The sequence below is a fragment of the Lottia gigantea genome, assembly GCF_000327385.1.
Source record: "Lottia gigantea unplaced genomic scaffold LOTGIsca_47, whole genome shotgun sequence".
NCBI lineage: Eukaryota > Metazoa > Mollusca > Gastropoda > Lottiidae > Lottia > Lottia gigantea.
The window spans coordinates 1,740,969-1,813,057 of NW_008709640.1; the positions used below are offsets into that span (position 1 = coordinate 1,740,969).

Sequence of the window (72,089 nt, forward strand, 5' to 3'; positions counted from 1 at the left end):
ATCTTCTAAAAAATATTAATTGTCCTCAATGTAATGAAGAAATTTAACAATTTCAAAGTCCAAAAACATGGGACTTGCTGTAGAACTGAAAACATTTTTGTTCTTCGTGTGGTTCTGACATAAATGTTACTAAGTCTTCACCCAAAATCGGTGATACAAATTCTTCAAAAGCTCCTTTTGATATCAACAGGCGAGCAGTCACAGCTCCAATCGACCGTGGCAAACTTATCAAATGACCTGGATATACGGTCATGCGGGTCGGAGATGAGTAGCAATCCACCGTACCCATGAATTCCAATAGAACATAAACCATGATTTAGTCCTAAATTTGGACTATTTACTTTTTCGAGAAATTTGTGTAGTCTTTTAACATACAAAGTTCCAAAAATAGAAACACGAACAGGTTCTCGTACTGGCACCGATGCCATAGACCAGTCAGGGTTTGCACTATAAGCACCTTGACGATTCAGCCATTTTGTCATGGAAAAAGTTACACAAACGTGAATTGAATATAGCCAATTACATCCGGAAACAAAGTAAAAGACGCAAGAAGATATAAGAATAAACAAAACCCAACATTGTATTCTGCCAACGAGAATGTGAAAGTGGAAAAGATTACACGGAAACACGTTAAAAACAAACCAATTTCCAAAAGTATGGAAAAACAGTAAGTGTACCGCTGACTGTGAACTTCTGGAATGACCAACCACGTGACATTCCAGACAGTCAGCGTCACAAAATTCATTATCTGCAATAATGTTTATTTTCGATATCAACAGACGAGCAGTCACAGCTCTCATGGATAAGGGTACAGACTACGCTGGACTAAATACTTTTTCATCGGTTTGTGATACATCTATAATAAATTCAAAAACTGTTGCCAACCATGCTAAAGAAGTTACCCGTTCATCTACTGCAGCTGAAGAAACAACATTGCCAGAGGCAGCTAGTTATGTCAGACAGGCATATGTCAATTTGCACCGGGAAATTTTAACACATGATAGTCCAGTTATTGACATTGCTGTGTCGTTTAACGGGTCTTGGCACAGGAGAGGCCATAAATCTAATTATGGTGTTGCATTCGTTATCGACTTATTAACTGGATTAGTATTAGATTTTGTGTCTTTGTCAAAATTCTCTGTCATTCATGTACGCTTAATAAGAATACTCTAGAGGAGGACAATGATGAATATAAAGAATGGTATGAAATTCATAAACCTGACTAATATAAATTACGTAAGATCCTCCAATGCAATGGGGATGAAACCTGCCGAGATTTTATTTACAAGATCAATAGACAAACACAAATTGCAATACACAACAATCTTAAGTGACAGTGATGCTAGTACCACTTTTACACTAGGCCCCGATAAAGAGAGTCTGGCCCGGATCGGTGCATGGCTCCGATCAAAATGTCTGTTTATACTGGCGTTCTGTGATCTGGGCCAGGCCCACTTAAAACGGAAATAAACATGCGCTCTCTAATTAAAAAGTTTACAAAAGGTCCACATTTGTAGATTTATAATGGCCGCCGATACAGAAGTTGTAAACCCTGCACATGCTTAGAAGAATTTTTAGACGGAGCCTGGCCCACCTCTTATTGCGGTGCCAGGCCCTGATTAAATTGGCTCGCTTCCCTAAAATAGAACCAAATTTTTTACATTATCATGGCAACCACTTTAAATAATTTTTTCAAAAGTCTTATAAGCAATAACTTTTTCACCTGTCAAGTCTTTCCTGACACTTAATAGGGATGTATCATCATAATTAGCAAATTTGACTTTTCGGGTACTGTCTGGCCTTACCAGCTGCAACTGTTAACTGTAAATTTATGAAGTTTAGATATCAAGGGAAGCAACTTGTGTAAATTTTAAACTATTTTACTTGAAGTAGGTCAGTGGTTAGAACTCTATAGCTGAAATTAATTATTTCAAGGGAGATAACTTCTACAAAATATTTCAACCATGTAAATTAGGTCAGTATGAAAATCAAAATTGGGAAATCTGGTCTGATCACACCTACATTTGGCCATAGATTCAAGGTTACTTTTTACCAGATCTATTTACTGCAGTCTAATAATGAAAGAATTTTCATACAATGACAGTCATAAAAATAATTTATCAATTTATGAGTCAAAATTCTTATTTCAGATTTCATTCTGATCTTAAACTATCATGCTTCATACTATCATCAAAAATCTGACAGCAGAATAGATGGTGTTTTGGAGAGATCTGTAACATAAGACTTGTTAGATGTAGCTGCAGGATTGAGCCAAAGAGAACCTGTAAGATATAGCATCACTAGAAGTATTTTGCAGTTAGAACAAGACTTTAGGAAAGTATAAAGGTACCAGAGGAAGACCTGTTCTATTTGAAAATGACAAAAAACAACAGATGTTTCTTACATTTTAAAATTATTATCAAATCATACTATAAGCTTACTTTATAAGGAGATAGAGGAAACAGAAAAACAATTTAAATCAATTACCTCTTCCTTAGGATAACCAAAATATCAGTTCAAAAAGTGAGTCAAAAAAATACTACAAGCATATTCTTACAATCTGAGAAAAGCAATTAACCTAGAAGATTCTTGACAAAGTCAAAGGAAAAGAATCTGCAACCCATTACCATTTCAGGAATTCCAAAAGTATCCGGAAGTCTTACATCTCTGTATAACAGACTACTCTGGTTGTTGAAATGTCATATTTATAAGTTCGGAGATATTAAAATGAAATTCTTGCACCCTCATTTTATCTCTCGACAATTCCATTTCCCAACACCATATGATATGTGCTGGGTAGGATACACATGCAGATTAGACCTTATTCACGCATCAGCCATATTGAATCATAAAGATCAAAGCACAAACAAACAAAGTTTATATCGTGTCAATGCAGAAAAATCGCCACCTCGACGATACACGTGCAGATTAGACCTTATTCACGCATCAGCCAAATTGAATCATAAAGATCAAGGCACAAACAAACAAAGATTATATCGTGTCAATGCAGAAAAATCGCCACCTCGACGATACACGTGCAGATTAGACCTTATTCACGCATCAGTCATATTGAATCATAAAGATCAAGGCTCAAACAAACAAAGATTATATCAATGCAGAAAAAATCGCCACCTCGACGATACACGTGCAGATTAGACCTTATTCACGCATCAGCCATATTGAATCATAAAGATCAAGGCACAAACAAACAAAGATTATATCGTGTCAATGCAGAAAAATCGCCACCTCGACGATACACGTGCAGATTAGACCTTATTCACGCATCAGCCATATTGAATCATAAAGATCAAGGCACAAACAAACAAAGATTATATCGTGTCAATGCAGAAAAATCGCCACCTCGACGATACACGTGCAGATTAGACCTTATTCACGCATCAGCCATATTGAATGATAAAGATCAAGGCTCAAACAAACAAAGATTATATCAATGCAGAAAAATCGCCACCTCGACATCTTAAAGCCTTCTTCTCCAGTCATAGTAACACAAAACACAAACACATATTTTACATCATTAAAATTTGATTAAGCTATTTAATAATACTTTCAGATGAAGTTTACCATCACACATTTCTAAGAGAGAGCAGTTTTAAGCCTATTTTCTCGCTGTTTAAGTTCGATGATGTGTAATAGACAGCTCATTCATTATTCTAACTAAATGTTTTCTTCTCAGGGAAGTAACTGATGTGTTAAAATTTAAAAATATTTTTCTACAATTAACTGTTCATAATGGCAACTCTTATTAAAGTTTGTATTTCAAGGGAAGTAACTTGTGTTAGAATTTAATTATTATTTAGAAAGTAGGTCAGTTGCACTGTCACACATGTTCCACTGAGACTAAAGGCATATTAAACGACATACGATTTGGTCTATGGTTGAAAAACATATTTATCGGCCACCAAATTCAAAGCGATTTAAATTTGTTGGATCTTTATTCAGCCCATATCCAAAGCAGTTTGCGCCAATAGTTCCAATAGTTCCAATAGTTCCAGTATCGGTTCTAGTACATGTATGTCAAAAGAGGCAACTTTGCTCCTGATAGAAAGACACCGAAAATATCAGGACCTGTTCAACAAACCATCTACAAAAAAGAAATCAGTATGGGAAAAAATTGCTTCAGATTTGTCTGAATTGGGATACGGCTATACATGGATTCAGTTGAAGAACAAATGGAATAATTTATTATTAAACTACCGCAAGACCAAAGATGCAAATAATAAAACAGGACATAGCCCAAAAACATGCCCGTATTATGAAGATCTCGACGATTATCTTGGCTGTAGACCAAATGTGGAACCAGTGTGTTTGATGTCTAGCATAAAGAAAAGTCAAGCGACTCCAAGTACAGCATCTAATTCTGCATCTCCTGCCTCACCATCGTCTGAACCAATTATGCCTTTAAATAATGCAGATTCCAACGACACTGTGAATCCCACTGCACAGCCCAAGAAAAAAAGGCAAAGGATAACCCCAAGGACGGAAAAAATCCTTGCTGTACTTGAAGCTCACGAGACATCAAGGAAAGAGGATAATCAGAAACTGTTGCAAGAAATGAAGAGTCAGCACGACGAACAAATGAAATTTGAAAAGGAAAAGCTGGAGGTAGAAAAGTCAAAAATTGATATATTTAGAAAGCTGTTGGAAAAGAAGTAATTTGGTTGATTTTGATTTTTGAATATGCTGTCAAATACTTTCTGTTGATTACACAGACTTGATACAAAGATTTGAATATTTGGAACAGACCGTTGAATAGTGCTGTAAATTTACAAGGTACTCCATTCTGTTATTATTTTGTATATCTGTATATTCAAATCATACCCATTTTGAGTTTGTATTGCTCACACATTGGCACGTTTTGATAGATTATTAAAACGTTTTTTTAAGATAAGATCTGCATAAGGGCTTGTCGTTTTTCTTGAGCAGTGACTGTTGGCTGCTTGCGTTGGTTCGCATAAGTCATCGTCTCCATTTTGGGTCTTCTCTAATAAATCGTCGCAAAAGTCTTCCGTTGCTAAACAAACGTTGTGTAACACAAAACAGCTCGAAATAAAAGCCACGACTTTATTCATATCCAGCATATCAATATGCTTTAATCGACGAAATCGACCTTTAAGAATTCCAAAAGAGTGTTCAATTTTCATTCGAGTCGAACTATGCTTAAAATTATATAACTTCTGTTCTGGAGTTAGCCTTCCATTATCTCTAAAAGGAACCATGAGATATTCCTCTAGAGGATATGCTGAATCACCTATTATGTGACAATTTTCTGGTATTAGATTGTTTCTTTCCATTTCTAAAGCATTACGCAAGGGTGAATTTTGGAAAACACGGGCGTCATGAGTGGAGCCTGGCCATCCAACATGAATATCAGTAAAGAAATGCTCATGATCACAAACGGCAGCAACATTTATTGAATGGTAGCTTTTTCGATTTATATAATTTTCCGGATATTCAGTCGGTGCTTATATTGGTATATGAGTTCCATCGATTGCCCCTAAAACTTTAGGGAAACCCTGTGTGTGCTCAAACCCTTCCGTAACCCTCAATCCTACAGGCCACTGAATGAACTTTGGCATTACTTCTTTATTGATTATCTTAGATAACAAACTCACAATATTACAAACTGTTGCCTCGGATATACCAAAAACATCGGCTACTCGAATCATAGGGACTTGAGTTGATGCGTAATAAATGTATGCCAGTACCTGCGATTCTACGGGTATGTGTGTATCTCTAATGTATTTGATTTTGATGTAGGGTTCGATAAATTGATTAAGCTTTTTATAAGTTGATGGAAGCATTCGGAATCTGGCCCGGAATTCTTCATCACTATACTCTGGTATTGTTTTAACTGTGTAGTCTAATATCCTGGGAACGTCTTCAGATATTTTATTACTTCTGTTTTCAAATACGTGCTACCCAAAGAATTGGAATTTAATATTCTACCAATAGGTCTCTTAATAATAGATTTAGGCCCACTGATTTCTTTTGAAAGTTCTAAAGCAATAGACAAGAAAAGTTCATCTTGTTTTTGATAATTCTCTGAATCATCCGCCATTTTGGATCCTTAACACGTATTTAACAAACATATCAAATCGCTTTGAATTTGGGCTAAATAGAATGTGACGTCATTGAAATCGATTTAGAAATCAAAATCGATTTAAGCAGTTGTTAAATATGCCTTAAATATTTAAATGAAGAACTACAACTGGGTTTGTGACATACAATTCCAGCATTCTCTGAAGTGGCAGAGAAAATATAATCATCATTTCTCAATAATGATTATAGCAAGTTCATATCAAAATCTTTGTATATTATTAATTTAAAGATGTGTTATCTCTTAAACTGATAAAGATATTGTAATTCTGTAAAAAGCAATGGAACCTTATTGAATCTTTCACAAAACTACAGAGCCATCATCACTTTGAAACAAAAGGGTAACGAAGAGTACATTGCAAAATAGCAGGTGTAACCTTTCCACAACATTATGTCTCTGCTTAAAATCGCCACCATGATGTCTTTAATGCCTCCTTCTCCAATTCTAGCAGTGCAGAAGAGTAGGACGTAAAACTCCATTCATTTCATTTCATTTCCAATTCTAGCAAATGAAAACTAATAATATTTTACATCATTAAATATAGAGTTGATAAGCTACTTTATGATAGTTTCAGATGAATTTAACCTTCACACATTTCTGAGAAAGGACAGTTTTTAGCCCATTTTCTTGCTGTTTAACGAGTGTTTGATGACTTCAAATTGGCTATTCATTCTTATGACTTTGTTGTCTAATCAATGGATGACAACATTTCTTTAATGTGCCAGTACCTCTCTTTCTTTGTCTCAAAAACGAGGCAAAATAAGATTTATTTAAGCATTCTCTCCTGTTAATTTTTTGTTGAGATTTCTGAAAGCTGTCCGCAAACATTTTTCAGCATTTTCCCTTTCAAATGACAGTTTTATATTTCCAAAATGTGTCTGTGTTTGAAATCACCATTGCTTAATATTGTTGTGTACCATTTTGTTTGTCTACTTAATATCTCAGCAGCTTTTATCTCCACAGCATTAGAGGTTCCTACATAATTAATAACTACAATCATTTCCTTGTTGTCCTATGTCTTATGTACAGTTTTCTTATTCAGAGTATTCCTATTCATAGTAAATGTATATGACAGGATTTTGACAGAGTCACAAAGTCTAGAACTAATTCAGTCAAAATGTCAACGACAAAAGCTATACCATAATACGATTATGGCCGCTTCTTTGCTGAAACCCTTTGAACAAATATCGAAAGTGGGTGCATCAATAATTTTTACAATATTTTGTATTTTATAGTAGGTTTTATCTGGATTAGGTGAACACTTGCCATTGAAACTTAATAATCAATATTAATTTTGGTTTATTTTTAAAACCTCACCGGAAAAAATAGACCATCATATATCACTATACATTAACCTTCCACAAGAGATTTTTAAGTTACAAGTGTATGTTCAGCATATTCTTTTGTGTTAGAAATAATTGGACCATAACTGATTTCAATTACAGGGGTTTATCCAACAACCTTTGACAGAGACAATATTTCTAAATCATATTCAAAAGTTACAGAATGCATCTTTCTTATGCTTGCAACATCAAAAGCATTACTTACTATTCTAAGGTTAACCTCTTCAATGAAATTAGAAATATCATCTTGAAAAATGTAAAAGATACTAGTTGTTTGTTGATATCAAAACTTTAACTAGATGAAAAATAAGTAAAAAAGAAAATAAATACTAAATACAATTAGAAGAGGAGATAAGGTTGGCTTTTTTGACCAGTTACCCCTGATTTTTACAGTGACTAGTTTCGTTCAGGATTGAACTCTTCAGACTGATAAATACTCACTTGCCAGGGGCTGTCTTATATACTGAAATTTTTACCGGGGTTGGCGGGGTTTGACCACGATAGAATTTTTACCGGAGTTGGCAGGATTTGACCCTGTCAAAATTTGGCGGGGAGAAAAATTCTCGGCTGGGTTACCCGGGTTGGATGTGGAATTTACCGGGGTTGAGATAGTAGACGGGGTTTTTGGTTTTTTTTTCCCGTGCATGGGTGGAAGCGGTGGTTGGGTCTTGGCAGGTCTTCAGCAGTGGAAAAGTACTCGCCCGGATCCGGGGATGGTCTCTGTGGAGTAAGAGCAAGATGGAGGTGTCAATGAACCAAATACATCTTCAATGGCTTCTTGCAAGATATCTGTAGGGGGATCGTCCTCAGTATCAACGACAGTGGTAGGGTTCGTCCTTCCTGGTCTCTGTTTACATTTGTGCTTGTTGAGATATTCTTTTCTCTGGAACTGTTTATTGCAGTACTCACAGACACTGAAGGTACGAGAATGAACTTCCTTCAAGTGTCTCAATAAATGGCATTTCTTTGAGAGCCTTCTGACAGTGATGGTAAACAAGCATGGTTGTCGTAACTGTGGAGTGGATAATCTATCTTATTGTGACGTGATTACCTTATGGTAGGGGTCTTGTGTCAACATGTGGGAAGAGTGGGGAGGGGTTTGCCTTAGGGGCGTGGGTCAGTAGAATCTAGACAAGTGGAACAGTAAAGGGGCAATGTAGTATTTACAATTAAGAGTAAGAGGGTGAAAAGGCGCAATCCGAAGTGAGGTACCCAGGGGAGAAAATTGCAGAAAACAAGAAAAGTGGGGGTACCCGAGTTCAGATTTTGTCATTGATGGAAAGTCTTCAATCTAATAATCCAATGAAGTTCAGTGGAGCATCGAAGGGTAGTAGATTGTGACAGATCCGGCTTGGTGTCAAATTGTTTGATGATTTGATAGTCGACATTCAAATCATCAAACAACTTGACACCAACCTGGATCTGTCTCACAGTTTCATAGAATATTTCATGGGCCATCTGTATATATAAAACATTTTTAACTGTCAAATACTGCAGCAGTAAAAAGTTAAACAGTTGGGTAGAATGCATCTCATGTTGGTAGTCACAGCCGTAGGTCATGGCAAAGTAAACTAGTAATATATACCAAAATTTTTTGAGAATTTTTGGTTTTCAAATGATTCTGATTAGACTCTTGATTAAGACGTTCTCCACAGGCTGTTTATTTAGTGAAAAGCAATATTTTTTTCGCTATATTTTGATTTTGGCTGTTTGAGGTCCTTCCCCTTTATCTACAAAAATGACGGCATTCAACAAAGCCCTGCTTTTAAAATAGCATCTCTAACTAATTCTAATTTTTTTATGATTTTGTGTTGGTGATTTCTTTTCAATAAATGATATTCAGATTCATTAGTAGGGTTTCGTTGATTGATAAGTCAGCTTACGCCATTCTCCTCCATCTTTGGCGTTGTTAACCAAAGTTCTCGCATTTGATTGGATATTAGCTTCTTACGTGAAAAATTTTGTCGCAAAAGTAAAATCGACTGCTTCTTTTTTGGCTGCAAATTCTTGCACTATGTGCTTCAGGGTAAGATTGGAGATTCATTTTCTTGAAAAGATTCAATCCAATTTCAGCTGCATGGCCTGAAATAACTGCTGCCTGCTTGCTGGGAGAATTTGGCAAAGTGTGTAACTATATTTTGAGACAGCTTTGCCAAATGACTGCTTGTTTATAGGGTGTCACTTTAACAGTTACCGTTAGTTTTTGTTCTGTTTCAAATTTTTTTTTTAACTCTTTCTCTGATAGTTTGTTTTTTTTACAAATCAAGTTCCTCATTGGTCATTACAATTTTTTCTGTTTCTTGAACTCCTTTAGCCTTTTGCTATAAATGTTCTAACAAATTATGTAAGCTTATTTGAAAATCAGAACCTAGGTGTCACTATTAGAAAAACTCTGAACTTTCTGTTTCTTGAACTCCTTTCGCCTTTTGCTAGAAATGTTCGAACTATAAGCTTATTTGAAAATCAGAACCTAGGTTTCACTATTAAAAAAACTCTGAACTGGCTTGTAGGAACATTCATCGTTCGTCAGCATATGAAGTACTAGTACGTGTCTCAACTGGTTATTTGAGCTTGTTCTTTCTACGCTGATTTCTAAGAAAAATCAAAGCATTTGACATCAAAGCTACTACTATATATACAGGGGTATTTACCAAACTGACTTCGTCAGAAATTTTATGGCCATTACGGCCTTCATCATAAACTAATCAAAAATATAAAATTTCAGTGATAGTGTTCACAGCTCACTATCCAAATTCGATCCTTCAAATCCATGTGTCCAGATTTATCCAAGCTTTCAAATTTTTAAATAACGACACTCTTTGATAGAAAACACATAAGATAACATTCCATATAAGCTTATAGAAATAGCGCTGAGAGTCAAAATTCCTAGTTTCAAGTATTTTTGAAGAAAATATGCCATTTTTGTACATATTCTAGTATTTCTGATGACTATTACATATTTTCAAGACTCAAATCAACCCCCAAAAATGGCACAGCTGTCCCTTTAAGCACTAAATTAAAACATGTGACTTACCATGTTGTCATCACACTAGTAAGTTAATGTCAACTTGCAACCTGATGTTTATATGATTTAAATTTACTTAACACTAGGCATTGTTTTGGCCTCACTATATATTTGTATAAAATTTAGCAGAAATGGCAGATGAGGATCAAGGCAGTGTATTCTTATACTTCTGAACACTTGATTCCACTTCATAATAGAATGCTTCCCCATTGTTGCAAGCATTTGTAAAAACAAAAAACTTTTGTGATCAGTTCCCTTCCTTGAACTGTTAAAATTGAATGCAAAGTACTTTTATCAATTACCTCCCTTGAACTTTTTAAATTGGTTTTGTACGCCCACATGAAATAAGGGGCATATCTTTGTGTCACCCAGGTTGGTTCATCCACAATAGCTCGTAAATTATTGACAGGTTTTGACGAAAATTGTAATTACCCAAGGATGAACTTGATCGAAAATCAGATAAAACCGAAAAATAATTAGTACCTTCAACACTTTTGAAATGAAAATGAAAATGAAATGAATGGAGTTTTACGTCCTACTCTTCTGCACCTTGTGGGCTAATGAAAACGGGCAACGCCATGCAGGGTGCCATGAGGGAAATTTTGCCAGGACAGCGGCATTAGCCTGCTCTTCAACACTTTTGAAGGCACAATTATTGACGAATATTGGTGAAACTTTGTGTGAGCAAGTTTTTGTAATCACCCAAAGATGATCCCTATAGAAAATCCGAAAAATCGAAATACATGAAGTATGAGTTATTGCAATTGTTCTTGAAAACGCATCTGAATTTTTAGCTTGTAGACACTCTAGGCAGCACAATTCTTTACAGAATTTGACGAAACTTGGTGTGAGTGTTTGTTACCTCCCAAGGATAAACCCTATCGAAAATCAGAAAAAATATGAAGTATGAGTAATTGCCCTTGTTCTTGAAAACGCATTCAACTTTAAGCTTGTGTAAACACTCTAGAAGGCACATTTCTTGACAGATTTTGACGAAACTTTGCGTTTGTATTCACTCAAGGATAATTTTATCAAAAAGCGCAAAATTATTGATTGAGTTATTGCCCTTGTTCATGGAAACATGTCCGAGTTTAGCTTTTAAACGCTCTAGAAGGCAAAATTCTCGGATTTAGACGAAATTGTATGTTATCACATTGATGAGCCCTATTGAACAATTTTTGATAAACCTTTGTGTTTGTATTCAAGAACGCCTTAAGATTAAGTTCATGAGATAGATATCCTATAATCATAACCATGGTTCTTTTGTTTTGTGCAAAGGGTACAGATTGGTGGCTAGGAAAAAACGATCTATTTATAGAACATTTATTAACCAACCACAACAATGTATCTTTCTTTCTTTCATTTTAAAGATGGGTAATTCAAGATAGGTAATTGGTTACGCCGATAATTTTAGCCTTTTTTACGTGGAACTGTGTATAGTAGCAACAAAACAAATACACCTCTAACAGTTTTAAGTTATCTGTGATCAACCTGCTTTCGTAATACGTTTGTAGATTTATATATCGGCGGGAATATCAAAATCAAAACTACCGATGGAAGTTATTTTAGTTTAAACGATTGTCCATTTTCTAAACATTTAGTGGCACTGTCCTGAACGTTTTCGTTTACACGTTTAACCATTGCAACCTTAGGCATGTTTTGCCATTACGTTTAAATTATTTTATTTTGGGTTTTATTAAAGTTGTCTTTGCTTATTTTTTCTTGGTCAAATCGGACTTATCTTTTGATTAATCGATGTTTCTAACGAATAAATCAAGTAAGCTTACTCTTGAGTGCTAAGATTGGGTGAGGATGTAGAAAAGCTTGGGGATCAAATTGACTGAAATCTGATTGAAAAAGCTAAAAACAGATTCCTTGTTCACTCACTGACTAAAATAGATTGTGATAATCTAGTCACATTTTCGTATAAAAAAATTATGAGCCAACTGTGTTTAAAAGACGTACTTTAAAGTTAGCAATAATGTAATTAAATACACAGTGTATATATAGAAAATAAAAAAAACAGTCTTTTTCTCTATTTTGGAGACATAAACATAGAAATTTAAAACATTTTGGTTGGTATTTGGCTGTTTTGGTAATGTTCGGCTGTGAAAAGGCACACATAGAGTTACCTCCCTTATGGAAATTGTGAGACCTGATAATCTTTATTAAGTGACCGCTTGATCATTGGAATCCCCTCGTAATTAACTAAAAGAGTTAAATATTGACTTCTGAGACAAACTGGTATTTTTACCAATCATTAGAACACCTCTGCTTTCCATTTATGTAGTAGCCGTCCAATAATGGAATATATATATAAGCTTATATAAATAAATGAAAATAATTTAATTTATTTAACAGACCACAGCCTATATGCCAATATCTTTGGTAGCAAAAACGATATGTTGATATTTATTTCAAGAGGGTTCATCAATATGGGTCATTACAATCTCTCACTTTAAAGTTTTGTCAAAATCCATCAAGAATTACTCAGCCTTCTAGAGTGTTTACAAGCAATTGTGGACAAATGAACAGACTGACATGGAAAAAGCCAATTTACGCAGCACATTTCAAGTGAGCAAATAAAAATTAAGTTTTTAAACTGAATGATAACTAATTTTTGATGGTTCAGGTCAGGTCAGGTAAGGTGAAGGTCATATACCGGACCCTAGAAATTAATGTCATTTGAGGTCAAGGTCACAAGATTACAGACATTATATTTGTGTTAATGGGTGAAAAGAATGATGCTTAGGAAAAATATTGTTACCGGTAATAAATATACATCTAACAAGAAAGACTAAACAACAATTTCAGAAAGCTAAGATCAACATATAGAAGCTTACACAAAGCTTATGTCAGCACCACTCAGTGTTCATTCAGCTTAGCTTACAGATATTTCATAACATTGTGAAATCAGAAGATTCTAAATATAACCTTATATAAGCTTAAATCAAAAAACTTGTATACTGGGTGTACATAAGAGAAGGTACTGTGTACAGCATTTTTGTTACAGTAAGCTAAAGCTTAAAAGCTTATTGATCAAATATACTACAGGTAAAGTTATTTTAAATTATAATACGGACAGCATTTTTTTTAAACAATCATATCTTAGTCTCAGAAACCATAATATGAGTCAATCAGATGTTGACAGCTTATCGTCAAAATTTGTGCCTGCAAATCCAGGTGCGTCTAGAATTATCCATGTTTGAAAGTTGAAAAGACAAGTCATCTTTCCTTCAGACACTACCATTTAGAAAAGACATTAAATAGAAATAGGAAAGAAATTCCTGGTTTGAGGTATTGTTGAAGGATTATGCAACTTTCGTGCTAACTGGTATATTTAAGCTTATTCAAGACTCAAATCAACTCCCCAACATGGCGCATCTGTCCATTTAAAAGCTTATCTAATGCAAACTAGTTTGAACATTTGTTTGTAAAAGCAATCATCAAAAAAAGAGATAAAAAAAAGCCAATGCAAATCAACAATCAAGCCTTATCATGATTTCCACAATAACAACAAAAGGGATAATGATAAAACTGAAAAATAAAAAAAAATACTGAAGAATTCCCACTATATTTATTTTTAAGTCAGGTGCAAAAAAAAATCAATACAAATTAAAGTGCCTAGAAACATGACATTTTCACAAATATTAGCTTAATATGACATACAAGTTGGATCCATTTTGAAGAGCAGCTAGAGTAACGACTTTCTTAAAAGCTAAAAGAGGATGACTACCGATACAAAAACCCAAAAAAAAAAAAAGAGCTTAAACTTAAATAATTGGTGGATTGTCACAATTCAAATATACCATTTGAGATTCAATTTCAAATATCTTTTGGACAAATGATAAACTTTTCATATCAACAGGAACATTTATGCTTAAGTTTATCCTCAAGTAAATTGGATACTGCCACTGGTATGAAAAAATATCGTCTTAGATAGCCTTAAATCAATTCACACTAAGAGAATACCAAACAAATTTTATAAGTTTATGAGCTTAATCACAAAAAAATTGTCCAAACTAACACCAACAACTTAAGAATATCTGCATTAGGTAGTCCCATATCAATCACTTATCACTACAAATCAAAATATTTTGTCTAATTGCAGTACCAATTAAAGACAGTTCAAACCATATATTATCAGGCCTATGATACCAACCATTAGATCAGCTACCACTGGCACTGACAACACATTGAGGCTACCTTTTTAAACAAAATACCAAACAAGCTTTACGCAGCAGCCTACATTATAGCTATTTTTTTGCCCTGTGCGCTTACATACTTCACACTTGTTTTCAAATACCAGAACCAGACTCACATTTTAAAACTTTGGTTCAAAATCAAATGATCTACCGGTACCAGATCTATGGTGTAGATCTAACTGAAACGCATTATCTAAATGAACACAGTATTCCACCCATATAAAAATATATAATAAAAATAAATTGTAACACATTCTAACACACTTAAACACATTCAAATACAGTCTACAATCAGGTCCTTTTGAACACAAGCTCATTCACTTTCAAATTCTAAAACAGGCATAACACACAAATCACATTCATAATAATTTTCTCACCTTCCTGTTGATAAACCACTCAAATTCAAAGCCAAAGATGTCATAGGAGAATTGACAGGACATGTTGATGGGCTGTCCGATGAAAAACTTATATTTGAAATGTTTTTCAGTGGTAAACTTAGAGGCTTTTTCTGCACAGGAGTTCTGTCACACATCCTGGTTTTTCACACAGCGATCAGTTTGAAGTTTAACTGACTTGATCAACGATAGTCACATTGGAAAGCACCTCAGTTAATTCAATTTAGCCGTTAATCCTCTATCACATGGCAATCACTTTCAGCACTTATCCTGTTTTTACAACACTAAATGACAAAATAAGTAATCTGTGTGTCCGACTTGCTTATAAAAACAAAGAATATTCCGTGGCGTTTAACTTTCTTTGCAGCAAAAGTCTCGAATAAATTCCAAAAATCAGTGGTGTAAAAATGTTTAGAATATCACAGATGAATTATATTTGAAAGCACATATATCCTACATGTCCATAAGAGTTAGTAAAATAGTCCTTATGCCTCTGGTGTTACAGTCCCCAAAAATAATTAAAATGATGTTACATGAGGATTCGTTCATTGAGGATCACCGCCACCACGTTTGAAAGACAACACACTTTCGACCAATCAGAGCCAAGATAAGAAAGCGTATGCTAGAAATAAAAACAATGTTTTTGTTTCAGGATTAAATTTACATAACAATAGCAAATAAGTCATTTAAATAACAATTAAGAGGGATTAAAATTATTTAGAACAAAAAATTATTTTATTTATTTTACCAGGAAATAGACCATTATACTGATTGCGTCTGCGCAGCAAGGTGGCGGGAAATTACAACACAAACTTTGGTGAAAGAAGTAAACACAGAGAACAGCAACAGGGCTTTTCAGAATTTGATTATTTTTGGGATTTATTCTTCAGAATAACAATAGATCTGTAATTATGGCTGACAGAAGGTACCAGAGAACCAGGAGAAGTTATGGTCAACGGTATTTTCACACTGAAAGGTAATTTACTCAGAGATCTATTTTATTTTTGGAAGTGAATGACTCCAAATCCTTTCTTCATTCAACAGAATAGCTCAATAAAATTTTCAGCCAAATGACTGATGAAAATAATTATGTTATTGCTCAATTTCAAATTGTCTCAAGTCAAGGACGTTTGTCTTTTACAGTGAATTCAGATTAAAAATGAAATAAATAAAATCTGCATAATGATTGAAAAGGCGGAAACCATGATGAATTGGCTTCCTTTTATTGTTCAGTTTATGTTAATGCTAAATGGAGGCCTACCCACGCCATAGCCTAATAAATCGTAAAGCTCAGCTCATTCATGACATGAAACTTAAATAATTAGGCTAGTTGAGTTATTGATTTTCCAATGAGCTTTAGAATGTTTCCAAACGTTACTTCTGTACTGTAATTGTATAACTATAATTTCTTGCCTAAAGCCGTAAAGGAGATATTAAATGTAAAAATTCTTTCTAATTATACAGGGATTCTGAAAGTGGTTCCAATGAACGTTATGACAGAAATGGACCTCTTAGTCCGTTAAGAAGTCCAGTCAATAGAGATAAGAAAAATCAAAGGAACAAATCTACAAGGTAAATGACGAGCTAACTTTAACTTTAACATTCTTTTTTTGCTGATTGTTAAATTTGCTTGCACATTCAGTGGTGCTTATTACAGTATCAGTATGGTAGACTTGATTTGAGAAACTATTTTGCCGTTTTGGGTACTGGTTGTCTGCCCACTGAATTTGACATCTTGACATAAGCTGTTGGATATTTAATTAGTTTAGGGTCAGGATTAAGGTAATTAATATCTTAATGTAAGCTTTAATCTCTTTCAGACGACCAGGTGTGAAAAACAGCCTTGATTTTAAAGTACAAGAAATTGAATTTCCTCTATTAGACAAGAATGTGTAAGTATGAAATGGTTGAAATATAAAGCTAGCTTGTCTTAATATTTGTTTGGGTAGAGGGGGGCGTGGCCATGCATGGGTTCTGGACTCATCCATACTTCTAAATTTGGTTCCAAAATTAAACAATACTTTCTTCTGTTGCAGGCTTACTCCAGATAATGGAGACATAAAACATTTGAGCTCTAAACTAGATTGGGCAACTCAAACAGAAACATTTGAAAAGCTGGCAGAGGAAGAATTGCAAAGTCTAAAAAAGTAAGTAATTCAACTTTTCTTAATCAAAATAGCTTACATATTTAAGACATCAGTAATACCACCAATTGCAGATGATATTAGTGGACTTTGACCCTTTCACAAATCTTGTAAATTGTATAGTCAATATACTTTAATATCTTGCTTATAAAATCTTATATAAATTTGTCATGTTATACTTTAGGTATCGCCGTAAGTTGGAAATGGGAGCTCAGAAGGAAGTTAAACCTGTTGAAATGGAAGAAGATTCTACAGTATTAATGCGAAGACAGAAAACTGTTGACTATGGTAAAAACACACCAGAATATGAACATTATTTACATGAAATTAAAAGGTAAATAATTTTATTTTAGACTTTGAATTTGAAAATTTGAACACTGTCATTAAGGAAACGATCATATATCCTTAACTGAAATAGTTCAATATAAAGTTGTATGTGACGCAATTTAGTATAGCCCCTTCATAAGCCTTTCGTTGTATAGCTGACTGTAAAGTTAATACAGTTGAGCTCTAAAAAAATTGATTTTGGTACCCTTTAACCTGAATTTAACATCATTTCTTTGTATTTACAGAACACAGAGAAAGACTTCTGACCCAAGAACACCTAATAAATATATTAAAACTAGCCGAAGATCATGGGACATGCAGATTAGACTGTGGAGAAAAGCTTTACACAAATTTGATCCTCCTTCAAGGTTTGTACAAATATATTTCAGATTTTAGTTGTGCTGTACTCAGATTTTAGTTGTACTGAACTCAGATTTTAGTTGTACTGTACTCAGATTTTAGTTGTACTGAACTCAGATTTTAGTTGTACTGAACTCAGATTTTAGTTGTACTGAACTCAGATTTTAGTTGTACTGAACTCAGATTTTAGTTGTACTGTACTCAGATTTTAGTTGTACGGTACTGTACTCAGATTTTAGTTGTACTTTACACAGATTTTAGTTGTACTGTACACAGATTTTAGTTGTACTGAACTCAGATTTTAGTTGTACTGAACTCAGATTTTAGTTCTAGCTAGGTTAATTTAATTAATTGGACATTTTCAAAAACATTGAAGTAAAGATGACTTAAATTAACCAATAGCTAGTTACATGTAGCTCGATTAGACATCCTTCTGTCAAGAAATTTAATATGAATTTTATTATGTATTTTCAGTGCTGATGTATCTATGACAGATATCGCCTCAGAATGTTCCAGCAGTACTTTAGAAAGATCTACATCTGATATATCTGATAATGGTTCCGAAGTTCAGGATTATAGAGACACTCAATCTGTAGAACATTTCTCACACGAATTACCGGAAGATGGAATCAAAGACCATCTTTCCATGAAAGATATGATTCCATTAGAAAGTGACAATTGGGCAGTTCCATTTAATTTATAGTTTGGAATCGATATGATTTATTATTTTGTTGTTGAATCCTTTATCCCTGGCATTCATGGTTCCACATTCAAACAGATGTAAGGTGAAATTTAATTGTAAAATGTATTTGGTGCTGAAAGCCTTAATGAATTTTACTGTGGAAACCATTGATTGTCATTTGTTGATATGCTATTGTCTAACCACAATTTGTTCATGATAATGTCTACAAATAGTAAAATTGTATTTAGAAGCCCAAGTAATTGTTTACCTTAGTTTGCAGAAAATTTGATTCCTTTTTTGAGTGCCAAGTAGAATCTGTTAAATATGATTCTGGAACATCCAGGGCTAGTCTTATATTTGATCAAAGATCTTTGTAAGCCTATTTTGTAACTTAAATGATTCAATACTTCCCTCATTGCACACTGCATGGTGACATCAATAGCCCATTAGGTGCAGAAAACTATGATGTAAAACTCCATTCATTTTATTCAATCATAATATTTTCTGGGATTCAAAATACTTTGTAAAAAGAAAATAAAACACCTGTAAATTAAAGTGCTATTTTGTGGATTTTAGGAATTCTATTTTTATCTGTTTATAAAAAATGTTGTTAAACATAAAATATTTGTAAATCCAATTATCTTTAGTTTGTATCTATATTTACATAATATACATGTATGTGTCATTTTTTATTCTTTTCTCATAGAGTAATCTAAATACAAATAGAGTATTTTCAAGACCTTGGTGTATTCAGCTCAATTTACCTGTTGGAATTTCCAGAAGCAACATTAAATCAGCTTCTGTAAAATTGTCATACTGCGGAAAGTGAAAATAACTTTTCTGTTAAACCATTTCAGTTTATTGTATATAAATTATATTTAGTATGGTCAAAATTAATATAATTATAATAGATATGATAATCATTTCAGTATTACCAAATGTCATGTTCATTTTCTGTAAATTCATATCGCTATAATGTTTCATTCAGTTTATTGAAATTTATATTTATACATCAACAATTTGTTCATATTTTTGTACTCTTGATTAAATAACATCAGAAAAATCGAATTTGCTTTTGTGGATTATGCCATCTGGGTTGTAGCATGCAGAAAAAAAGATACATCTTCCCCTAGTTATTTGTGGACCTATAGCACCTAATGATCTGGGCCATCGAAATGCCTCCAACTAGACATAAAATAAGAGTGTTAACCATTAAGGCACATGCCTATGATTGATATGCATATGAGATATTTGCTGTTGCTTTGAAAATAGAAATCTAAAGTGAGCCTCCCTCCACCACAGCTCACCATGGAAATTTGAGCCTTCAAATTAAAGAAATAAGTGAAATTCCTAGGTTGAAATATTTTTAAAGGAATTGTGCAATTTTCGCACATATCTGACGACTATATATTTACCTAATTATATTCAAGACTCAAATCAACCCCCCGAAAGTGGCTGAACCTGTCTCTTTAATGTTATTTTGGTCATTTGAAACAGTTGTTCAAAATTGTTCAAGTCGAATTTGATAAGGACTATGTCCTTAATCTTCAGATATAATCCACGCAGATAATTCTGGGTAGTTTTTTTTCATCATTTCGTAGAAAAAAATATTTTGCAAAAGACTTAATTTGGCAATTTGTTAAGAACAGCTATTATTTTTTTTTTTTAATTTTTTAAGATATTCATGAGATCTCTATCCTTAAAAGGCTTTCCAACAAAAAACATTGATAAAAGCCAATGTGAACTAGAACAGGTTGAACATGTGTAAAGGTATTTGTATTATCTTGAGGAAATGTTTGACCATCTGTTGGTCATTCATAATAATGATAAACAACTGACCCCTAGGGCAGGACAATTCATACAGTTCTATTTTTAGGCTGTTCACAACGCTTTGGTTATTTTGTCAAAATTCTTCCCTGGTCAAGCAGATTGCAACATTCGGGTGACTGATTAACATCTTGTATTACATAGGGTATCGGTCAAAAGACGCATCTGACTAGAGAGTACGATGCAGTAGAAGTACATGGGGCATACCCCCACCCCCTTTCCAAACAAACAGTTTGTTCCCGCTATTCTCCTACAATTGTTCCAAACATTTTACCAGAATGAAGCAACGGTGCTTCCAGTTCCACGGCGGTTCAGCCATTTTTACCCTCAGTACCAGGAGACTAGCGACTCCTCTGGTTCGATAACATTGTTTGGTCTCGCCAGCTTGACCTGTCCAGTACTGACATGGTCCACTGACCCTACTTCAAATATTTTATTTCAAGACACAATAAACAAATTAAGAAATGTAAACGATAATCGAATCGCCTCCGGGCATGTTTTATTGTTTTTCACTTATTTGTGAACAGCGACGTTGAAATTTTAAATATTTTTACAAATTTTATAGACAAATCAAAGATTTGCAGTTACAGAAACTGGTTGAATTCGAAACATTTTTTTTCCGCTTATGTAAAAGTATTTGGCCTATACTAGCCTCCAACAGTAGCATACAGACTAAATTATTCTTTGGTGTCATCGTTAATTATTTGGAAGTAAAAACAAGTGTATGAAAATATCTAAACCCCGACATTATCAAGTGCTTGTCAGTTATGAGAACTTTGATATTTGTGAAGAATTACATGAATTGATATGGCCCGTTATATAAGTATACATGAAATACAAATTTGACTTGAAAATCATAATTCTGGTTGGAATTCTGGCTCCTGTGTGAACTTAGCATGGGAAAAATTGTAATTGTTTACATTACATCTACAGATAATCTACCAGTAGGCCCTATAAGTATAATAGTATAGCGAGATTAAGATTAATGATGGGGAATTAAACTAATCCTTCTTCAACTACTTCAAATCTTAAACCACTGGAAAATTTGTATACCAACATAATATAGTAATATTCTGTAACTCATGTTCATGTAAGATAACATAACACTTTAAGAATGTATCAGTAAAAAAAATAAACATTGAATAATGGCACGAATATCCTTCCATAGTGATTGATACGCCTATATGGAAGAACAAAGGTGACAAATTTCACTTTTCTTGAAATAATATTCTTAATATTTTGCCTTTGTTCTGAAACCTTTAATATTTTGCATGAGCGGACCTTGATTTTGTGGTGGAATTTCATCTTGTGTTTGGAGTACAAGTTTCTGAACTATCGTTCTTTATAAGATATTGAACGTAAACTAATCTTGTATACGATATCGTCATTTTTCCAGGGTAAGTAGGCTAATATCAAAATGTATATATAATCTTAAGGGGAAAAAGAATCGCCTGGGAAATTTAAATTGAAGTAGATTTGTTTGATAAGAAGCAGGATATAAACTGGATAGTATAATATTATACAGTTGGGTTATGAACAATAGTCGTGTTCAATATTTGGATTCTATAATGTTAGGCCGAGGCTATCTATATGGGAATTTTAAACATGTATACAATTTGACCGGGCAATGCTTAATCTTAAATACCATATTTAATTTAATCGGTGCATCAAATAAGGCTCAATAGGCAATGGCAAAAGTCGGGCCAGCATCTTTTCTTGAGGGAGGGGGGAGGGGGGTGCCACTGTCCAGGACATCAAGGGACTAAAAAAAAGTTTGGTATCATTATTGTATGAAGTATGGGGAAAAAATAGTTCGGGTATCTCATCGTACGATCAGCTATCCCGAATTGGGTTATTATACTTGGTAATAAATTGGATACAGTTGGTAATCATCTATGCTAGTTTCTAGGTTTTCGGCACATATAAATGCAGAGATCATGGCACACGATGAAATGAAAAGAGTCCCTTTTAGAATTCTATCTTAGAAAGTTTCAATTATCAGGTTGATTTTGCAATCGAATAGAATGAATTTACAAATTATTTACATATTGAAATTTTTAAGTTCGGATTGTCAGGAATTAAATCAAGTACATTTTCTCAAAGTTTAGAAAAAGTTGTTTTAGGACAGTGGCTCAAGGCAATTGCTGACCACTAGCCACTATTAGATATAGTAGGTGTGTGACATAATAATAGATCATTGTGTAGTTTAATGTCAGTCTATAAAACAATAATGACCCTTACCAATCCATAAAACACCTTTCTCACTTTTTTACTATAAATATAAGAAAGAGGGCTGTAAGGTTTAATTATTTTATAGTCGGATTTAATTGATCTAAGATGAAGAAAAAACAGTAGTTTATTAGGTGACAATATGACATACTGTTTTACTATACTTTATTTAAATACTAATAAAACAATTAAATTACTTATCAACCTTATAGCTATACCTGTTCTTATCAATTCATCTTTTTTACAAACACAGTTGTATATCGCCACTGGCCTGCCAGTTTTCCTTTTAGACGTCTGGTTATAAACTTTCATTTGGCGCGGAAAGTGATATAACATATTATGATATCTTACTTCAGTATTGAAATTTGAATATATATATATAAATAGTCTGCAGAAGTATAGCCTACTATAGGAATATACGAAAATCGCACAATCCATTCAAATATACTTATATAGTTCTTTCTATAGTATCAAAAAAAGACGAGTCGTCATTTTAACTTTCCACCGCGAATAATTCTGTAGGCCCCATACATGGGTTTGTAGGATCAAATTTGGACGGTGAGCCGTGAACACTATAACTGTTTAGTTTAGCTAAAATAGATTCTCGTGTCTGAGACCAAGGTACGATTGGCTAAACGGATGGCGAACGCATGGAAAATAAAGGGAAAGAAAAGTAGCCTATATACGTTTGAAAAAAAAAATGATACATGTTTTCAGAGTATTCAAGCCCAAACGATTCATTGCTCGAAGGTGCTAGAAATCTTTTCAAGAATTTCATTATTCAAAATGACCTACCCATAAACAAGTCAGGTTTATTTGAACTACAATGTAAATGGAGTGTAAAATCCTGGTACGGAAATTAAAGATGTGGTAAGATTACATGGCAGTACTAAAATAGTAGGTATATACTATATAATACAATAGATACTTTACTATATAATACTATGTAATCAACCAATGACCAAAATGAAAGTCAATGGTCTTATAGAAAGTCATAAGGTTTAGTTTAATGAAGCGCTGTAACATTTTACAACCAGAAAACTATACTTACTATTGTTCTTATTGTAAACTAACATCAAAGCAAGTCAACGTAAGTAAAAGTGTGAAAGACACGCGTTATATCGAACCGTTGGTATCAAGTCACCTTTGTTACTTGGTTCATTACTCAAACACAATCAACAACAAAAAAAAAGTGACCCCTGAATAAATTTGATCAAAGATTACCCAATTTAAATCCAATATTTAAGTGTCGTGTTACTACTGATGGGGCCTGCAGAAAACGAGATTTCTGTAAGTAAAGTATGCATGCATTAAAATTGTGTCAGTATCAGCCTTCCGTATTTAAGAACAATTCTGTAAAGTAGTGATAACCAGATACAATTCAATAATATCAAGTATTAGTATTAGTCATCAGACCTATGCAGATGCGCAGAAGAACAATTGGTATTTAAATTCGTCATATTTAATCTGATCTGCTACCCTGTTACATGAATTATGGCAGTACTTAGACTCCATACATAAAGGCCTATATAATTTCAAATATATTGACTCTTTGATATGTTTTCAATATCAAACGGCTTCAAAACGTCAACATGGCTAAATAGCAGCACATATTTCTTGCAACAGTAATAAAGGGAAATATGTTTCGTCCGATAGAACACATTTTTATCAAAAGGAGAGATTTTCCAATTTAAGAGGAGTGATAAATGACATTGGTCGCTTCATTTGACTTTAAACAGATTGGTGACGTCATTAATGTGAATTTGATAAGGTGGATGTCTCAAATTAACACTACAACGTTCCAAATTTAACATTTCATTAATCAAAACAAGGAGCAGACGATCCCTTACTGACCCCGAATTAAATACATGTAAATTAATCACTTCAACATTTGTCATGTAATATCTTTAAATAAACCGCGCTTTTTCATCTTCTTAACCAAACCTCGCCACATGTCGTCTGCGATTGGAGTGACGTCAGATGGTTGGGGGCCTTATTGTTGGTTTAGAAACTTACACCAAAACTTTTGGTATTAATTTCAATGTAATATCTTCAGTATCAAAATTCATGTAATGTAGAAAATTTTCCTTTACCGACATATGTTTCTTTTAATCTTAATAAGACTTCCTGCTTGACAGAAATTGGAAACAGAATATTTCTCTTCACAGGATTTTCCTTAAAGGGATTGTGAAAAGGTTTTCTAAAAATTGTATGTGTATCGAGGACACTGATAGCATCAATTTGCACCATGCCACAGATGTCTGTGATTTCTGCAATTCCACTAAAACTAAGCGTTTTATGATGGCATTATTGCAAAGGACCTTATTTGATATAAGCAGATTTTGATTTTACTCTTTTTGTGGAATTGAAGGCACCACAGACGCCTGATTGAAAATTAGATTGCTGTAAATTGATGCTACAAGTGTCCCCGATAGACATACAATATTTAGAAAACCTTTTTACAATCCCTTTAAGATTTCGTCACTTTTAGATATACATATGTTGTAGGCTAATACGATATCTGCACATTTTGATATTTGAAATTTCATCTCGAAAATATTAAAAACTATATTCTGTAATATGAGCAAGAATCTGTGCTTAGAATTATCTTATAATGCGACAAAAAAATCATTTTGGGATGTCGGCTTTAAGAGATCGCCATTTTATGTAAAATTTACAAATTTAATGAAATGGAATAAGTCCATATTGATGATCGTATTTTATGTAATAAACTTTCCACGTCAGATATTTTATATACACATCATCATGCTCGATCAGTTTTTATACTTTATATACATGTCAAGAACAAGCTAAATTACAATACAATCATTGTACCAAACTATGTTTATAGCAGACATGATTGGGCATTTTTCTGCCTCTGTGCCTTTTGACATATATGTACAATATTGTATAACTCTTTTCCAGATCACCAGATCATTGCTCGATTTTCATGAAAGGAGACGTATAAGGTCTACTTATTGCAAAGACAAAACTATGTGAAAACTTTGCCTCGTAAATCTTTGAAAGCTCAGGGATAATGATTTGAAACATTGACCCAATAGTTTTGTTCGCACTTCATGAGCTTTGAGTGCTTTTTTCAGAATACTATTCTCTTTATTTAACGCAATGGACTAATTCTTGATACCATGGTCGATAGTCGTTTGCCTACCAGAGACGGCGCGAGCCTTCCTTGACTGGCGGTAGAAAAAAGGGGTAGACTAACTGAATATGTTGTGGGGTGAAGAGGGGGGGGGAGACAAATGTCGAGGCTGAATTAAAAATGCGGCAACTACGCCAGCCTCTAAAAGAGCGTCTCAGGAGCTTCTCCAAAGAAAATTTTAGAAAATTGAATTGATTTTGTGCATTCTGATACATATTTTGTGTCAAAAAACGTGTAATATAAAGTGGGGGTACAATTGTGGTGCAATCATATTTCTAGAGGGGTAAATACCACCTTATACCCTGACTGGCTCCGCCAATAGTTCCTACCAAAAGATCAACAGACGACAGTTGAAATCGCGCGTTAAATATGTAACCTTACAATACAAAAAGACAATGTTTGCACCCAGCAGTGTTTGATGTTTTATGTGAGATAAACATGTCTCTCTGGGCTTCATTAAGTTTTAGTTGTAATTAATGATGACCAGAGTGACCGCTGGATTGACCATCATTGTTTCACGATTCATTAAGCATCGTACTGCCAAAAACTGTCATCTTTTATCTATCCCTGATTCATCATCCCTGCAAGTGAGAACTGGTTTTTTGAAATCGCACTCAATACAAAATAATTTAGAAAAGTGCAGAACTTCTGAAATATCGTTAAATAAGCCTCTGTATTATAAACAATTGTATTTGTGAAAATCTGAAATATAGAGAGGTGTTTTCCAAGTATTTATATAGCCGAAGTCGTTGCAATTAGGAGCGTCGATACCTCGCGCGTACTAAAGGCTGATGTACGTTGAAATCATACCGATTGTAAGAAAAATGTCCCTGGTTCCCCTATAGTATAGTCCGGGATGGCTAACGCAAGAAGGTATACAAGACATAAGGCGCAAACCTCCAAGTTTCATGGGTATACAACAAGAAATAAGACGCAACAAGACATAAGACGCAAACCTCCAAGTTTCATGGGTATTCAACAAGACATAAGACGCAAATCTCCAAGTTTCATGGGTATACAACAAGAAATAAGACGCAAACCTCCAAGTTTGAAGTTGTATAGGCCAACACTTTTTATGAAATGGCGTGAGTTGAAAATTACATAACCACTATCATGGCATCCAACTTGTACAACTACAACCGGAAACTTACTGTATTGTCCTATATGACACATCCTCGGCAATATGGTCAACATTGAAATATATCTATTGACACCTTGTTCTGTGGGCAGGGTGACTTTATTTATATATTATATAATACTAGGACAAAATACAATAGACTTGACCATTATATAGTACTATACTATATAGCCCTTCATAAAACTCTCTGTTAAACACAATATAAGTATATAAAGTCAAATACTGGCTCTAGTGGTCACTGTCTCTTTCTTGCAACACCTGTCCACTACTGATTGTCCACTAGTGAATGACCACCACTGGACCTGGTGAAACAGGTGGACCTACTTCAAACTAGTTCTCAATTATTGCAAAGAAATTTAAAGCCTATTTCTGAAGCGATTAATTTTCTCTTTTCCTCCAACAGGAAACTCGGATACCAAACCCCTTATTAAATTAAACTAACTTGAAGTTAACGGCGTATGCTTTTTATTTCATAAAGAAATATCTCGTTTAAATGGCAATTCTTTGGAAGAGATCCTGAGCAAACCTATTGAATGCCTTATGCGTTATATACCTTGTGCATGTTTTCTTACTTTCTAAAATTCAATTTCAATAGCATGAAAAAAAATGATGTTCGTGTAACCTTATATTAGGTCATAGGTCATTAATAAAGAGAGATTTATAAATTAATGTCCTCAAGAAAAATAAACAGGTAATTTATTTGTAAATAAATACGATAATATTTGAAGTAATTGATGGGTTTGGATATTGACAGATTGGTTCGTCAATTGACTTGTTACTCTCCCACTGCTCTTCACCTGCTGTTTTCCTCTGATAATCATCTCTACCTCCAATTCCCAAATTGACAGCTTGTTATCTTCTAAACTCAATCGGTTGTTGGCAGCTTTAGACATATTATACAAGCTTTACCAAGCGCTCTCTCAACTTTCTGCCTTGATGTAAAAGGACACGATAATAGAGACTATGAATTCACTCGGGACATTTATATGACTTGATAATCGTTTAGCAGGTGTCCGTTCGCCAGCCAATGAAATTGAAGGCTACGTCATAGGGCATCCCTCATCTCCCAATTTCCGTATAGAACAAAATGGTTGAAAACGAAAATGTTTCGGAGGTTTCGAAAGATGTTTTGGCACCCCAAGAAGGTCCCAGAGAAAATTTGGTATCGACAGCTGTGAAATTTCTTCAAAATCCAAAAGTTCAAAACAGTCCACTAACTCAAAGACAGTTGTTCTTGGAGAAGAAAGGGTTAACGAAAGAAGAAATAGAACTGGCAATAGAGCGTTCAGGAGTTTCTACACAACAAAATGATTCTGTGCCTAATCAGACGTCCCAAATTCTTTCAAATTATCCCAGCCAGCAGATGCAACCGGGTACATACCTATGATAGTGTAGCTACGTGAACATATAAAGATTGAAACAAATTATCATGATTGAACTTTGATCTTCCCACCCATTATTTATAGGCCTGGGCTACAACAAACAAATACATTTAAAAGTATCTTGCATTTTTTAGCTGGATAACACCTATGTGCCAATCATATGACAAAAATACAGTACATTGAGCCTCATGCCTGCATAGATTAAATGAATTGAAACTATTAAGCTAGGCCTTAATATAAGAATGCAGATATAAAATGCTTAAACATCCTGAACGTTTGGATGATTATTGAAATGTTTTATTTCAGCCCAATATTATCCAGTACCCATGACCAGATGGGAAAGAGTGAGATCGTATACATCTACAGCATTAATACTAGCAGGGGTTGCTTACGCTGGTTATCACTTATATAAGACTTATATCAGACCTCTGTTATATCAGACCCAGGAAAATAATAAGAGATTGACAGACTTGGAAGCTAAAATACAGGTCAGTCTTTTATTTTTACTACTCTCAGTGGGAATTGGATTCTTGTTGAAAAAAAATTAACAGGAAGAGATATTATATACCATATATTTTTGTGTATATTGCGCATTTTTCGCCAATAGGCCTAGTAATTTTCTTTTTTTTTTTTAAATAGGTCAGAATTAGGTCCATTACGCCAATGAAGTGACATGCAAATTGTCCTGTCTAACATCAGCAATGGCTGATGAGGGTTATCACTTTTTCCTGTAAGCACAAAGGTTAAAGTTACAGCACCAATTCAACACCATTATGCTTCCCAGCGTACATCATTTTCTTCTTATGTCCTTCCAAGTTGTTTTAAAACAACAATGAACTTTTTTTTTTTATAGGAAGTTCAGTCAGAAACCAATGAGTCAATGAAACAGATACAAGAATCATTAAAATCTATACAGTTTGTTATCACACAGCAACAAATAGCTAACTCTAGTCAGACCACAGTTAAACAACATGATTTAAATACTATTAATGAAATTAAAACTGAGATCCAATCATTGAAAGGTCTACTATTAAACAGGTAGGCTTATTATCAGAGAATGTTTTTGTAGTAACATTAGTTTTCAAATTTCTGAAGGCGTTTTAACTCCATGGAGGCAAAGGTTTGCTGAACACTGGTATTTTCAGATCACATGACATACCACAGCCAGCTTACTTATTTTACTCACCTAAACTCACCTATATTTATTTGGATAAAAGTTGAAATTGACTCTTGGAAACACTGGCTGTGGAATCCGAATTGTTCTTTTCTTTGAGGAGGATTCAAGCTCACTACACTTAACGGCCAGACAATCCAACTCACTACTAACTATTGATCCAATGCTTTTTTTTAGACGCCAGTTTCCACCAGTGCCATCAACATCCCCAGTATTACCTTCCTGGCAACTAACACCCAGTTCGTCCAATACCTCATTATATAATGAAAATAAAAATACTAGTGATAAGAATAAAGATACAGAGGTACCTGTTGTGAATAATGATACCAATACAGAGCCAGTGTCTAAAGCTAGTGATAATGCGGAGACTGAACAATGTGATAAAATTTTAGTTTGTGATAATCAAAATACAGAGGTGCCTGAAGCTAAAGATGAGGAATCATTACAGAATGGCCTGTTACAGACTAGTGAAACTTAATTTTGTCATAATGTCGCCTTATGTATACTAATTGATATAATTAATTATGATTTGTTAATATGATTTGCGAATATAATTCATTTTGATTTGTTAATATGTTTATAAAATAAATTAATATCAGAAATAATTTTGTATATTTTCCACTAATATCCTCCGCCAGTACCTTTTGTTCAATAGTTTAGAGGAGATAAAATTGCTTAAATGACCAGTTATCCCTGATTTTCAGTAACTAGTTTTTTTTGTCAGATTTGAACTCTTCAGACTGATAAGTCATTTTTTACCTTCAAACTATCCTAAAATGATTATTTATAGATACACAATACAGTATCAAAGGAAGCAAATTTGAAAATGGGACAACATCGTAAAATGCTAATGAGAGCTCTCTAGAGTAACAATTATATAAATATTTTGAAAATATAGTCACTAGGTATCATTAGTATTGACTTGACATGTTAGTATTAACTATTGTACTAATTATACTATTTAACATAATTTATTCAATGTTACTATAAATAGATGGCAGGTGTTACTTATCTGGGGAAATCATCCATTCAAATGTCATACCCCCATACTAGACTCTTATATAATAATAAATAATAAATACTTATAGTGACTATTTTATTTTACTTACTACAACTTTACATGACAAATATTTTAAATAGGTAATTAGTATATATTATATTATTAGTTCTATGACACTATTTCACTATTGAGTCAATGTCATGTGTGAAGTAAAAGTAGGGTTGGCAGATTTTGACAGAACGATCTTTGAAAGAAAAGTTTGAATATAATAAATTATTCTACACAAAATAATATGTGGTGTTAAATGGCATGCTAACATAAAACTTTAGCACAATTTCAATGAATATCTTTGTGACTTTCTTTTACTTAATAATCATTTTTGAAAAAACAGTATAATATAAATATATAAATTGAAAGGGATAGATCTTCACATTGGTAAAAACCACCAAAATTTATTATTGGCTGCAGGCTGAAAATACTAAATATAAAATAGGGTACATAGATAGGATTTACTAAAATTCTAAAACGTATGATCAAAAGACACACTTGATGATATTTTTGTTTCATAATGCACAGCTAGAATGAAGAAGAAGAAATTTCATTAGGGAATTTGTAGGAAAATCTGATCAAGAACCAGTTGAACTGATTTGTTGTTTACCCGAACCCTTAAAAATTTCTGATAAAGGTTTTTTTTTTGTGCATAGAGCTTTTTAAGGACGTAGATTTTTGTCTTTTTAACAATAGGCAACAACCAATCATTTTAACAACAATACATTTCTATGTATAAATTTACTATTTACTATACTGATTAACCCTTTCTAAACCAATTCTCAAGCCTCTAATTAATTCATTTATCAAGCATTCCAAGTGGTGGATAAAGAGTTAAAACAAAGATGCTATAACTGGGGTAAAATGGGTTAATTCTTCCAAGTGTCTCCTTGTTGCAGACTACTGGCTTAATAACATAATAAATAACAGTCATTTAACCCTTTACCAACAATAAAATACAGAATCAAGTATTTATATTAGGTCCTATCACAGCAATTAATTATATTGTGAAAGTGTCCATTAAAACAATGGAAAGTGTCTAGTAATTGAATAGGATTCACACTTAAACTGTGTTTTCTATTTGTCTACAATAGGAGACTTGTTATAGACATTGTCTTAAGATGAAAATAACATAAAAAGCTTCTAGTAAGTAAAAACAATGCAACCTATAGTAAACAAAAGGGTACCAGTTTTCAACAATTGGTACTTTGTCTAGTCACTGTTGTTGTTTATTATTTATTGTACTAAGACTTTATTGTTTTAAAGGTACTAATTACTAACACAAATAAATAGTGAAGATGAATTATGTCATTCAATGCCCAATTTCAAGTTAGTACTATCATTGGTGAATGAACAATAGGTCCATTAACATTCTACTAATTAAATAGAACATAGTTCCTTGTCTTTTTTCAAATACTGTCAAATCTACCATAAAACTGAATTTATCAACACAGTTAAGTCTCCATTGGTAACACGTGGGTTACAAGGAAATCCCCCCGCCCCCCAAAAAAAAGAAACTATTTGTGATTTTTCAAATTTACATGTAGAAAATAAGCCATTCTAGTATATCAGGGCAACATTTGAATTATGAAAATCTTTCTCAATTGAGACAGGTTCAGGGCAACATTTGAATTATAAAAATCTTTCTCAATTGAGACAGGTTTGAAAATAAAAGTTTTACAATGTAAATTTGTAAAATTTGTCTTATGAGCTTCCCATTTGTCTATGAAATTGATAGTTTTAAGATCCAGAAAGATTTACTATGTATACTAAAACTATAAAATCTACTTTTCATATGGGAAGAGGTGGACATTATTTGAATGACCCTTGTGATGTCACTACTGGCCACTACAACATGGACTATAGGATAATATATTTTATGATGTAATAAGCCAATAACCCCCTGCCTGTTTAGTGTAGATGTCAACGCCCCAGTGAGACACAAGACTTTGATCCAATATAATTTATATATCTATATAACGTCTTGGTGACATTTCTATATGCCTTTCCTGAGAATTGGTATCGTGTGAAAATAATATCTTGGGACAAATCTAAAAAATGTCAAGAGCTACGTAAACTTTTTACCGTGAAAGTTCCGCTTGCTTTCTGTTTTTCAGAAATTGCCAAATCTAGGCTATGTATGAAAAGGATATGTCACGAACATTGCAATTCTGCAGACGTCTGACATTTGAAAAAAAAACTTGAACACGAAATCATTGATGACCTTGACATTGGGGTATTTGGACTCTTTAGACTGGAAAATACAAAAAGTGCACTTGAGTCGTTAGTCGAATGTACTTTTGAATAGCCCAACGCTTTAGGGTAGGATTATTCTTAAATCTCTTCGTGAAAACATTGACGTTGAAAATGACCGATGTATCATTTATAAATGGCGCCCTTGGCAAGAAAGGTGACCTTGACCAAGGTCAATGTATTGCTATGGAAGAGCATTGTATTACTTAAAATATTAAACTTGTGGCATCTTTAACCAAATTTTTGGTTTATAAATGATTCTAGAATTTAAGATATGGAATATCGATCGATCTTCATGAACATTTAAGGCTTTCCCTTGAGTTTTGTTGATGGTTGATTAAGGTCCAATTGAAATTTTCGCTCTTTTTCTCTATACATTAGGCCTACTGTGTGGATTCTTTTATTCTGTGGTTCCTTTGTTTTAATTTGACCGTTGGGAGAAATTATAGCAGTTCATTAAGACAACATCACTAGTAGTAATTACACTATTAAATGTTCGTTCTGCTCCTTTAAAATCACACAATATCTATGTTACGTCACAGTCATTTCTTTACATACAGTCAGGTATTACATCATGTTGGTGTAACTTGTTACTAAAGTCAACCTATTGAGACGAGACTTGTCTTTGTTCTTATGTATCTATCATTCAATTCTCTTTAGTTCTTCATGCTTCATATACTTATGAAGTAGCCTATAAGAGACGCTGTGATAACTTGTTCGACAAATTTTCCCGAGATATACCGCCACGTTAAGAAATTAACAAATTTAAATGATCCAACATCAAAGCATAAATATATCTAATGTGTATGGAAATGCCGTATATTCAAAGTAATTCTTCATCGAGTAAAGAAAGGGAAACCTTTAAAGCTTTTGAGGCCAAAGATTTCATGAAACTGATCTCCACTATACAAATATTGTTGCCAGTTTCGCTAGTAAGCCAGGGTGTAATCACTCCTCTGGAACATCTGATGCCAATTTGCGACTGTTAAATCAACTCTACACCCTTTTGGAAGACCCCACATAGCTAATAGCGTTTGTTTAGGATATTACCGATTTTGATCATTTTTGTTTAAAATTGTCCTCTCATAGAAGACGTCCATATTTGACTGAAGCTCAAATTTTGAGATCACAACAACGTCCCAAGAGACTGCAACAAACTGTTGCCATGTTAATCTGGGATTTGTCTGTCTGATGATTAAGGGATTATGATATTAGATGTTATTATCTATTATATTCTAATCCTGATATGACCTGGCATGTCAATCTGGCTGTCATTTTTTATAAAGATTATTAATGATACGTTTATGGCATCTGAATCCTATTTAAGAACTTGGTAAAATTTGAATACAGAAAGGTATTACTGCATTCGTTATGGATATCACCCTAATCCGTATCCAAATTTTGGATAGAACGCAATGGACATTACCTCTATAAGTTTGATGTATACGTGTAGTAGGAATTCAGAACCAGCAGCACCAGACCGTTTTAGATGACTTAACATCTAATAACACACCAATTAGCATACAAAATTGCCCGAGGACGGTTAGGGGAAACACTTCGAAACGTTGCATAAAACATTGTTGTTCCTTAAAGCTGTGTTTATAAATAAAAATTTTTGTTGCATCAGGACAAATTTGAGTCCCTCCGATCTGCATCACAGACAGGACCAAATAAGATTTGCAATCCAAAAGAATTTCAGAGTACACTGATTGCCACAAGAATTTTTGTATATCCAGACTGGATATTACAGCCCCTCCAACCCAACCGACCTTCATCACTTAGCCCTATAAGTTTTGCAATTCAAACGATTTGTTCTTGAAATTCACATAGGTCTCTTAATAGTCCTTAATAAATTTGTTCATTCCTTGAAATCTCATTAGAATGTCGTAAATTTTAATGTGGAGACTAATAATGAACATCAAACTTTCAATTCGCGGTAATTAACATTGTATCTGAACAAATTAGCGCGTAATGGATACATTTAGACCTTTATTGTGCATTTCTGAACACAGACAACCAAACATTGTTGTGAAGACGTTTCCACGTCATTAATAATAAATACTAACAACCCTTGTTTCATAACACACAATGTTCTTTGTTCATCAACTCATTCGTTGAATAATTCATTAAACAGCGGCAAATAAACTCTTTCCTTTCATCTTTTCACATCTTCAAATTTGTTTCTCTCTATTTAAGTTCGTTTATTTCGACACCTTTGACCTCCACTTTGACCTCTATTTAGTTGCTTTGGGAGGTAATTTCAAACCATCTGTAAGCCTGCTATGTTTTCTCTTACTGATAACGTGAGGCCGCCCTGATGATTTGGTGAAGTTTTACCAATGACTTAAGTTTTTTTTAAATAATGTAATGAATACACGGAGTTTAACGTCCTACTTTTCTGCACCATGTGGTCTAATGAAGACGGGCAACGCCATGCAGGGTGCAATGAGGGCTATTTCGCCAGGACAGCGGCATTAGTCTGCTCTTTTTCGATTTCCAACTGTCGAGGGATCTTTAACATGCACAGCCTGTAGCACACGGGGCCTCGGTTTATTGTCCCATCCGAACGACTAGACGCTTTTTCCATGTCAGCCCCTCTTACCTGCATCACTGACAGGGGGAAAAGGATTCAGAAGAAGAAGCGTATATTATGTATCTTATTATTTATTATATGTGTAAATCTTGATGTATTTTTATATTAAAATAATCTGTAGGGCCCACAGCAGTGTACAAATTAAAAATGTATTTGATAAAAAGCAGAATTGTAGAATCTGAATACAACTTTTTACAGATCGGTGAAATCCCTAATATATCATATAATTATGATGTTTTTTGGGGTGTCTGTGTGTATTCTACAGCTGATAAGCGTCAAAGGCCCGAACAAGCATGGGACCATTATCGTATATGATTAAGTTAAACATGCGGGAAAATCGACTTCAAAATTTAAATTTTTAAAGCAGACGCGTATCTGGTCAACTCAGAAGAACAAAAAGCCCATGGACTAAGACATAACGCAACTGATCCGTATCTTATAAATCCGAGATGTTTATTTTAGTTTGTCTAAAGGGAATTGAAATTCTCGGCAGGTATTCGGCTTATTGGATTTTGATGACCTTAAATATAAGGATTACCCAAATATAAATATTAGACAGATGGGGGTCAAAAGGTTAATTCTAGAAGAAGAGTTAGGAGAAGAGATTATAAAGTGAGATAAATAATGAGAAAATTATGATGACATTGAATTTGTCGGCTAACTTCAAAAAAACTTAATTACATGAATAACTCTTCAAGATATTTGAGTTAGAGGCAGTTATACTCGAGATGCCCATCGCACTCGATTTGAAAGATTTTGTACTGTATGGTTTGAATCATGGTTTGAATCAATTTCCATAAATTTACAGATACCTATTTTAAGATTCAAGCTCGCTATAGGCTTGACAGAATGGTATGGCAAGAATTGGCAATTTCTCCCGCCGGCGTTAAGCTAGATTTCAGTTTGCCAAGTGGAAACCCCCGAAAGATAGCTTAAAGCCGGCTTTTTCCCTCAGTGGAAACAGAGTTATCACCACCAAGATTTCGATCTTAAATTCATTTGAGCCCCATATATGTTAATCTGCTTAATTAAACCCATTTCGATCTGAATGATATAAATATGACTGCTTTGATCTGAAACGTATGGCTTGTGGTGCGTTTTTGAGCAATTTTCGCATTGACTTAGGAGGACTAGAATGTGAACCTGCCAAAATTTGCTGCATAGTAAATACAGACTACAAATAACTCCAAATTATCTCCCCTATATTCACTGTATAGACAACTGACTACAATTATATTAGAATTATACCCCTTTGACCAAGTGATTCAACTATATAAAAATACATTATTTTAATAACCTTAATATTATGTAATATTTATTGATAATGTCGCAGAAAATATAAAAAAAAGTGATAAAAATCTACATTATATTTATATAATTATAGAATCTTATTCTAAATGCCCGTACAAGTGCTAAGTGTAATAACAAGTTTTTATCATATAAATATATATAATATTATTATGCATATAATAAACAATGTCATATAGTATTTTATGTTTGAAATTTGAGGTGCCCGACAATTGTTCGTTTTGTTAATAAGATGCATGACAGGAAATTACCTTGTCCTTCAAAGATCTTCATCATGGCAGAGTCTTCAATGGAATTTTCAAACACATATCATAATGCTCTATGGTATTTATCGCTTTTCAAAACGGACGTGTATGGGTTTTTCAGGTCGCAAGAAGATTTCGGCGTTGGCAATTTTCACATTTGGTGTCTGAAAAAAATAAGTCATTAGACCTCAGGAATACTCTAGAAGCATTTAGTTTGCGTTTGCCCTCTGTAGCTACGGACCTGGTGTAGAACAGGACCAAAGGAGAAGGCTGAGGTCAATCTCAGTTTACACATTTAACTAAATATAACCTACTCGTATTGACTTACCTCGGTTTCTGGAGTACAACATATCTTATAGCTTCTCAGAATACAAACCAGAACTAATTTGAGTTCTAACAGAGCTAAACGTTGGCCGATACAATTTCTAGGTCCCATTCCAAAAGGCATATGGGCATATGGATGCATGGTTTCTTTCTTCTCTGGTGAAAACCTGAAATGAAAAACAGACCATTGAATAACCTACCATACTTTTGTTAAAGGGACATTCCACTTTTGTTGTAAGTCAAAAATTTTTTTTGCTCAAATTTGCGAGAACTATATACCAAAATCTGGAGAAATGTGCCCTTTAACGTATCTGAAAGTTTAACTAAAAAAATTCGGTCGTTAATTTTGAAACGTCAAAAATACTTTAAAACATTACGTAAGGTTGTTAAACTTTTTGGAAGCGGCTAGAAAACTAGTGTACGGATAAATATAGATACAAAAAGCATAGGCTACTTAAGAAATATTTTCAGGTATAATTTACCTTTTTGATGAAAAAAACGTTTTACAAAAATCGGAATACCCCTTTAATCAAAATTTAACTACATGTAAATACTCAACATTGTTATAGAAAAGAACATTTGAAGTAGGATACATTTCTGAATATTTTTATTAACACTCTTAGTTTCTGACCGAATTCTCAACGCATTCCATGAGTACACCTTTTATTTCCCTTTTGATTCAGACATATGCTCATAGGGACACTATAATCATAATAACCCCTTACCCGAAATGATATCAAATGATTTGAGTTTTACCCCTACCCAAGTCCTGTCTTCCCTTAAAAGTTATTAAGTCAGGAATTTACCTTTCCGGATCAAACTCGTCAGGATTCTCCCAAAAATCAGGATCCCTCTGTATAGCAAATACAGGAAAAGATATCTCCGTTCCTTTAGCAATAAATGTACCATTGATATCTATATCTTCAGCACAATATCGAGTAGTTCTGAAAGAGTTTTAGTCGTTCCGAGAGCAAAAGGGACAGTGTTTTTTTTAAAGTTGCTTTGGAAAGTTAATTACTGAGATAAAAGAAAACTATACACTATACAAGGATAACTTAGCTTATCTGAAAAATTTGAATTTAAGTATCTTGCTGTTAATTTTTATGAGTTAAAGGGGCAGTCTAGTTTTGGAAGTAGGTTGGAATTAAAGTAACCTGTCGTTCATTTTTAGAACGACAAAACTATTTAAAAGGTTTACGTAAACAGCAATATAGTTTCGATTCTACAAGAAAAGTAGACTGTAAATCAACATTACCTTATCAATGGTGGAAACAGTCTAAGAGTTTCATCAATAACCTGTTGTAAATACTTCAATTTGGTAATATTTTCATGATCAGGTTCTTCATCCTGTTAATAAAAATTGAAAGGGGGAAATAACTCAACAATATACACACATCTGTTGCCAATGTCCACAAACATCCCCTTTCTGCTTGATGGAATAAGTCTGCATGCCCGATATCGTCATAGTGTTAAAAAGATATAGGCCTAAACATCTTGTTACACTTTTTTTTAACATTTTGTAACACCGAAGTCGACATTTTGTTAAAATTATATGTACATTTTGTTACACTGATGTCTACATATTTTTTTATACCGATGTCGACATTTTGTAACACTGATATCTACATTTTGCAATACCGATGTCGACATTTTGTAACACTGATATCTACATTTTGTTATTTTGCTATCAACATTTTGTAATACTGATATCTACATTTTGTTACACTGCTATCTACATTTTGTTATACCGATGTCGACATTTTGTATCACTGATATCTACATTTTGATATTTTGCTCTCTACATTTTGTAACACTGATATCTACATTTTGTTACACTGATATCAAAATTTTGTTACACTGATATCTACATTTTGTTATGTTGCTATCTACATTTTGTTACACTGATGTCGACATTTTGTTAAACTGATATCAAAATTTTGTTACACTGATATCTACATTTTGTTATGTTGCTATCTACATTTTGTTACACTGATGTCGACATTTTATTAAACTGATATCTACATTTCTTTGACGTCTCTATCGTAAAGGTTCTGATAAAATCAGCAGCTTGAAAACTGAAAACACATCTTAAATCAACACAAAGTAGAAAATTTCACAAAAATGGTTACCTTTCCAAGTTTCTGGTTGATTTCGTGAAGAACTTTATCCTGAATGTCTGGGTGGGTGGCTAAACAATATGATACAAATGACAAAGTGGTTGATGTTGTATCATAAGCAGCCAACATAAAAATAAGAAGGTTTCCAATCAGATCATGTTGATTGAAAACTGAAACAGAAAAGCCCTTTTATGATCTACATATACAGTCTAGAACTGGTTGTGCCGATTTCGACATGCTTTCTTGGTCGGCAATGAGAGGGTCACAACAGTGGCTAAACTACCAACACGGGCCCCAAAGATAAGAATGCAGGAGAGCGTATGTTAAAACAGATATTCCCAACCCACTTTAGTCCATTGCCACCCCCACTTATCTGGTTGAGCCACTGGGACAAAATGCAACACAACACAGCACAAAATGTTCCGAAATTCAAAATGTAAGTGCAGTTAGGCAGGAACAAATAATCCTACAGAAAAATCCTGAAAAATTATCACCCAGGTTTTTTTCGCTTGATTTATACCCAACTTCCGGTTATGCCAAAATATTGCAACAAAATCAATTATGACAATCATTTCGCCAACACCCATTACCTCTGCCTTCCTGTTGTTTTTCAGAATCTTCTTTGGCCTTCATTGCCAGAGATACGAAGTCTGTTCTGTCCTGTAATATATATTTCATAAGTGAAAGTAGGAGGCCCTCTACAATTCAAGATTTCTTCTTTCAGTGGGTTGGTCACATTTTCGCCATTATTATGGTGTCGATTTGGGTCTTTAACTTTTCAAAAATTTCATAATTCCTTCAACTATATAGTTGGCCTATCACCTCTTACCATTATGTGTTGGAAACACTTCGAAACGTTGCATAAAACTTTAACCAGTGATTGTTGTTCCATAAAACTGTGTCTATATATCGTACTTTGTCTTGTTTAAACCTGTATTGCGCTATGGCATTCCACGCCCATATCAATAATTTGAAGCCTATGTAAACTTACAGATGGATTATTCTGTCTCTCAGCAATAACTTTTTCTATTGTGTCGATCATAAATTTTTTGGGTCTCCTTTTGATAAAACCAACACCAAAGAAGTCCATAATGGATACCGTAAAAGGTAACAAGACTGAAAATCAAAAGTAAACAGTTATCACCACACAGAGCACATGTATAAGACAAAAATGTAAAAATCGGTTAAAGAGGGAAATACCCGTCGACATTTCCGTAAGTGGAAATAATATTGCATAAGAATTAATACTCCTCTATATATGCAGAAGCATAGCTTTAACAATGCTAAATAACGTGGTTCAAACACGATTCAGAGATTAACATGCGACTGTTACAATTATATAATATCGTACTTACTGCCGATTAAAAGGTATACTACCTCTTGACCAAAAATTGTGATTTTTAAACAAAACTGGTGTCAAAACTATATGACAGAATCCCTCTATAATCCAATAAATTCATAAAACTAATCAACAATTAATTAAAATAAGTAATTTTGAAACACGAATAGAAGCTTAATAATTTGTTTCCATTAAGGAATTAACATCCGACAAGACCATTAATCATACTTACTGCAAATCAGAATAAAGGGATCTCCAAAGTTAAATTGTGCTGCTTCTTTTGCAGCTAGGATTAATGGGTTATCTGGGTTACCTTGAGAATCAATATCTATTCCGAAAGCTGTGGTACAAATCACATCCAATGTAAAACCGTTAAACATCCTAAAACATCAAAATTGGATCTGAATCATGTACGTATATCGTAATTACATATTTAGGGGTGTTTATCCTGTTATGATAGGCTTCCATTAGGGCGTTCACCCAGTATTTCTTGTTATCGGGGGACAAGCTCTATAGGAATCCTTGTACGTCTTTTGGAACTCCTAATGCATACGTCCATGATTCTGTTGCTGATTCAATGACGATCATCTAATCGGCTAAGATAAGGAGGATGTCGTAATACCTACGTTTTAACATCTACCGCTTTCCCACTTTCTGCATTTTTTTCGAGATGCTTCAAACAGTTCTTTATGCACATTTTCATCAGGGGTACCATCTGAGAGAAATATAACAAACAAACATACACAAATAAGATATTTAAAAGAATACTACCTCTTAGAATGGGCATAAAAGTCTCAAACTTGGTCAACAAGTGTATTCACTGGTTGGACTTACCAGGGGCCATGACTAAATTGACATCAGAATTGGATGGAAGTCTGTTCACTTTTTCTCATTATTCCAGACGACTTAGTTGGGTAAGCCTCCGGATAATCTGAAAAAGGTTCGGATAAGTACCAGCTGATGGACAGAGTCCTCCAGAAACTGAATTGTTAACATCGTTATTCTTGTTAATGGTTGTTTTTTTCCGTATTATAATGTATGATCACAATATTACCAAAAGACCTTACTCTTTAACCGAACAATAGACAATAACAACGAACAAGTTTGGGGCTAAAATACAACTATCTACATACCGCTCTCATTTTCCCCGATGTAAATGATGGAGAGAGAACTGAACGATTGTTCTTCCACCTCTCACCATTGGCCACAGTCAAAAAAGCTTCTTCATAAAGATCCTTTGGTATATTAATCTGAAAGGGTTGGTATTTTTGAAAATATATTACCAAAGACAATCAAGCAATTGTCTCTTGATTAATTTAGGAAAATCATATTAACTCTTAAATGGTAACACAAATTTAAGGAAATTTTAAGGAATTCCATGAGGTTAAGGGTTTTTGTGCTTTTAGTTTTCATAAATTTGAGCAAAAATAATTTCCACCTCCCAAAAAATCAGATTGCCCCTTTAATTAGCATAACTAACGAAGCTGTTCGCGTATTTTATACTTACTGGTCTGGCAGAAAAATTGTTGAAATGTTTAATGCAGATTTCTTTTACCAGATCGGGATCACCAACATTCAGCACTGGAGTACGACCATGATAGTAACTAATAATATAACAATATTAGAAATTAAAGGGATTGTACGGGGGTTTTCTAAATTGTTAATGTGTATTGAGCACACTGATATAATCAATTTACACCATTCCTATTTCAATCAGACGTCTTTGATTCGTGCAATTCCACATAAAATAAGTGTGTGATGACGTCACTAATCGAGGAAGGACGTATTCGATAAAGCAAACTTTGCGATTGCAGGATTCATTTTGTTTAATTTTCGGAGTATAGGTAGCGAAAAAAGATAGATATCATCCGCAGACTATAACCTACAAGGTAGGTCAGAACGTCCTTCGATCAACAATGCAAGATATTCTTCATATAACTACAGGACTGTCGTGGATCACCGCACACTAAATGTCGGTTGTTGTGGCGAAGATGAAGTGGCCCAGGAGGGAGATACGTGTCATATCATGGCCATATATACCGATTGAGTCCAAGAAGTTAGGAATTTATGACCTTAAAGCTTAATCACAATCAACAAATAACGTTAAAAAAAATACATACCCAACGATTTTCCCATACTTTTTCATTAATTCTCTGTCCATTTCTCCAACAGCCTACAATATACAGAATAATATGAGACTATATATCAACTTTAAAGGGAAAGATGAGTAATCATATCTTAGTCGCAGAAACGGGATTTATTTTTGGGAAGCCAATAAGTAATAGAATTCTCAGCCCACCATCGAAATTTTAAGCTTCAAATCTATATGTGCCAAGAATTATCGGCGTTTGAAAGTTGAAATTTAAGTCGTCTTTTCTTTAGACACTGTCCTATATAGAAAAGACATCTATAGAAATAGGAAAAAAATTCCTAATTCGAAGTATTTTTGAAGCAATTATGCGATTTTCGTAGAACTTCTGAATACTATTTACATAAAGTCAAGACTCAAATCAACTAGCCAAAGTAGCTCTACCTCCAAAATTTGACAGAATTGACATAGCCTTTAGAGGTAAAAAGATGTACTTAAACCCGAACCCTATTATGAACATCTTCACAACGTCAAACTATTACGAACGTCGTAGGCTACTTCGACTGCAAGCGATCAAAGATCACGAAAGCTAGAAAAAAATGACAACCACTTGTATAAATAATAATCCTTTATACTAGGAGTAAACCTAGATGAAACTTACCACCCCGCTATATTTTGTTAGTTGTCCCATGAATGTTGGTTCGGGTCCAGGAATACCCAACTTCTTGAAGAGCCCATGATGCCATGTAATATATCTGTAAATAACAATATGTTTATGGGTTCAATGGAAATCAAAAGAAATCCTTTTCATGTATTATATTCTACCAGGCAAGATAACTCGACACTTACTGTGTTCAGAGTAGAAACTTGATGCGCCGCTTCAAATCCAGACCAGCGCAACTCATCTGTAATTTTGATCTCACCTGTTTGATATTATACATACAGATATCTCGACATTGGTGGGCGTGGATAAAACTTCTTTAAAAGGTATTTATAATTATATACAAGTATTTTCGGTTTTTAACTTGGAAAAGTTTGAATGGCCTTGGCAAGGTTAAAAAGACCGCAGTTTGATAATTTATAATGATTTATTAATGAAATTTGTATAATGATCATGCAGAATATCATATCATGTATAACTACGATGCATCAATAAACTTTCTAAATACGTTTAAAGGTTTAGATGCGCCATTTTTCGTTGGCTGATTTAGGTCTTGAATATATGTAAATATAGTCTTAGAAGTTCTAGCAATGTATGAAAATTACCCCCAAACTAGGGAATTTAACGTTCTATTTCTATATATGTCTTTTCTATATAAAATAGAGAACGTTAAAAAAACGACTCGTATTTTTTTAACTTTGAAATGCGGATAATTTTTGACACACATGGATTTGAGGGCTCAAACTTAGACGGTGAGCTGTGAACACACTATTATTGACTAGTTTAGCCAAAAAAATCACGTTTTTGAGACTAAGTTATGATTGCTCGAACGAATGGAGCTTCTGTCCCTGTCCCTTGCATTAATTCAACAGCATTGTGCTCTTCATTTTGATCTCCCGTTCGGTGAGTTTGCTTATTTCATTTATTCTCTGTTAAAAATTTTAACCCATTTCAGTTGTCTCGTTACTAAAAAGGCTTATAAAGGCCAAGGGTCGTTATTGTTTATATTCGTGAAAGGTTGTAGTATAGGCTATAGTCATAGAGTTATATATATATAAAATATATATAGCGATATGAGTATAGCCTTCCATTGGCAAACAAGAAAGAACCTAATATAGGCCTACTGCGGCAAATAGATTATTCATATCTAATAGTGTTCTCTATGTAGATCTTTTTGTGCATAATCTGTATCAAAGTACGCTAAATTTTAATCTTTATTTCGGACATTAAAAACAATGAAATGAAATGAATTGAGTTTTACGTCCTACTTCTCTGCACCATGTGGGTTACTGAAGACGGGCAACGCTATGCAAGATAGGCCACAATGAGGGAAATTTTGCCAGGACAATGGCATTAGCCTGCTCTTTTTCAATTTCCAACTGTCGAGCGAGGGATCTTTAACGTGCACAGCGTGCACAGCGTTTATTGTCCCATCTGAACTGACTTTTTCCATGTCAGCACCTTACCTGTTTCACTGAGGTGATTTTTTTCTTCTCAGAAAACCGAAATGAAAATCACTCTGAATATTGATAAATATGTATTCTTAACTTTTGTGATAAAAATAACTTACATGTAAAATGCTGCAGCCAAAGCAGCTATGAAGACAAAGAAACAAATAAAATATTCCAACATTATTTTATAAAGTAAGCCTAAATTTCCTCGTCTATTTAGAACTCTGTGCAAAAAATGAATTAAATTAAACACTGTTAAAGTACAACGTCAGCTTTTATTTTAAAAATTAACCCTTCCTAAACGATGTTCATACAATTTCATCATACAGAAAGTAACCCGACTTGGATAAGAAAATTTCTTGTTGTCAAACCAACAGGTTTTATATAGGTCAAGGTTATATCTGTATCGAGAATAAAATGTGGCTTCGATTGAAACTCTGTGGTCGAACTAATGTGGAAATGACGTAATTAATTATCTACCATGTGCATGTCGAGTGAGAGTTACAATCGAACTTGATCGAGCAATATGGCACTAAATGCGGTCTTGATAACTCGTATTCGACCTTCAAAATAGCTAAAGTCAGACCCGATCTTCTAACTGGGTCAAATATTACGCCACAGGAGTCTCAACGCCATCAAATATAACATAGAACCTGCAGTCAAACCTGAGCTCCAATCGAAGTCATCCTTTAATGTGTCCTATTTTCCGACCCCAAATATGTAGGCCATAATATACGCACTGTACTTCCAAAATATAAAATAATATTATTTAGTAAAGGCCCCCACACACGGAGAAAAATTGGAGCCCACCAAAAGCGCGGCGCAAATAGCACGCGCTACTTGCTCACCACACTACTCCCCGCACACAACGCGGCTTTCACTCAGCGTTTATCAAAATGGCTGATTACAGTGACAGTTCAAAAGATGAAAAACGAGAGAGAATGCAGTTGTTATTGTTGTCGTTACTCTTCTGGTGATCGGATATTGTACAGGCAGGGTAGGCCTACTCTTGTCACAATTCAACATTTCCTATAGGATCGATTCTGTCAATACTTCACTGGGTGCCGCCGTCTTTAATTATCAATATCGCATGCGCGGTGTGTTCGTTATATTGCCTGAGAAAGTCGCGCTCGATTACCCGCACACATCCAATCCGGTCCCAGTGGAGTAGAAAGGGCTCCAAATGCTACCCCGATTAATAACAGGTGTGTATAGTAGGTTTAGAAAAGAATAAGATAGCTAAAATGCAGAATCCAAACAGTGCATTGAAGGATCTCCCAGAACTATGTAGGCCTATTGGTGTTCCGTCTGCGAAGCATTTTTTTGGAATATGTGAATATCAGCATAGCCTAATCGTTGGCATGACAATTCTGGCGGTAAAATGATAAGAAACCAAAAAATAATCATTTTATGTTAGTGTTATTGAATTAACTATTGTTACAAACATTATATAATAAACAAAAAAAAACCAAAATTGCAATTTCTTTTTCTTTCTTCTATTAGGCCATAGGATTGATGTCATTTTGTCAAAACTCTTAGGGTTCAAAGGAATAAGAACAATTTCATTCTTCTAACCCATGAATTTGTTCAACCAATCTGTTTCATGTGATTTGTAGTATTCGATACTTCGAAGACCAATGAACAGATAAAAATAATTGAATTGTTTGCAAAATTTACAGCGCAAGGAACATAGAATTATCTCCCCTCGAACTGCTCAGACGACAGACTACAACTATATTAGAATTATTCCTTTTTGGTGAAAAAATTCAATTGTACAAAAACTACATTATTTTATTGACGTTAATATAAAGTACGAGGTCATAGAAAAATAAAAAAAGGTTATAAAAATCTACATAATATACTTTTTAGAATCTGAGTCCAAATACCCGTTTAAACGTTAGTGTTATATAATAACATATAATAAACATTGTAATAGTAGCATTTGTTAACTGACACCAGATGAAAATTGAATGGGAATTAATAATGGATACACATGGCTAAGAAAGCTAAAAGTTCACACTATTACTGATTAGTCAAACTGGCGTGGTATTTATCGCTTCTCAAAACGGACATGTATGGGTTTTTCAGTCCTTAAGAAGAGTTCGCCTTTGGCCATTTTCACATTTGGTGTCTGAAAAAAAAGTCAGTAGATCTAAGGTAAAATCTAGAGGCATCAAATCAAATTTTTAGCACTATCCAGTCTCATCACACAGCGACATTATTTAGTCTTCCAGGTGTAAATTTTGTTACTGCCTTCTTGGCCTAGGTCTAGATTACACATAGCTAATTTGATGTTCTACGACCAATATTTGATATTGACCTTGGTTGTTAGCTTTCCAAATAGCCGTCATATCCACTTTTTTGAAAAGTCCAAAGAAGCGAATTTAATGCTATTTAAATGTACACTACCCGTTACGGTGACCAAAATTTGTTCAAACTTGGCCGAAATGAGTCCAGTGGACTTACCAAAACTATACTACAGAATCCCTATTTAATCCAATAATTCCATAAAACTAAGTAATTTTGAAACACGCTTAGAAGCGTTTTTGAATAATTACTTAGTTTAATGGTTATGTCGTCTTATATAGAGATTCTATGTTTTAGTTATGACACCTGACAAGTTCAACTGATGAATATATACACTTGATCAAGTTTGCGACTTGAAATTTTATTTTTATTCTAATACGCAGTATTCTTTTAATGAAGGGACCATCAAATATCTCTGGAGGGTATTCTAAGATTACGATGCAGCAACGAACCAAAGGAGACGGTTGAGGTCAAACCCAGTTTACACATTTCACTTCGTATCACCTACTCGTATTGACTTACCTCGGTTTCTGGAGTACAACATATCTTATAGCTTCTCAGAATACAAACCAGAACTAATTTGAGTTCTAACAGAGCTAAACGTTGGCCGATACAATTTCTAGGTCCCATTCCAAAAGGCATATGGGAATATGGATTTATGGATTCTTTATTCTCTGGTGAAAACCTGAAAGGAAAAATATCAAGTGACCTTTTTACTTCAATAAATGTTCATTTAAGGGACAGGTTCTTCATCTGTTTGACCAATCATATATAGTCTCAAAAGCTGAAATTGTATTTTCAGCTCACCATCAAAATCTGAGCCTTCAAATTCATGTGTATCCAGAATTATCAGCGTTTGAAAGTTAAAATGACGTCTCTGTCATAGAGAAAAGACTTGTATAAAAGTAAAATTCCTAGTTTAAGGTATAATCATAATAACTCTACTTCCAGTCCGCTAGTTCCATTACAAAGTTATAAAGGCAGATATTTACCTTTCTGGATCAAACACGTCAGGATTCTCCCAAAAATCAGGATCCCTCTGTATAGCAAATACAGGAAAAGATATCTCCGTTCCTTTAGCAATAAATGTACCATTGATATCTATATCTTCAGCACAATATCGAACCGTTCTAAAATATAGCGTTATGATATAAATAGTTTTAGTCGTTCCATGAGTTAAAGGGGCAGTCTAGTTTTGGAAGTAGGTTGGAATTAAAGTAACCTGCCGTTCATTTTTAGAACGACAAAACTATTTAAAAGGTTTACGTAAACAGCAATATAGTTTCGATTCTACAAGATTAGTAGACTGTAAATCAACATTACCTTATCAATGCTGGAAATAATCTAAGAGTTTCATCAATAACCTGTTGTAAATACTTCAATTTGGTAATATTTTCATGATCAGGTTCTTCATCCTGTCAATAAAAATTGAAAAGGGGAATTAATTCAGCAATATGCCTAAATTTAAAACTAAGCGTTTTATGATGTCACTATCGCAAAATTTCTCAATATATAAATAAATCAAGTACTAACGATCCGAACCGCAAAACGAAACCCGAATTCAAAACAACACATTGGCGAAACTTAAGTAGCAGCTAATGAACTTTTCACTTGCTTGAAGAAGTATTTCATAATATACAGTGGTACCATTTCGCAGCATTTGAGATAGTGACGTCACAGACGTCTTACTGGAAATCAGAACGGTGCAAATCGATGCTATCAGTGTCTCTGATACACATGAAAATTTAAAAAAAAATCTCTACAAAAAAAATATAAAATTCCAGAAATTGTTACCTTTCCAAGTTTCTGGTTGATTTCGTGAAGAACTTTATCCTGAATGTCTGGGTGGGTGGCTAAACAATATGATACAAATGACAAAGTGGTTGATGTTGTATCATAAGCAGCCAACATAAAAACAAGAAGATTTCCAATCAGATCATGTTGATTGAAAACTGAAACAAAAAACCACTTTTAATAACTACACACAGCCTAAAACTGGTTGTGCCGATATCAATTTGGGCCTCGACATGCTTTCTTGGTCCGAAAAGTTCTCAACCACCATAGGAACTGCCTTCTTGAACAATGTTCATAGACCCACCCCAAAGGGAGCCCCAACCCATGATAAAAATGCAAGGGCATATGCTAAAAAAAATTCCCGGAAGAGAAAGTGGGGGAGTTGAGCCACTGGGTCACATCACAACACAACAAATAAACGTGTACAAACTTTCGAATTTCAAAAATTACATTTTTGTCCATTCAGTTCAGTTGAATACGAAAAATAAACCGATTAAAAAAACCCGAAAAAGTTTATCACCCAAGGGTTTTTCCGCTTCATTTATACCAAACCTCCGGTTACGCGAAAAATCTGCAACAAGTCAATATTAGCCTAATTATTTTAAATCATTTCGCCAACACTTATTACCTCTGCCTTCCTGTCGTTTTTCAGAATCTTCTTTGGCCTTCATTGCCAGAGATACGAAGTCTGCTCTGTCCTGAAAAAATATATTTCATAAGTGAACCCAAACAAGAATTTACATTATTGCGCCATTTTAAAATGACATATGCGCCATTTTGGGGGGTTGATTTGAGTCTTGAATATATAATTATGTAATAGTCTTTAGAAATACTAGAAATAGGCGAAAATGGCAAAATTCCTTTAAAAATACTTCAAACTAGGAATTTCTATTTCTATAGATGTCTTCTCTATCTTTGGTAGTGCCTCAAGAAAAGACGAGTCGTCTTTTTGACTATACCCATATCAATAATTTGAAGCCTATGAAAACTTACAGATGGATTATTCTGTCTCTCAGCAATAACTTTTTCTATTGTGTCGATCATAAATTTCTTGGGCTCCCTTTTCATAAAACCAACACCAAAAAAATCCATAATGGGTATCGTAAATGGCAACAAGACTGAAAATCGAATTTACACTTAAAATATGTACAAAACGAAAATATGAAATTCGACAACAGTAAATAATGCTCTTCATCGTTTAAAGAGAGAGATCCCTTTCGACATCTCTGTAAGTGAAAAGATTTGATAGAAATCAATGCTCCTATATAATACAGAAGCTTAGCTTTAACATTGACTGAAACATCTGTTTCCAAATAGCTATCGGAGGCTGCATTAGAGGCAGATGTGTCGGTCTAAGTATCTAACAATGCTAAATAACGTGGTTCAAACACGATTGCTGTTTCCATTATCATATCCATAAATCACACTAAGCCAACTGTAGATTAAAAGTATCCTGACCTGCGAACATTGCTATGATTGAAAATATTTTGTAGCAAAATTACAGAATTGTGGCCTGTGCTTGGAAATTGAGATTAGACGTGACCATTTATCGTACTTACTGCAAATCAGATTAAAAGGATTTCTCAAGTTAAATTGTGATGCATCTTTTGCAGCTAGGATTAATGGGTTATCTGGGTTACCTTGAGAATCAATATCTATTCCGAAAGCTGTGGTACAAATCACATCCAATGTAAAACCGCTAAACATCCTAAAACATCAAAATTGGATCTGAATCATGTACTTATATCGTAATTATATATTTAGGGGTGGGTATCCTGTTATGATAGGCTTCCATTAGGGCGTCCACCCAGCATTTCCGGTATTGGGGGCAGCTCTATAGGAATCCTTGTACGTCTTTTGAAACGCCTAATGCAAACGCAATGATTCTGTTGCTGGTTCAATAACGATTATCTACTTGGATAACCTGAGTAGGATGTCACAATACTTACGTTTTAACATCTACCGCTTTCCCACTCTCAGCATGTTTTTCGAGGTGCTTCAAAAAGTTCTCTACGCAATTTTTCATCAGGGGTACCATCTGAGAGAAAAATGAGATATTTCAATATTCTCCCATAGCTGGGTGAATCTTGACATCAAGGTCGTTGGATAAAAGTAATCGTTTCTCATTAATTCATAGGCCTACTCCATACGCCATACTCTGGATCCATAATCCAGATGTAAATGGGTACACGGATAAATTGAGAAAGATCAATGCGAGGAAGTTTGGCCGAGTTGGTTGACAGAGTTCCCCAGGAGCTAAATTGTTATCCTCGTTATTCTGGTTAAATTGTTGTTTTTATTTCTGTACTCTGATGTAAAATTACAACATCATTGCTTTTAAACTGAACTAGCCTGGGGTTTAATAGCTCTTATTTCTAACAGAAATACAATAAATTCTACCTACCGCTCTCATTTTCCCCGATGTAAATGATGGAGAAAGAACTGAACGAGAGTTCCTCCACCTCTCACCGTTGACAACAGTCAAAAAAGCTTCTTCATAAAGATCCTTTGGTACATTGAACTGAAAGGTAACCGAAATTTAAGGAAATCCATGGGGTTAAGGGTCATATTTCTCTAGATTTTGGTGTATAGTTTCGAGCAAAAACAAATTTCCAACTCCCCAAAAATCAAATTACCCCTTTATCATAATTCATCTAATGAAGGTGCTCAGGCATTCCATACGACATACTTACTGGTCTTGAAGAAAAATTGTTGAAATGTTTAATGCAGATTTCTTTTACCAGATCGGGATCACCAACATTCAGAACTGGAGTACGACCATGATAGTAACTACAAAAAGAATGATTCAAATAAAGTTTAATATCTCCTTTCTTCAGAATATTATGCTGCTATAATGTATTATGGCGTGCAGGTCCATTTATTAGGACTTTGTCATTTGGTTGAATATATCAAATGACCTAGAACATGAGATGCATATGAATTTCTTCAGATCGTGGATGGCAGTGGGGTCAGCGACCTCTTTCAGGCTAACGCAAAGTAACTGAATTGCTATTGGTTGATATTCGGGCTATAGGTTGTCACAAATAATACATACCCAACGACCTTCCCATATTTTTTCATTAATTCTCTGTCCATTTCTCCAACAGCCTAAAATATAGTACAATATTAAATGACTCTATATCCACTATAACAGTGTCAATGATTGGACAGAATTGACATATAGCCTGGATATATACAGGTAAAAAGATGTACAGATGTAAACCCTAACCCTATAATGCCAAGCTATTAAGAACTTATACCTTGACTGCAATAGCCACTATTCTTATATCACGATTGATTGAATAATGCGCCAGGGAATATAAACAAGCATAGCCCTCGACGGAAAAGACTGTGAACATTATGGCTTTGTGTTCACAGACCTGAATGGCTTTATTACGTACGAAGTACGAATTTCGTAATATTAGCTCGACATTGTGAAGATGATAAATGAAGTAACATCAAATTTTCTTATTTTTGAGCAAATTACATTGTTTAAATAATAATCCGATAACTGGATGAAACTTACCACTCCGCCATATTTGGTAAGTTGACCCATGAATGTTGGTTCGGGTCCAGGAATACCAAACTTCTTGAAGAGCCCATGATGCCATGTAATATACCTGTAAATAACAATATGTTTATCATATCTGGACACCTAATGCGTTCAGGGAGTTAAGACATGTGCAGAAACTGTATACAATAGGCCTTTGTACGCCGCTTTAATTCATACCAGCGCCACCCATCTTCAATTTTGATCTCATTTGTTTGGTACTATGCATGAGATCTCGTCATTGTTGTGCTTGGGTAAAACTTGTTGAATAGTGTGACCTTCACAAGGTTAAATATACCGCAGTTCGGTTTTGGTAAAGAAACTAATAATATACATTATGAAATTTGTATAACTCCGAAGTATCAAGAAACAATCTAAATATATTTAAAGGGATTGTAAAGAGGTTTTCTGAAATGTTTATGTGTAACAGAGATAGAGGTTCTTGCAATTCCTCTAAAACTAAATTGTTCGATGACGTCACTATTCGTAAAGGACGTTACGTTATAAATGATAATTTGCAATCAGTGACGTCATTAAACACTTAATTTTAGTGTTAGATGGTGAAAAGAACACAGTCTCATGAAGGCACTGGCCTAGGTCACAAGGTAAAGGTTTATGATAAAACAAATTCTAGTGGAACTGCAGAAATAAAAATTGGAATGGAGCAAATTGATGATATCTGTGTCCCTAATACACATTATAAACAATTAAGAAAAACTCTTTACAATCCCTTTAAATCTGAAGAAATGATTCGTCTCAGTGAGTTTGCTTATTTCAATCATGCCCAGTCAAAAAATGTAACCCCATTCAGCTGTCCCGTTACTAAAAGTAGATACTTAGTAATAATAATACCTCCACTCAGCTATCCATATAAAGGCCAAGGGTCATTATTTCCTTCATTCGTGAAAACTTGTTATATCATTGGCAAATACAAGAAAAAACTTTTTGCACCTATATCAATGTAGGTTAAATTTTAATCATGATTTCGGACTTGGTAACGTTATAGATTTCTAATGATTTTTTCATGAACCCAGGATTTCAAATGAAAATGATTCTGAATTGATCAATATAAATTATTTTATTTTGATACAATAAAATAAAAAATAACTTACATGTAAAATGCTGCAGCTAAAGCAGCTATGAAGGCGAAGAAACAAATAAAATATTCCAACATTATGCCTAAATTTCCTCGCCTAATTAGAACACTGTGCTATAAGTGAATTAACTTTAACAATTTTAGCACAATAACACTTTCCAAGTACAACGTCAGCTTTTATTGAAAAATTAACTTTTCCTAAATGATGTTTAAGTTCACATAATATCGTCATACACCTAAGTAAACCGACTTGCATAAGAAAATTTCTCGTTGTCATAAGCCAACAGGTTTTATAGGTCAATATGATTGTGTCCTATTTTCCAACCCCGAATATGTAGGCTATGATACTGATCTTACAAAATATGAAGTAATATTACTTCATGAGCACTTAATAACATGTAATTTTCATAAACGCTTAATAACATGTAATCCTTATTAGCGCTTAATATGTAATCTTTTTAGGTCTGAGCTTTTCTCAGACCCTTCAAAAGGGGGTGGGGTGGGGGATTTCTATGGCGTTTCTGCTTTGGAATCCCAACACTGACAGGGGACCCTATATACTGAAGTCATTTACTTTGAGAATCGGGCATTACCCAGTCCATGACCGTCATGAGTTGATCTGTTGAAGCTTCAAATTAAGCCTTAGGATGTGATGGTGGGGGGGGGGGGGGGGGATCTCATTTGTTTGGTACTATGCATGAGATCTCGTCATTGTTGTGCTTGGGTAAAACTTGTTGAATAGTGTGACCTTCACAAGGTTACTGCAGTTCGGTTTTGGTAAAGAAACTAATAATATACATTATGAAATTTGTATAACTCCGAAGTATCAAGAAACAATCTAAATATATTTAAAGGGATTGTAAAGAGGTTTTCTGAAATGTTTATGTGTAACAGAGATAGAGGTTCTTGCAATTCCTCTAAAACTAAATTGTTCGATGACGTCACTATTCGTAAAGGACGTTACGTTATAAATGATAATTTGCAATCAGTGACGTCATTAAACACTTAATTTTAGTGTTAGATGGTGAAAAGAACACAGTCTCATGAAAGCACTGGCCTAGGTCACAAGGTAAAGATTTATGATAAAACAAATTCTAGTGGAACTGCAGAAATAAAAATTGGAATGGAGCAAATTGGGGGGGGTAGGGGAATATCTTTGCAAAACAGACTCAGGTACAGTCTTCTTTTCAAGATATACCACAAATAGCTGTGCTGACTCTATAATAGTGTTGAGATATTTTTTTACCACCGACGTTTTTAAAACTTGTTATAAATTCTATAAGTTTATGTCACTCTTCTATTTTGAACTAGGCAGAGCTCTCTATATAATATGGCTCCACGGGAGTAACATAGTATTGTTGTCTGATAATGTCTCGCGAGTTATCTCCCATTCTTTTTGCATGACGGGAATTTTCGAAATCATCCAATCAAATGCCATCTTTTCATTTACCTTTGAAAACGAAAGCGGCAAGAAGAAAATAGTGTTATGGTTTAAAAAAAAAATCAGATTACTTTTAAAAATAATAATTTTTGTTTTGAATCAAGTTAACGGACAAACTACGCATCATGAGCGAGAGGTATTTCCCATTTATTCTTTATTTTCTCTTTGAGAAATTCAAAAGCCCCACAAACAAGCATTTGTCTTGTAATCTTTCTTCGGTCTTCGACTTTTTTTTTATTTTGAAAGTTTTATCTGTGTAAGATTGTGATGGAAGCCACTTGAACAAGTTGAACAAATTGAGTGATAGTCTCAGTGATATTCATTTAGTCTGAGTGTTGGCGATGAGGATCTGTTGAGTAACTAATTCTTGGGTCAAGTTGTCAATTTATATTTTTAAGAAATGTACTTTACTAAGTACGGTACTGTACTGTAGATCTAGTGGCAAGTACACATTATTTGATCGATTTCAGCACTTTGCAATTTCACAATTTGACCATAAACCTTGACAAGATACTTATTTACAAGTTGTTAGAAGCCGAGTAGACAGTAGTGATAGCCTACAATTTCGACTAACATGTAGACATAGCTCAACTACCTAGATCTACTTTATTGAACGTACTAATGGCAACTACTTTTATGGGTATCTCTGTAATGTGCCGTAGGTACTTAGTTTGCACTTTTGTAGGCAGGTTTTATTCTCAAATCGTTAACTTGTGTGCTGAAATCAATCAAATTTGCACTTAACACAAAGAACATTAATGTCCTTTAATGACAACACTAAGACTGTCTAAGTTTATTTATCATAAACTTAAGATCGATCAGAGAGTAGCTCTGAAATTATGGAACATTTCCTGCCTTTGGCTTTAGTCTCAGGTGACTTGATTGGCTGCCTCAGGCAATCAGCATCAGCGATTTTATTGTCTTTTGCTTCCAATTCCAATTAATGCTGGGCTAAAAAATGAAGTAAAAAATACAGTCCATAGCCAGACTGTAGACTAACTGTCTTTTTTTTCCCTTATATTCCAGGCAGCGTATAAAGTCAGAAGTGCATGCTTTCTTTGACAAGTCACTAGATAAATTTTATGCAATATGGGAAAGTATTGGAATACCAGACGATGCCATCAGAGCCCGAGGTGACACAGTTTCCCTCCATTTACAGACCTTGATATCAGAGATGTTACAAGAAGAAGATGCATTAAAAGATAGAATGCAGAAGAGTATCAGTGAATTTTCTCTCCAGGTTAAAGAACTGTGTGAGGAACTTCAGTTACCAGTTTATAAGGTGAGTTAACAGTTACTTAGCTACCATTGCCTTTGGAGGCTTAAGCTTATAGGTAAGGGTCTAGACTAGTTTTGATTATTTGTTTATGTCTGATAGTAAGTTTATAACATGTTAACACATCAGAAAACAGTCTGAAGAATGGTGTTCAGTGGCTTTAAAAAAATCACCTCCTGGTTTTATGAAGATATCCCTTTAACTGAAAGAAAAGACAAGGATTATGTCCCATTTAGACCATTTCACTAAATTTAACAACATTTCAAACAAGGTTAACTGATACCAATATCATAATGTTAACTGTTAATGCAGAATTTTTGAATGTTGAACTCTGTTTTCAGAGTCAGTCAGGTTTACCGATGATACAGAAAGAAAAGGATCTAAGAATGAAAGTTGAGTCATTGTCACATGAAAAGAATACAAGAGTAAATGATATGAACAGACTAAAAGGACAAGATCAGAACTTATGTGAAGCATTGTGTATGACACCATATTACATACCAACTGGTAGTGTACCATCTAGAGATCAGATCAAAGAATTAGAAAAGCATGTTGCTTCACTCAAATCCACCAAGGTAATTTAAAGAAGACATTTTAACAGAAAGCCAGTTTTTCAAAACTGCCTTTTGTTACTGTAATCAAACATTTTTTTCATTATCATGTGAAACTTGCAACATACTAAAACTAAGGACTAATTTTTTTTATATGAGATAAGCTTATATTTTGAAAAATAAGATCCTTGTAACCTTTTCTTAAAAAGATTTGCACTCATATGTTGCAAACATTTTTCCTCTTGTACTTGTAGTTCTTGTTTTGTTTCAGGACAAACGTTTATCTGATTTTTTAACAACCAAGAAAGACATCATTAAATTAATGGATGAGTTAGAACAGGATCCAGAAACATCTTTTGAAAAGGATGTTGTTTTAGAGGCTGAAGATTCCTTTATTTTATCTACTGATAACTTGAAAAAACTACTATCTTTACAGCAAGAGGTAGAGTTGAATTTTCCAATTCGTTTGTTAACTTTATATTTTAGTGAATGCAAATTCAGTCAAATTCAAGTGTGTCAAATTGTCAATGATAAAGCAATAATTGAAATGTGTTCTTTGGTTATAAATATTCCTCAGATTTCTAATTATAAAGCTTTTGTTTTTTCAGTTCAAATGCAAAATCAGGCACATCAAAAAACTGTGACGCAAGGTCGTGCATGAAAAAGTATTAAGAAATGATTTAAAGGACTTCTGAAGACTATTTGTACATATATTCAAGGCTAAAATAAACCCCAAAAATGCAACATCTGTCCCTTTAAAGTTTGAATTCTGTTTATGATCTTTGGAATTTCTACTTCAGCTTTTATCAAAGAGAGAGGAAGCTAAACAGATATGTAATGATTTATGGCAGACAGTGAAAAGTTTATGGGATAGATTAGATATATCGTTATCTGAACGTAATGCATTCTGTGCTGGTAAAGAAGGTTATAAACGTAAAATTCTACAATGTTTACGTGAGGAGATTATTCGCTGTGAACAAATGAAGTTACAGAATATTGAACGATTTGTATTGGGTATACGTAAGGAATTGACTAGCTGGTGGGACACATGTTTCTATAGCAAAGAACAACGAGAACATTTTGATATGATCTTCCATGAGGGTATGTATATTTATAACTTTCAATGAATCATCTTATCATTGATACACCAAATTAATTATGATCTTGTCATACCTACCTGATTCTGGTTCAGCATATATCATATGGTCAGAGATAATATTAAACCACAAATTACAAGAATTCCTGATTATGCGATACCAGTTGAAAATTTAATTGGTTAATACATGAAATGTTGATTCTTGAAATGCTGACCATGTCTAATTAATATTTGATCTTGATAATATTTCAGATGAGTTTACAGAAGAGTTATTAGAAATACATGAAAGAGAACTAGCTAAAGTTAAAGATTATTATCAACAGAATAGAGAGTTATTAGATAAAGTGGCACAACGAGAATCATTATTCAAACAGTTCTTAGAAGCTGAGGTATAATTCCTTCCAGAGATTTTGAATTTGAGTATCTATAAAAATTTTGAATATCATTTCTGAAAGACATTGTTCAAAAATTCTAACCATAGTGAGAGACTAGTAATAGTAAATCCACCATCAAAACCCCGCAAAAATTGTTGATCAATAAACTTTTTTATTTTAACAGAAAAATGCAAAAGATCCAGATCGATTCTTTAAGAATCGTGGTGGTAAATTATTACAAATGGAAAAGGATATGAAAAAAATTCAGAAAGATTTACCCAAGGTTTGTATTAGTGAAGTATATTTCTAAATATCGTATAATAGCATTTTAAACTTTTAAGACCTTTTCAACACTAGCAGTTGCTCTGCCTAGACACATAATTTCGTAATATGTAAGTCATGTATGTATACAGCCATTACCAAGTGAAAACTTAAATAGACCTCTTAAAATTGCTATATTTTAGATTGAAAACCTTTTAGATAATCGGGACACAGCTCCCCTAAAAAGTGTCACTTTCGTAGAGTTTAGAATTTCCATCTTTTACTTGTGTTTTGTAATTTCTAATGACAGGTATTTTGTATTGTAGGTTGAAGCTAAAGTTAAAGAAGCTATTTCAGAATGGGAAAAAGAAAATTGTAAACAATTTTTAGTGGGAGGTGTGAAATACGATGCATTTATAGATCAACAATGGCTAGATTATGAAGAATCTAAAATCAAAGAAAAAGAACAAAGGGTAATAGTCATTATTTTTTAAGCACTATGCTTGATTAATCTCTCTAAGATCTTACTTCTTGATTGGGGAACTAAGTTTCACTTTAAGATTTTCTTTGGGAGCCGCAGTGACTCGGTGAATTAGATGCTTGCACGCTAACCTGAAGGTCCAAGGTATAATCCCGGCATAGGTCGAGATAATACAGTTGGATTTTTCAACAAGTTTCCCCCTGTCAGTGATGCAAGTAAGAGGGGCTGACATGGAAAAAGCGTCTAATCGTACAAGCTGTGCATGTTAAAGATCCCTCGACAGTTGAAAATCGAAAAAGTCTGCTAATATAGCTGTCCTGGCGAAATTTCCCTCATTGCACCCTGCATGGCGTGGCTTGTGTTTTCATTAACCCACATGGTGCAGAAAAGTAGGATGTAAATCCCCTTACATTTCATATTTTAAGATTTTGTATGTAACTAAAAGTACTACTTTTAGATTATTCACCAACTTGGCATACAATTTACATATTTAAGAACTCCAATCAAATATTATTAGAAAAATATTCAAATGTTGGGGTTACTAACTAAATGTGACTCTTTAATTTTCAGCACATAAAGAAGATTAAACAAACAGTAGAAGAAGCACACTTTGGTACCCATGTTAGTAAAACCACACCTGTCAAAAGACGATTACAAACACCTACCAAAACACCATTACAAAATAAATCAAGAAGGGTAAGCCTTGAATTTTTCGATCAATTTATTAAAGAATAACTGTCATTGTCATTGCTGGTACAAAAACACAGATTTCATTTGGCACTATGGCATGATCCTGAAATCAGAATGTGTTAGGTCATTGGTCTTGAGAAGAAAGCTTGTACTTTGCAAATGATGCTGTTTTAACCATGAGTTATCTTGGAACAAAGAATCTATGCTTTTAATGTTGTTATAGTACTATAGGGGACACTCTCTGAGAAACATGACTTGAGTGAAATCAAGATTAAGCTTATAAGATTTGCAGTTATATGATTGGTTTATATTTAAACCTTGTGATTAACCAATGAGATGATTGCGCCCCAGTGTTGTAAATAGAATTTTCAAAAGACATGTATTGTGTATGGTTTTCTATAGGTTGATAAAAGTAAAACTAGTTTTACAGCCAGTATTAAAATGAAACTATCAGTTTGTCAAAAGGTAGCTAGTTAGTTCTGCAAGTTATACTACAGTTCACCTTTGACAGTTTTTGCACTTTGTTCAATCACTTTATTCTGTTATCCAACTTTCTTTCACTTTATTCAAACTGTTTGGTTTGTTAACTTATATTGTTTGATCATTCTTATGCAAGTGGATTTCAGGATTCAAGTCTGATTTCTTCTGAGATATCGGGTTGGCCAGAAAAAAATGTAACGAATGTTTATAAAGCATCAAAGTTAAATTTTTGACATAATTATGTCATCTCTGTATTTAAATGATCAATCTTAGAAAAAACTATTCTGAAAACCAAGGTTTCACAATATTTTTCATCTTCACATTGTCAATATATTGCAAACTCTGTCTTATACCTTGACTGCATAGCCACAATTCCTGTATCACAGAAGTTTGTAAATGCAGCGCTTAGATTGGATTGTATGTTAATGAATACACAGAATGAGTGCCCTTGAGAAAGTTTGTAAACCATAAGCCATAATGTACAATTGCTTTAATTGTAATACAAGAATTGTGGCTATTGCAGTCAAGGTATAAGACAAAGTCATGATGATTGGTTTTTCACTGGTTATTATATGCACTATGCACTGTTATTAATTGTTTGTTCACTGCATGTCACTTTCCAGATGAATGAAACTAAAACACCTGGTTCTGCTAGCCGTTTACATCAGAGAAGTGTATTTGCTTCTCCTCTTGCTAGAGCTCCTATTTCTGTTACTAAACTTAAGGCCAAAACAGAGGTGAGATTTGAAACTACTTTTGAATGTTGCTTGACTGGTAAAGTATAAGCTTATATATACTTTGGTCTATTTTACTTTCTTGCTTATACAGAATTTATTAGCATTGGTGAGCAAAAGCTTACACGACATATATTGCATAAGATCATTAACCCTTTAAACACAAGTGTGTCTCAACTGGCCCCATAGACTTAAGTAAACCCCAGTTTCTAAAACTAGTAGTAATCGTGAGGATTGTAAGCTGATATCACTTGTAATCAATCATAAAAACACGGAAATGAAGGTAGGTTTTCTTGTCCATGCAATGCACCAATGTACAGTGGGCTTAAAGTGATGATAACCGTATCCCTTTTGAAAATGATCAAATTGTATATTTCAGACACCAAAACAGAAACGAAGATCAAGTAGATTACAGCGTAAAATTTTATCAGAGAAAAATAAGAGAGTTCAGAATAAAGCACATGATCACAGTAATGTATTTAGTAGGACCACGGTAAGCAGTGGTGAAAGTGTTCTTAGTGGTGATTCAAGCCTAGCTTCAACAGGATCATATCAAGATTTTGCTGTGTGTATATTTTAATTTTTTCCTCCCTTTCAGTTACTGTGCACAGCTGTTTATACTAATATACTTTAAAATATCCCAAACTCTATTCCCATTGTAAAGATACTTTCTCAATAGAATTAACCATAAAAAATGAATTTTGAACATATACTCAAATGTAGTGATCTGCAATAGCTTGATATAAATTAATGCTTAAGATGTAATTTAATATTGGTACTTCAAGATCGGTTTCCACATTTAAGTACCGGTATATAAAATTTGGTATTCTCACAATTTTTTTTTATATTAGATGCAAAACATGTTTGTTTATCTTGTTTGTGTGTTTATTGTAAGCTGTTTGTGTTCTTCTCCCTATAATGTCTGTTAACAGCACTCTTTGTGATTTAATTATTGCTCAGCTGAGTTACTGCTTGGACAATCAAGCATGTCAAGAGTTTTCTTAATTGATAATTATGTTTATTAATTCAGATTCCAAATAAGAAAGCCAAATTAACTGTTGAAACTGAGACTGATAAGGAAAATCAGGTGGAATAAGGTCTAGAGGTAAAAATTCCTGGAAATTGGCAACATCATTGCACGGCTTATTTTGGACTCTTGGCATGCTGGATTATTACTGTTATAGAACAGTGCTTCTCAACCTCAGTGAGATCATTCCTCCCTGGAAGAGTTATTCCAAATTTATTCCTCCCTAAAATAAATCAGTCATATTGAAAGGTATTTTATTAAAAAATATATTCAACGATTAACCATGAATGTATATAAAACCACGAGATTTGTGAGCCTTGGGCCGAATATTCATTGATGTACGGGGTGAATGACGTCAATTTCAGTTGTAAAACCATATTTCTTTGTGAGTGCATCATTAACTGCTGAACTCACAATCCAAAAAATACGTGGTAATAATGGCATCAGTAGATTCCTCCCCTAGAAATAATACCTCCCAATGGCTTTCCAATTCTTCTCTTTATTCCTTCCCTGTTGAGAAGCACTGTATAGAATATTTTAGCATTCACATTTTATATAGACCATGGCCATTATCCTTATTTCTTGGTTTTAGAATATATTTAGTGTCTACCTTTTTTTATAGACCATTTCATCTTTTCATATATATTTTTTGGAATTATTCACATACCAAATTTTTATCTCATTAATATTCATTTTTTCTCTCATTAATATTCATTTTTCCACTTACTATTATTCATTTTTGGTTCATTGATATTCATATTTTTACATATTAAGCTAGCTCTGATTTCTGCTTTTGTGTAGCTTCTTGATGTCTGCTTTCTGTTAACTTCTTGATATGATCTACTGTATGTCCTGTTTGGTTTGTTACTTACACCAAGAAACATCATGTCTTTATTTTCTAACATTATAGCTTTTGGTTGCTTGCAAGTTGAAATGTCATATACCCAAATCACCTTTTTTTCCTTATCGGAGATCATAAACTTATTTTAGCAATAAATGTGTACTTACATACTTACAGTTGCCTCATTTTTAGGCATTCCACTGGTTAACATGGTGAAATCAGCATATATTGAACCATAAAACATACAGACAGTTGTTCTTGCACTCGATTTTCTTGTATTTTACCACTCAGTATCTAGCTATCAGAGATATGGTATGAGTTGACAAGTTTAGGACTCAAATATTCTTAGACTGCTTCAGAATTCAATTCATTAAATTTTTTTTTTATTTATTGACTTTGTTTTTCTATTTCAGACTGGTTTAACACCTAACGCCAGACCAAACTGTAGAAGTAGTTGTGCCATGTTATTAAGTCCAGAACATCAATTATAGACAATATTTTATTCCCTCTGTATATAGAATTTTAACTGACTACATTTATCAATTTCTATGGTTTGTTTTCAAATCTAGAAATTTACTTGCCCATGAATGTGCTTGGAAAAATCGAAGGAAATTGGTGCCGATGCCGGTAAATGACTTCACTGTGTTTTGTGAAGACTATGGAAACTAAACTGATGTAATTTATATTGTTTTTTTAGCAATTTTAACTTGAGTTGTGTATAATTTAACTGTAAAGTAATAGTTAGATAATATTCTAACTGAACTTCTTAACCACAAAATTTTACTTATTTTGAACTGCTAGCTGTCATTCAAATGTCACATGATTGAAAATTTGTTAATGAAGAAGTGTCCACTTTATAGACAAATTTAGTCTAAGGTGATTGGGTGAAAAAGTGGGTTAGGTTCTAAGCTTTGTTGTACTAATTAATGTGCATAGATATTTTATGATTAAACATGGGCATTGCACTAAATTTATCAATTTTCATACATTTATTTCGAAATTTAGTTGCTATATCTATGTTTATTTAGCTAATAGAACAAATGTTGATGTCTGTGGCCTGTCAGAAACATAATCTTGATATGAAAATGGCACCAGCAAAACCAGCAAAATTGCTATTAATTTGTGGATATTTCCCAGATTAAAATCATATCAGACTTAGGTATTCTGATAATTTTTGACTGATATTTACCTCTATGAAATTGTGATATCTGAAAATGTTTCCATAAACTGATACATTTGATCAAAATTTTTGTTATATTTCTCGAAGATCTGGTGACGTAAAACTCCATTCATTTTATTTCTAAGATCTGGTGTTATTTACTATAAACTCATGTTGATTTTTAGCTCTGTTGTTTTCTCTGTCTTTGTATATTTTGTGTTTTTGTGCAATAAGTTAAAAGCTTGTAAAATGTATTCCTTTGTCTTCTGGGCTAGATTTGTGTTGAAAACAAATTTCTCGATCAAATTTATTATAGGCTTTGATAGAACTTGAACATCTTCAAAATCTCAAGCTTTTACGAACTATGACATCATTAGGCGTTTTTATTGTACTAAAGAAGATCTTTTATGCAGCGATTTGATTGAACTGTACGACAATGAATACAGCAAATCAGAGCCCTCAATTACTCACGAAGCCGTATTATTTAGTCAGGGGCTCTGATTTTTTTTTTTTCAGTTCAAAACTGGTGACAATTTGAACAATTTGAAAGCTTTTGATCCTTTTTTCAAGCAGACTGATATACTTTATGAACAAAATATGTAATTGGTGAACAATTTTTAAAAAGTAAACTGTGTTATAGAATGTATATATTGTATATAATAGAAACTTGGCTTTATATAATATTGTAACTCTGCTATCTAATAGAATGTTATTTAATATACATGTCTTTCTTTCCTACTATCTTCATGGCTTCTGTATCAAAGTTAATTACTATGATCAAATAAATTACTTCACTATACATATTACTAAGATTTATTACTAATTCTGTGGACCTTGACCATTGTGAAGATGTTCAGCAGGTTTTCTTCACTCCGCATTTATGCTCTTAAGAACTTAAACTTGATTATGACTTTACACATCATTTGATTGGCTAAATAGTTTGGTGACCTTGAACACGTGTTGCTTAACCATTTACACAGATCATGGACAGCGGGTTGGTCAAACCTTGGACAATCTCAAAAGGCGTCAACTGTCGTTATTTTGCAAGATGGATAATTCCCCATTAAGGTCTGTTTCTTCCATAGTTATGTCTGAGCCATTTCGAATAAAAACTTTTTCAGTCTTTCTGAAATCTATTGGAATACTCAAAATGGAGTATAATATATTTTAATATCAATACAGGATTGTTAAACTCTCATATATTCTGATAAACTCTATATTGTAAACATTGCATGTAGTATATCACAGAAGAGTGGATATTTCAAACTCCCTGACAGAAAAAAAACGTCAATTATTAATGCTATTGCTCTACCACAAAGAAATTATCATACATGATCTGCATATTGGCTTAATAATTAATACTAATACAGGCGATAAAGCTGGATTAAAGTCTAATACTTAATCAAATACCCTAAAATCTGCATAGATTTGTACCATTCATAATACATAATTAGTGTCGTTTTTACTGGATCTGATTTCGTCATACAAATAGAGACCGCATACAGCGCCATTTATCTATGGAAAAAACCATAGATCTTGCTAATTTTTGATTGGCTGGGACTATTTACCACTTTTGCCTTCTGCAAGGTTTGAAGTTTATCCAAACCAGACTCTTTCTTTGAAGAGCTCCAGCAATCCAGTGAAAAAGAAACTTCCAATAAATAATATAAATAGCCTATAGTCTGGTATAAAAGTATAATATTGCCTAGATATGTCCCTTAATGTTACGATGATTCCATTTTAATATCTGGAGTTGTAAGGGAAGTACGTAGAATTCGAGTAGGTATATCTGGGTCTAGATCGAACGTCAGCATTACGGTAAGATCGTTCAAAAGGTCTGTAATCATAATCCTCTTCAAAACTTGTATCATCATCTAGACTGGAGTTCAAAGGATTTACGGATGGAATATGACTAGCACCTGAAGGATGAGTGTAATACTGTCGACGATACGTTGACAACTGTGGGCCCAACAGTTTGGTCCTGGCAGCCATTAAAACATCTGATGCGGCTTTGATTGCTTCTTCACCACTTGTGTCTGCGTTGATGCTTTCTCTCGTTTCGATGGCACCTGAAGTACAAATGTGAGAATTAGGCACCACAAAGAGTGATTGTTTTTAGACATGGTCAACTGTCTTTAAGAAGAGCTTCTGTTGTGAATACTCATGAAGCCTTTCAGGTCTGAATAGAGGGAACATTATATGAATCGTCATACCTTTAATGGAATCCCTCAGCTGCCTGGTTGGAGATTCACCATTTACAATGGTTCTGTATTTTATTTTGTCCAATTCCGATCTCAGTTGATGACATAAAGCCAATGATCCTTTGGCAATATTATCTTTGGGTACCAGTTCTGATTCATACGCTTTCTGCAAAGTTGTTTCATTTAACTGAGTAAAGTCAACCAAATTGATCAGATCTTTTTTCTGCTCCTCATTCAAACCATCTTTATCTGAAATAATTATGTGGTTTGTCAGCAACGTTCAACCATATAGATACATTCTTTCAACGTCCAACAACTTGGAATGGAATGGATTGCAATACCGTCCCAATAAAAAAAAGTCCTTACTTACCTGACTTCAGAACATACTCCAACACATCGTACACTTTATTATGATTTGATCTACCATCAGTTGGTGCTGCAGACATCAGAAGTTTGAAAGTTTCAGAAGTCAAAATTCCCTTCTGGGCCATTTCTGAGTTATAAGTATCTACCAACTTACAAGCTGCCTCGTCTGATTTCTTTTCGTCACCAGATGCCTGTGTCACGATATCATGAATAACTGCTGGTGATATTGAACACAGATCTTCGGCTGACAAAGTACTCAGCATCTCACTGGCAGCTTTTATGAGAAGATGCCGACATTCACACGAATGGGTCGTTGCTATTTTCAGGACCTTGGTCAGCCAATCTGGTGTGATATATGGTAGTGTGTAAGAGCCCTCTGGTAGTGCCAATAAAACAGAGTCCAAGATCTTTGCAATCTCAGTTTCTTTATCTTGAACTGATTCAGTTGAATTTGATTGAACAGCATTATTTTCAACCCGTGTTTCATTATTTGATTGTTTGGTATCGTCTTCCATGGCTTTTGATACATACTGAATCGCCAAGGTAACAAGTTCTGACATCCTGACACCTTCGTCTTGAGCTCTGACTAAGATCTTGACGAACCATTCCACAGGCAATGAGCAAAGACCATTTGTAGTTTTTTCTTCGAGTTGATCTTTAGAAGCCAGAGAACTGAATTTGGTTGGTGGTTTCAACCAGCAATCGATGAGAGCATCAACACATAAAGTAACTATCCCTGCTTCTTCAGCAAGATCACCAGTTTTCCCACAATTGATCAATAATGTTACTATGGATTGAATGGATCTGCTCATTTTGGCTGATGTAATTGTGTCTTGAAGGAATTTGTCTGCGATATCTGCCAAGTTTCCATGGCCGTCCATTTCCAGTTGGGACGCTGCACATCTTATCTGGACTATGTTGGATTTTGTGAGGGGTAGAACCATATTGTAGCAAAAATCAGCTACCAAAGAAAATATTTCAGCACCACCGGGGAAATTTTCAAGAGTCACCGACTTTTCTTTGGAATTAGCTTGCCGACTAAGATTTCGGAAGTAATCTGACTTTGCATAGAGTGGAAATTTATGGAGTTTAAACTCAACATCATCAACTGTGATGGTGATATCCGACAGTTCTCCTGATTCACGAAACTTTGAAAAATCCATCCTTGGAAGTGAAAGTACTGACTATGCTATGTTTGGTAGTTGTTTCGTATGGACTTTGATCTACAAAATGGAAAAAAAAAAACATAAGATTCTAATGCTTAACCCTAGTAGAATTTTCGTGAATTCAGAAAAGAATCAGCATGTTACACATATGGTGCCATGGAAACCAGTGTTGATCTGAGGCGGTACAAACATAGGCTACCACTCTGGGAAACGCCCAGGCATATGGCACCTGTATTTGCTTTGAACGAGAATATTCCTCATAGTTTCAGCTTATGAATGCCAAAATCATAACGTAGATATACTTTACGAGTAAGTTTTGATGCTTACCTTGATCTATAAGTTAAATCTCTGGTTTAATTGAAGTCCTATCGGAATTTTCACTTCTCAGTCCTTTTATGAACAATACAAACACTCACAATGTATGATTAGGTCATTTAACTTGTTGACGACTTTATAATAAGTTTATATTATCTTCTGCCAATACACGTTTATAACTATAGATATTGTTTGTTAAGAATAGATTAAAGGCATTATCATTTCTTCATTGTAGTATATTCTCGCTTATCAAGTACATATAATAATAGATATGTTTTCTTAATAGAGTGTATCTGGAAATACAGGACTAAGATAATTAGCCAATGAAACTAATGTGTTTGAACATGTTTCCCGCGGTCAGAAGTCAATATTAAGAGATCGATATATTATAGTTTGTCACTCAGTTTTATTAATGGCAAGAGAGAAAAACTGCTATAATCTATCGTTTACGTAATATGTTAGACTTCTTATTTCTAAGAAAGCCACCTTAATAACCAATTGGCTGCCTCTGATTTTATAAAGTAGACCACACTTTAACATCATATCATCTCAGTAACTAGTTCTAGCATTACATTATATCATCTTGTTCTATCATCTCAGTAACTAGTTCTAGTGTTACATTATATCGTCTTGTTCTATCGTCTCACTAACTAGTTCTAGTATTACATCAGATCATCTTGTTCTATCATCTCAGTGACTAGTTCTAGTGTTACATCATATCATCTTGTTCTATCATCTCAGTCACTAGTTCTAGTATTACATCAGATCATCTTGTTCTATCATCTCAGTGACTAGTTCTAGTATTACATCATATCATCTTTTTCTATCGTCTCATTCACTAGTTCTAGTATTACATCAGATCATCTTGTTCTATCATCTCAGTACCTAGTTCTAGCATAACATCATCTTGTTCTATCATCTCAGTAACTAGTGCTAGTATAACATCACATCATCTTGTTCTATCATCTCAGTAACTAGTTCTAGTGTTACATCATATCATCTTGTTCTATCATCTCAGTAACTAGTGCTAGTATTACATCACATCATCTTGTTCTATCATCTCAGTAACTAGTTCTAGTGTTACATCATATCATCTTGTTCTATCATCTCAGTAACTAGTGCTAGCATTACATCATATCATCTTGTTCTATCGTCTCAGTAACTAGTTCTAGTGTTACATCATACCATCTTGTTCTATCATCTCAGTCACTAGTTCTAGTATTACATCATATCATCTTGTTCTATCATCTCAGTAACTAGTTCTAGTGTTAAATCATATCATCTTATACAATTTTTCAACTGCTTGCTGTTCATAAATCAACTTTGTGGAATATTTCGAACTATGCGAGGAATAGTTACTTGTTGTCTGAAGCCATTACCGGCGACTTTAGGGCAAAGATCAATTTATCACACGTGACATCAAAAATCAAAACAAACCAATGTCATTATCTCGTTGAGTTTTGCAAGTCTATTTAGTCAAATTTGTCAATGAAAAGCGAAATGTCATGCTTTCGGATATGTTTGATGGTGTTCAGTGTTATGATTTGTGCTGCTGATGCAGGTATTTACACGTTTGATGATTCTGGAGGATTTGGAAGACAGTTTGATGGTATTGGTGGTTTGAGTGGTGGTGGGGTAAGATCAGTAAATGTTAACCTACTTAGTACTGGTTGTAGCAGTCATTTATAGCCATCCATATCACTTTTGGGAATCCAAATCTTGCGTCTGGTTCTTCTGCAAATCAACAAAAAACATTTGTCTGAAAGTTTAGACTGTCAACAGTTTTATGCCTATGGTCAATAATGTCATATCTATAATATCTATAGATAGAATGTTATAATATCTTTGAAGAACTTTCCTTTGTAAGATTTTGCTGAATTTCAGACAATCATACAAGAAAAACGTAGCAATCATTGTTTTATATTTACACCTGATCTCTAATTTCATCCATTTGAAACTTCAAAGTTAGAAGTTAAACAATGTTTTTGAAGAAACAATTAACATTAATGTCTATATATAATCATTTATCATATATTAACAACCAATATCAAGTAATTTCTCTTATTACAGGCTACATCCAAATTATTAGTCAATTATCCAGAAGAACAAAGAAACCAAATTTTAGATTATCTATTTAAGGTACTGTACACTATTATATATATTATGATAATATGAGCACATGTTTTGGATAACAAACCATCATCAGTACATCTGGTCTAAAAAAGGAGTTTAATGCTCAAGCGATAATGCAATTCCCAACACACTGTGTTGGATAGTAAAATAACCTACCAAGCCGGTCAGTTATCTTGCTATCTTAATATCTCTTTGTATCCTTGAAATTAAAACTTTGAAAAGATAAAGTTATAGAGTCTTTGATATCTTCAGATGAAATAAAATGGGGTTTTAGGTTATTCCAAATTTCCATTAGGGCTAAGATGGACAATGCCATGCAGTGTACAATAAAAGAAATTTTATCAGTACATTAGCACTTAACTTTTCTTTTTGAAATATTATTGCTAACCAAATAAATATTTATTTAATTTTCAGCCAAATTTTGGAGCTTCATTACATATTTTAAAAGTTGAAATAGGAGGGGATGTTGAGAGCTCAGGTAAAAATAATTTTGTATTGTTTTAAATTTATTGTGGATTTCAGTAAAAGGTTAGGACTTGAATATTGTGAACATTTTGACAGATAATGGCCAGCCATTGACAGAAAAAATTGTCATATTTCCTTACACAAATACACAAAATTTCCATCTTTCAAAAGAGGTACAAATTTAGTTAACAAGTGGCAATACAATTTTTCAGGCTTAGATTCTGAACAACGATATACAATATTTTTTCTCCAAATAGCCATAATAAAAAGATTCAGGTTAACCGTTTTTATTCTTTATTCAGATGGAACAGAAGCCTCTCACATGCACAATAGTTGGGAAGAAAATTATGAAAGAGGTTATGAATGGTGGTTGATGGTTGAAGCTAAAAAGGTATGATTTGATTTTCTTATTGCAAAAAATTCGTCCATTTAGAACTGCGTGCGCAGCCAAAAGTACAAAAGTCACAGAGTCACGTGATACTAGCAAAACGAAAGTTACTATAAAGGTAATTCAATAATGTTAGAGAAAATGTAGGTGTGGAAAATCCCCATTTAGCAGGGTCTTTTTCTTCTGACTCCACTCCAACTGACAACTGTCAAAATATCCATCAGAGACTGGAATAGTGGCAGATATTTCGGACTATACATTGGATGCCTATTTGTTGAGGCTAAAGGTATAATTTAGACCTACTTCAGACCTTTCAATATGAAAAATTAAGGATTTGGACTTCAGACATATAAGCATATAAATATTTTGTTATAATTTACTGTTTTTTATCATATTTATCAGAGAAATCCGAACATTAAACTGTATGGGTTACCATGGGGATTTCCAGGATGGATTGGTGCAGGTACCAGAAGTCCTTATACTAATCCTACACAAACAGCAACTTATATTATAAAATGGATACAAGGAGCTCAAAAATATTATAATCTTACTATGGATTATATTGGGGTAAACAGTTTTTAATTATGTTAAATTGATGAGTCGTCATTTTAATATTCAAACACAGATAATTCTGGACAAACATGGATTTGAAGGCTCAAATTTTGATGATGAGCTGTGAACTTTACTACTGATTAGATTAGCAAAAAAATTCCACTTTCTGAGACTAAAGCATGATTGTTCAAAAAATGGTCTAACAGTCCCTTTAAGTTGTATTCAAAACAGCTTGACGAAAAAAAAAAAATCCTCAAAATCTATATTTCTTTTTTTTTTATTTCAGATTTGGAATGAGAAATATTATGATGGCACCTATATACTGGTATGTTGATCATTGATATTTTATTAGATAAATAACTTTTTATAGAAGCTAATACTAAATCACAAATTTATTTTAAACTGTGC

General features: G+C 33.8%; 6 protein-coding genes across 6 annotated transcripts; 3 read left to right on the forward strand and 3 right to left on the reverse strand.

Annotated features, from left to right (window-relative positions):
- Positions 1-17,466: 17,466 nt before the first annotated feature.
- Positions 17,467-17,953, forward strand: LOTGIDRAFT_124693 (hypothetical protein; the record flags this gene model as incomplete). The annotated part of the gene is made up of 2 exons (XM_009061334.1): positions 17,467-17,564; positions 17,812-17,953. The coding sequence occupies 2 exons, from the start codon at positions 17,467-17,469 to the stop codon at positions 17,951-17,953; spliced, it is 240 nt and encodes a 79-aa protein (XP_009059582.1).
- Positions 17,954-28,100: 10,147 nt separating this feature from the next.
- LOTGIDRAFT_84087 (hypothetical protein) lies at positions 28,101-29,765 on the forward strand (the record flags this gene model as incomplete). Its single annotated transcript, XM_009061239.1, has 4 exons — positions 28,101-28,326; positions 28,657-28,823; positions 29,189-29,373; positions 29,687-29,765. Coding segments are annotated over 4 exons (657 nt in total), but the record flags the coding sequence as incomplete, so codon positions are not given.
- A 7,501-nt stretch (positions 29,766-37,266) lies between these two features.
- Positions 37,267-43,594, reverse strand: LOTGIDRAFT_124731 (hypothetical protein; the record flags this gene model as incomplete). Its single annotated transcript, XM_009061335.1, has 11 exons — positions 37,267-37,447; positions 38,087-38,224; positions 38,536-38,627; positions 39,410-39,583; positions 40,329-40,513; positions 40,969-41,117; positions 41,363-41,451; positions 41,870-41,986; positions 42,244-42,340; positions 42,857-42,909; positions 43,490-43,594. Coding segments are annotated over 11 exons (1,380 nt in total), but the record flags the coding sequence as incomplete, so codon positions are not given.
- A 2,744-nt stretch (positions 43,595-46,338) lies between these two features.
- LOTGIDRAFT_218629 (hypothetical protein) lies at positions 46,339-53,957 on the reverse strand. The gene is made up of 14 exons (XM_009061336.1): positions 53,701-53,957; positions 52,565-52,658; positions 52,094-52,146; positions 51,732-51,828; positions 51,443-51,559; positions 50,988-51,076; positions 50,598-50,746; positions 50,032-50,156; positions 49,667-49,736; positions 49,039-49,196; positions 48,568-48,659; positions 48,237-48,374; positions 47,767-47,929; positions 46,339-47,068 (listed from the first exon to the last, which is right to left on the reverse strand). The coding sequence occupies exons 1-14, from the start codon at positions 53,760-53,762 to the stop codon at positions 46,988-46,990; spliced, it is 1,488 nt and encodes a 495-aa protein (XP_009059584.1). The 5' UTR covers positions 53,763-53,957; the 3' UTR covers positions 46,339-46,987.
- A 2,231-nt stretch (positions 53,958-56,188) lies between these two features.
- Positions 56,189-59,815, forward strand: LOTGIDRAFT_53299 (hypothetical protein; the record flags this gene model as incomplete). Its single annotated transcript, XM_009061232.1, has 8 exons — positions 56,189-56,407; positions 56,743-56,976; positions 57,224-57,394; positions 57,753-58,053; positions 58,301-58,437; positions 58,607-58,705; positions 59,010-59,156; positions 59,735-59,815. Coding segments are annotated over 8 exons (1,389 nt in total), but the record flags the coding sequence as incomplete, so codon positions are not given.
- Positions 59,816-67,369: 7,554 nt separating this feature from the next.
- LOTGIDRAFT_124742 (hypothetical protein) lies at positions 67,370-67,825 on the reverse strand (the record flags this gene model as incomplete). Its single annotated transcript, XM_009061337.1, has 1 exon — positions 67,370-67,825. A coding segment is annotated over one exon (456 nt), but the record flags the coding sequence as incomplete, so codon positions are not given.
- Between the last annotated feature and the right edge of the window lie 4,264 nt (positions 67,826-72,089).

Bases quoted from the DNA above. Each gene is read 5' to 3' on its own strand.
- LOTGIDRAFT_218629 (XM_009061336.1), bottom strand. From the start codon at position 53,762: ATGTTGGAATATTTTATTTGTTTCTTCGCCTTCATAGCTGCTTTAGCT. The intron at 52,659-53,700 runs GTAAGTTATTTT...TGTTATTTACAG, and splicing joins TTAGCTGCAGCATTTTACAT to GTATATTACATGGCATCATG. The intron at 51,829-52,093 runs GTATGTATTATT...TTCTTTTTGTAG, and splicing joins AAATATGGGAAGGTCGTTGG to TTACTATCATGGTCGTACTC.